The sequence below is a fragment of the Amblyraja radiata genome, chromosome 2, assembly GCF_010909765.2.
Source record: "Amblyraja radiata isolate CabotCenter1 chromosome 2, sAmbRad1.1.pri, whole genome shotgun sequence".
Taxonomy (NCBI): domain Eukaryota; kingdom Metazoa; phylum Chordata; class Chondrichthyes; order Rajiformes; family Rajidae; genus Amblyraja; species Amblyraja radiata.
The window spans coordinates 131,066,622-131,138,710 of NC_045957.1; the positions used below are offsets into that span (position 1 = coordinate 131,066,622).

General features: G+C 43.3%; 1 protein-coding gene across 1 annotated transcript; it reads left to right on the forward strand.

Annotated features, from left to right (window-relative positions):
• The first annotated feature begins 23,946 nt into the window (after positions 1-23,946).
• On the forward strand, positions 23,947-54,865 carry thnsl1 (threonine synthase like 1). The gene is given in 3 exon segments (XM_033015859.1): positions 23,947-24,437; positions 52,465-53,022; positions 53,025-54,865. Coding segments are annotated over 2 exon segments (2,082 nt in total). The 5' UTR covers positions 23,947-24,437; positions 52,465-52,638; the 3' UTR covers positions 54,723-54,865.
• The last annotated feature ends 17,224 nt before the right edge of the window (positions 54,866-72,089 follow it).

Below are 72,089 nucleotides of genomic sequence, written 5' to 3' on the forward strand. Positions count from 1 at the left end.
CTGTAGTTGTGCTCCAGATGAAAGTGGACTCACTTCACAATAAATGTTGAGATGAATTGAGGACATAATGTGGAATGCTCCTTCCCAGGGTGCTCTTAAAGATAATTAATGATAATGTACTGCGTAGTTGGCCATGCTCCTCTGGTACGAGTGCCCAAATCAATACAGGCATCCTGATAAACAAATTATGTTTACATGGGTTTCTATTTAATTTTGTTCTCTTCAAATGGTAGTTTGTAACTGATCTCAGTATAATTAAACTTCTAGAGTGTCTGTCGAAGAAGGGAATATTGTGCAGACTTTTGTAGCTCGGAAGTCCTGCAGTCTTGTCATCTAATTGTGTGAGTTGCTGCAGTTTTGCCATTCTCAGGTGGACCAAGAAGAAGGGTACAAACATAATTTGGGGGTATTTTAACAATGAACAACTAAGTTTATCCTCCTGGGAATTTAGAAGGTCAGGGTACGACTCATTCAGAGTTTTCAAGTTGTTAAGTGCAACCAACGGTGTCTATTTCAATTGGTTGATGAACCAATAATTAGGGCAAAGGTCCAAAAATTTAGCGCCAGGCTTTTCTGGAGTGAATGTGGGACATTCTTTCCATTATTCTGTTTGATTTCCTGAGGCAGTATGACATCTGCTTGTGATATTCTTGTCAAAGTAAAGTCTTAATGATGAAAAGTAGATATGAACTTATTCTAATTTGACACTGCACGAGCAAGAAAGTGATTTAGGATAAATAGCTGTGTTTCTATTTTACGGAATTGTATTTTAAATTGGTAGAAACATTTTCTTGGGCTGCTATACGTCAGCGACATCATAGACAGTGAAATTATTTTTCTCTCATTTTTAGTGAAGTGACAACATTTTTTTATTTTATTTCTTTTACAGCTTTACTAGCAATGGCAAATGCGAGGATGTTGAGTTTTGTCTGATCTGTTTCCTGTTTAGAATGGGATGGCAGGACTGCAAAAATCAGTGCAATTTGCATCGGTGTAAAAAATCTATCCAATGCAATCTTCCAGCAATCCTCAAAATAGACACATAGCTTCTGCCCAAAACAATAGACTTATTCAAATATTTAAATCATGTTATGCGGTCGTGTAGATTATGACTCATTCTTGTACATTATTGCATTGGTTCCTTGTTGTGGAATGATCATGCAGCGTTCTTATAAAAAATATTGTGCTAAGCATGAATATGCTTGGGAAACTAATTCAGAAGTGTTTAACTGTAACTGATAAACATAGTGTTTTGTAAATCCACATATGTGTTGGCATATAATGTGAGAATGTTTCTGGACTGAAAATTAAATTTGCTCATCACACATTCTCAAAGGAGACCATAATAAATGATAGGTGTTTAGGGAGTAATGAAGATCAGAGAAGCCTCATTGTACAAGTCCTCGGATCCCTGATGGTGGCAGTACAAGTAGTTAAGGGATGAAGAAGGCATACAGGATACAGATCTTCTTTAGCCAGGGCATGGAATATAAACGGAGGTAGTTTATGATACTATTTAATTAGTAAGGGTATCAGGGGTTATGGAGTGAAGGTAGGAGGGGAGAATGGGGTTGAGAGGGAAAGATAGATCAGCCTTGATTGATGGCAGAGTAGACCTGATGGGCTGAATGGCCTAATTCTGTTCCTAGAACTTATGAACTTCCCTGAGGGTTGCCACCTTGTCATGGTGGAGATGCTTGTGTGTGCCTAAGATCCTGAGAGCTAAACCAACTTGGGCTATGGTCTTAGTGGGGTCATCCATGTGGGCAGGTTGTGAGGAAGGTTACCGACGAAGGCGGCCCAAGAAGAAAACCTCAATGCTGGAACAGAGGGCGGATGGTGGCTGGCCAGCAGATGCAGCACCACAATGGCTGAGAAATGCAGAAGAAGGCTCCAGCAGCGAGAGACTCTCAAATATTATCAGGCCTGTCCATGCACCAGTCTCTCCATGTTAAAAGCTGTCATGCACAGGTGTCCACCTGAAGGGACTGGCAACTTCAGGTAAAGTCTGTCGCTCAAGGATCGTTGTTTTCAAGTCCCACAAAAAAGAATCCACCAAGAGGACAATCATGCTCAACTTCAAGTGATCACCAATGATGATACAACTATATATAACATTGATTAAGCCACAGCTTGAGTACTGTGCGTAATTGACCTTTTACCAAAAAAAAGGGTGGCATAGTGGCGCAACGGTAGAGTTGCTGCCTTACAGCGTGAGAGACCCGGGTTCGATCCTGGCTATGGGTTCTCTCTGTCCAGAGTTTTTCAGTTATGTGGGGAGACTGGATAGTTTGGTCTCATTTTCTTTGGCAAGGAAGAGCCTGAAAGGGTTATGAGGGGTAGAGATGGGATAGGAATAGGAAACCTCTCCACAGCAGAGGTATCGAAAACTCGAGGTCATGGGAGAGGAGGGGATAAGACGTTTGAGGGAACACGAGGCAAGAATTGATCATATGGTTGGAAACTAGACCACACTGCTTGAGTTGACTATGAAAGCGTGTTTTTTCCCAACATTTAATGTATCCAGCCAAGCACTTCAATCGTCGATACATAGGTGTGTACTATGGTGATAAATGGGATCAATGTAAATAGATACTTGACGGTCAGATACTTGGTAGATTGAAGGACTTGTACTGCTCAGTGACTCTGCCCTTGTGTGAAAATGGTGCGGATCAAAGATTGGGCTAGAATGCTTTGTGTGGTTCCCATTATGCCAGTGTGATTACTGAATTTACCTGTTGATCTATGTGTTCACCGTTATAGTTACTTTTGAATTGATACGATTATATTTATAGTATGTGGTGACAATAGATTGATAACTAAATTCCAGAAATGAGTTCCTGTTTGATTTCTGAAACTATTGCATCAACACGCTTGAACCCTGTTGGGTGTTGTTCGTGGAATCAGAGAGTCAGTCATACAGCACGGAACCAGGCCCTTCTCCCAACTTGTCCATGACAACCAAATGCAGATTATATCACTCATGCGACCAGTTGATTGATGAACAGGTGGGCAGATTGTTTGTGAGGTGATGTGCACCGTCTCTTCTGTAGGGCTTGTGTGTGTGTGCTCCATGCATGCCCTTGAGATTCTCAATACTCTAAATGCTCTTTCTCCACCAATGTTCCCAGGAGCCAGAGGGAATGTTGAAATTCCAGGCACCCATCAATCCCTCTACAAAAAAAGCTGCACATCTCTCCTTTATACTTTTCCTCTCTTACCTTAAAGATATGCCCTCTCGTCTTTGACATTTCCAACCTGGAAAAAGGTTTTGTCTGTCTACCCTATCTGCGACTCTAATAGTTGTATATACTTCAGGTCTCCCATCAACCTCCGATATTCCAGTAAAAACAATCCAAATGTTCCCACCCTTTCCTTGTAGGTAATACCCTTTAGTTCAGACAGAATTGTGGTAACCTTTTCAGTCAGTATCAGTATTCAGTATTTACTTTAATGTCATTTTAACTGAGTACTTACATACACAGATGAAACGAAAAAATTGTTTCTCAATCAGTTCCCATCAGTGCGGTTAATAAAAACAGAATAAATACATATAGTTTTAAAAATTAAAATTACCATATCTAAAATAGGCCTAAAAATTGAAATAAAAACAGACATTCAGACCGAACAGTGGTTTGCTTTGACAGGTGCCTAGCTGTCAAAGTATGGGCGAGGTTAGATATGTGAAAAGAAAGAGATTAGTTAAAACAAATGTAGGTCCCTTGCAGTCAGAAACGGGTGAGTTGATCATGGGGAACAAGGATATGGCGGACCAATTGAATAACTACTTTGGTTCCGTCTTCACTAAGGAAGACATAAATAATCTGCCGGAAATAGCAGGGGACCGCGGGTCAAAGGAGTTGGAGGAATTGAGTGAAATCCAGGTTAGCCGGGAAGTGGTGTTGGGTAAATTGAATGGATTAAAGGCCGATAAATCCCCAGGGCCAGATAGGCTGCATCCCAGAGTACTTAAGGAAGTAGCTCCAGAAATAGTGGATGCATTAGTAATAATCTTTCAAAACTCTTTAGATTCTGGAGTAGTTCCTGAGGATTGGCGGGTAGCAAACGTAACCCCACTTTTTAAGAAGGGAGGGAGAGAGAAAACGGGGAATTACAGACCAGTTAGTCTAACATCGGTAGTGGGGAAACTGCTAGAGTCAGTTATTAAAGATGGGATAGCAGCACATTTGGAAAGTGGTGAAATCATTGGACAAAGTCAGCATGGATTTACAAAAGGTAAATCATGTCTGACGAATCTTATAGAATTTTTCGAGGATGTAACTAGTAGCGTGGATAGGGGAGAACCAGTGGATGTGGTGTATCTGGACTTCCAGAAGGCTTTCGACAAGGTCCCACATAAGAGATTAGTTTACAAACTTAAAGCACACGGCATTGGGGGTTCAGTATTGATGTGGATAGAGAACTGGCTGGCAAACAGGAAGCAAAGAGTAGGAGTAAACGGGTCCTTTTCACAATGGCAGGCAGTGACTAGTGGGGTACTGCAAGGCTCAGTGCTGGGACCCCAGCTATTTACAATATATATTAATGATCTGGATGAGGGAATTGAAGGCAATATCTCCAAGTTTGCGGATGACACTAAGCTGGGGGGCAGTGTTAGCTGTGAGGAGGATGCTAGGAGACTGCAAGGTGACTTGGATAGGCTGGGTGAGTGGGCAAATGTTTGTCAGATGCAGTATAATGTGGATAAATGTGAGGTTATCCATTTTGGTGGCAAAAACAGGAAAGCAGACTATTATCTAAATGGTGGCCGACTAGGAAAAGGGGAGATGCAGCGAGACCTGGGTGTCATGGTACACCAGTCATTGAAAGTGGGCATGCAGGTGCAGCAGGCAGTGAAGAAAGCGAATGGTATGTTAGCTTTCATAGCAAAAGGATTTGAGTATAGGAGCAGGGAGGTTCTACTGCAGTTGTACAGGGTCTTGGTGAGACCACACCTGGAGTATTGCGTACAGTTTTGGTCTCCAAATCTGAGGAAGGACATTATTGCCATAGAGGGAGTGCAGAGAAGGTTCACCAGACTGATTCCTGGGATGTCAGGACTGTCTTATGAAGAAAGACTGGATAGACTTGGTTTATACTCTCTAGAATTTAGGAGATTGAGAGGGGATCTTATAGAAACTTACAAAATTCTTAAGGGGTTGGACAGGCTAGATGCAGGAAGATTGCTCTCGATGTTGGGGAAGTCCAGGACAAGGGGTCACAGCTTAAGGATAAGGGGGAAATCCTTTAAAACCGAGATGAGAAGAACTTTTTCACACAGAGAGTGGTGAATCTCTGGAACTCCCTGCCACAGAGGGTAGTCGAGGCCAGTTCATTGGCTATATTTAAGAGGGAGTTAGATGTGGCCCTTGTGGCTAAGGGGATCAGAGGGTATGGAGAGAAGGCAGGTACGGGATACTGAGTTGGATGATCAGCCATGATCATATTGAATGGCGGTGCAGGCTCGAAGGGCCGAATGGCCTACTCCTGCACCTAATTTCTATGTTTCTATGTTTCTATGTTGGTGTATGATGTATGGGGAGGGGACACAGTCCGTTAACCAGTCTTATTGCCTGTGCTAAGAAGCTGTGTAGCATCCTGCTGGTTTTGCAGCTGATGCTCCTGTACCTCTTCCCAGATGGCAGAATGGAGAAGATGTGGTGTGATGGATGATAGGGGTCCTTAATAATGGAGATGGCTCTGCAGATGCTCCGCTTCTGATAGATCTCCAACAGGAAAGGGAGTGGGGCACCAATGATCCTGCTGGCTGCTTTCATATCCTGTTAAGTTGGTTTGCTCATAAGCCTTGCAGCTCCCAAACCCGGAAATGATGCCGTAGGTCAGTATACTCTCGATGGTGCCCTGTAGAAGGTTCTTAGATGAACAGTAGGAGACCTGCTTTTCTTAGTCTCCGGAGCGGGTGGAGCCGCTGCTGAGCTCTTTTGATGACTGCTGTGGTGTTGGTCGTAGAGGTCAGGTCGTCCGCCAGGTGAAGTCCCAAGAACTTCACACTGCTGAACCCTCTCACAGCAGCACCATCAATATGCAGCGATGTGTGGATGGTGTTTACCAGCCCCTCCTGAAATCGATCACCCATTTCCTTTGTCTTTTCCACATTGAGGGTGAGATGTGAGATCTGCACCACTCTGTAAGCAGCTCCAACCTCCATCTGTACGCTGACTCATTGTGTCACTGATGAGACCCACCACTCTTGTGTCATCAGCGAACTTGTCGATATAATTATTGCTGAGTGGCAGTACAGTCATGAGTAAGCAGAATGAACAGCAGGGGGCTTAGGAACACATCCTTGGGGTGAGCCAGTGCTCACAAGCGATGGCTCTTGATGTCCCGACTGCCCACCCTGACTGTCTGCTGCCGTTGTGTCAAAAAGTTAAGGACCCAGTTGCAAGTGCCAGTGTCCACCTTCAACAGCTTCAGCTTCTCCACCAGCTGCTGTGGGATGATTGTGTTAAAAGCTGAGCTGAAGTCTATGAAGAGGTGTTCTTCTGGTCGAGATGTGATAGTGCGAGGTTCAGTGTTGTAGAGACTGCGACCTCTGCGAACCGGTTGGCTCTGTAAGCGAACTGCAGTGGGTCGTCCCCTTTCTGTACCCTTTCCCAAGACGCCACAATTCTTCAAGGAAGATAAGAATACACCCTTGCAGCTTTATCTTTGTCCACCTCATAATGTTCTCCCATGACAGAATAGAATGTTCAGGAGCAAAAATCAACTGTTGGAGGAACTCAATGGCGGAGGCTGCAGGAGTGTAGACTATTCAGGAATCTGGTGTGTATGGAACAATTACAATTACAATTTAGTTTATTGTCATTTGAACCTCAAGTGAAGTTCAAACAAAATTTGGTTCTGCAGTCATACAACAAAAAGAAACAATTAACAAGACACACAACCAACACAGTTCATACAAACATCCATCAGAAGTGAATATCCTCCTCACTGTGATGGAAGGCAAAGTCTTGTCTCTCCCCTGCTCTCCCATTCTTCTCCCGATGTTAAAGCCCCCGGCGGGCGATTGGTAAGTCCTGCTGCCGTTAAAGGCCGTGATGGGCGATGTAAGGTCCCGCTCCGGGTCTTGATGTTGGAGGCCCCGGCAAGGCCGCGCCGGGCGATGTAAGGCCCCGCCTCCGGGTCGTTGTTCAACCCCGCACTTCGGGCGGGAGAAGTTGCCGTTGCGGGTGCTATGAAAAGCGGTCTCCCACCATGCACCGCGAGCTCCCGATGTTAACCGGCCTCCGGCTGGAGGCTCCGAAGCTCCGGAGTCGGGTCGCAGCCGCGTGCCACCGACAGCTCTCCATGCTCCGAAGCCGGCCAGTCCCACGATGGTAAGTCCGCAGGCTCCGCGACTGGAGCCCCAGGTTTGTTCCGGTTGGAGGCCGCTCCCGGTGCTAGGCCCAACGACAACGGAGGACCCCGACAGAGAAAAGGTCGGGTCCCCCGTTACAGGGAAGAGATTTAAAAGTTTCCCCCACCCCACCCCCGCCCCCCCACATATACACAGTTAAAAACTATATAAACCACTACAACTATACACTCAACGGGACAAAAATAAAAAAAAAGACAGACGGACTGCAGAGGCCGCTGCAACATCTGTCCACGCTGCCTCAGTTACGCTATTATGCTGAGAACTATATTCTTTCTGACTATGCAACCTTTACAAATGTTTATTTTGGGTGGTTTACTGAACTAATTGTGTGGAAATGTGAAGTGTCACAAATGTGTGGGAGTGGTGACATAGTCCAAGTCATCTTATCTGTGTTTCTCAATCAGGTCCAAATAAGAAGTACTGCCAATTCCACTTTATAAATCATGTAATTTCACTTAAACCCCAAGTCCAAGAAAGATACTGGCAGTGGGAGAAGAATCTCCATGAAATGAGGACCCAGAATGGGAACACCACTGTTGGAAACAATGCAAAAAGATGCTGGAGAGATCCACAAGGCACCTCACCGCACAAAGCTGAAATGTTCAGGAACTATGTCTGGCAGCAACAGAGTAATAGGTGGATCTTAAAAGGTTTGTAGATAAATGAAGGAATATTCCAGCATTTTACCCATGTTAGATAGCTGCTGACATGCAGGTAATGCCTCATGAAATTGGTAAGACTCTTTTTATACTGTCAGGTCAAGGACAAGAACTGCTTACCTTTTAAGTGCCTGCCGTTCCCTGCTGCTTTTCACCTCTGCCTTCTCCAACTACCCTCCACCTCCTTGTCACCTCAAACTCGTACATTCTTGGCATCAATTTGGTAATCTTGGGTCTGATCCCTCACAGTCTCAATGTCAGTCTGCAGCATCCCTGGACTATTACAGTGCTCTATCAATAATATGGTTGTAACTTCCAGAGCCTCCTATAATATCTACTTCCACACCTCCAATCCTCACTGGCACCTTTGCCTGCTTATTGTTGATAGCAAAAGCACATCCTGCATCCAGCTATGTTTTGTCATGTATACATTCACACAAACATTCATCAACATGGCATAAATGTTGATGGTAACCACCTCTCTGACCCCTTCTTCCTCCAAATCTATTATTTTCAATCATCTCTCTTTGGTTTGCTTGGGGTTCGACACTTCTTTGCAAAAAGGTTTTTTGCACATTTGAACTCTTTGAATCCTTGCCACAATTGAATCCTTGCCAAAATGTCCAAAATTCCCATATCTAAAACATTCACAGTCATCTTCAGCTTTGGAATACCGTGTCCATGTCCCTTGCTAGAGTCAGTGGATGTCACCTTGTTAACGTGGCTTCCTCCATCCAATCTCATGGTCTGAAACTGAGTTTCCATGACTTCAAATGAAACGGCAATTGTCACCTGCTTCCGCTAATGTTAGCGTGTCCTCTTTCTCCAATAACTTATATCTCAAGCCATTTGAGTTGCAACTTTGTGCAACTCGATCCCTGATTGATTCTCCAACTCAGCTCCCTCAGTTGAAGCCCTCAAACCTGCCGCAATCTTGTGAGAAACTGAGCAATGCTTTCCCCCTTTCTCTGTGTCATCTGGTGAAATACGTGTCGTTGAAATGCAAGTATTTGTCACGTCACCACAATGCTTTCTTAAACAGCCATCGCATAATCCACTTTGCCTCCTGTCTCTGGAAGTGTCTTGAAAGACTCCAAACTGAAGCTCCAGCACTGCACAATAGCAATGCTCTCTGTAGTGTGAGCTGCACTGGTGTTGCCTCGTTGACAAACAGTGCCAGGCTGTCTGCATTGGCATCAAATTCTTCTGACCATGCTTCCCAAGTGTACTCATACACTCACTTCCCCACTCGAATGGATTCAAACCTCTAATCCCAGCTGTTTCAACTCCACTAAACGCCACGTCTGCTTCAAAAGGTGAACTACACAATTCCTAGTTCTTCCTCATCGCCAATGCCAGATCCTTGCCTTGAACCGATCATAATAAATACACATTCAACAACTGAATACAACGTGCTGTTTTCTTCCTCCATCAGTTATTTCCCCACCAACATGTGTCACCTGACCTTTCTGACTTAGTGTAGGGTGTGATACATTTCAATACAACGTCAGTTACCATGACAACTATATCTTGCAATCTGTGGGCATAACTAAGAACTGATGTATTTCATGTCTCGAACATGAAAAAGTGACAGTAGATTTTATTTGTATGTTTTCCCCTTTTAACACCTCGACCTTAGCACCTCTATACTAAGTGCAAACAAGTACTAACAACACTAAACATTGTGCCAATATTTTTTTCAACACAAGTTCAAAGTAAGGGCAAATAACAACAATTTAAGTGCATTTCAATAGGGGGTAATGCTGGTAGAACAAGTAATGGTAAAATAAACCGGCCCATATGATTTGACTTGAGTTAATCAAAATAATCTTATAAAGGTTTAAAAACCATTTTGGAATCCATGGTAAATCTGCATTGTTGCCTGAAATTAGTGTTTCTGCTGACACTTCAATATTTCGTGCTCATTATCCTGTTCACGATATGTGACGTGCGATACCAAGCCGGTAATCGTACTTATAAACCTCTACTGCTTTAAAAATCTTCCCCAATTATTTCACATTCACCAAAATTAGTCAGTTTTGCAGGCTCATAATTTATGTTTGATAGTTTCTTGAGATATACATTTTAGAATTACCTACACATTTAATCTTCTTATCGAGTCCACATCACAAGATTAGAAATTGTTCAGCCAGAGCTGACACACTTCTCGGCTTCTCCATACAATGGCGCCTTGCGCTTCTTGTGCGTGGTGGTGGAAAGATTGGTGGAAACAGGGCCGTGAATTGAACGCTCTTTCCTTGACCCCTACACATTTAATGTTACTTATTGGAAAGAGTTTGGCTTGATTGTATTTACGTGCATCATGATGTGATTTGATTGCAAAGCTTTTCACTGTACTTCGATACACGTGACAATAATAAGCCTAAACCTATTTATGTTTTCTACTTTTGTGCTTCCGTGCTACTCACGTTGGAGCTTGTCCATCATGATATTTTCTTCATATCATTTTAATTTGTTATTGTGATACATCTCTCTGGTTGTGGATTTCTTGCTATAACGTCTGTTGGATAGGATACAATGGGCATGGCAGGAACATACAGAAAGGGCTGCAGAAATGTTAAACACATTTTTCACTTTCATTTGTGGATGTCAAATATTGGACTGCACCTTCAAATATAGGAGATTCTAACTCCTGACCAAATCATATTCATAAGTCTCAGGAGCAGAAGTAAGCTCATCAAGTCTACTACACCATTCAATCATGGCTGATCTATCTTTACCTTTCGACCCCATTCTCCTGCTTTCTCCCCAAAATACTTGACACTTACTAAAAAATAATCTGTCAATCTGTCATAAAACCATCCATTGACGGGCTCCATGGCCATCTGTGACAATGAATTCCACAGATTCAAACACCCTCATCTTTCTAAATGTACGTCCTTTATTCTGAGGCTATGCCCTCTGGTGGAAACATCCTCTCCATGTCACTCTATCCAGGCTTTTTACTATTTGGTAAGTTTCAATGAGTTGCCCCTCATCCCTCTAACCTCCAGCGAGTACAGGCCCAGTGCCATCAAATGCTCATCATATGTTAACCCAATCGTCCCCAGGATCATTCTCATAAACCTTCTTCTTCTTTCGTGTGGCGTGCACAGCCTAAGTTGTTGGACAACTTATTCTATTTGATCTTCCGTTTGTGCGCATCGAGTTGATTGCATTAGTCGAAACAGGGCGGACCACGTCAAGGTTAGATACATAGATACATAGAAAATAGGTGCAGGAGTAGGTCATTCGGCCCTTAGAGCCTGCACCGCCATTCAATATGATCATGGCTGATCATCCAACTCAGTATCCCGTACCTGCCTTCTCTCCATATCCCCTGATCCCTTTTGCCACAAGGGCCACATCTAACTCCCTCTTAAATATAGCCAATGAACTGGCCTCAACTACCTTCTGTGGCAGAGAGTTCCAGAGATTCACCACTCTCTGTGTGAAACATGTTTTTCTCATCTCGGTCTTAAAGGATTTCCCCCTTATCCTTAAGCTGTGACCCCTTGTCCTGGACTTCCCCAACATCTGGAACAATCCTCCTGCATCTAGCCTGTCCAACCCCTTAAGAATTTTGTAAGTTTCTATAAGATCCCCCCTCAATCTCCTAAATTCTAGCGAGTACAAGCCGAGTCTGTCAGTCTTTCTTCATATAAAAGACCTGACATCCCAGGAATCAGTCTGTTTCCAGGTTGCAATCTTCCACCCTCTCATAAACCTCTTCTGCATCCTCTACCCTCTCCAACGTCAGCACATCCCTCCTTGGATGTGGGGTCCAAAACAGCTCCAAATGCAGTCTGACCAAGCGTCAGCATTACATTCCTGTTTTTACATTCTCGTCCTCTCGAAATAAATGCTATCATTGAATTTGTCTTCCTTACTACCGATCAGAGAGCAGTTATGCTTGAAGTGTTCTCCAGGAACAGATTTCCTGTCTTTCCTCTCCATGTTGTTAATTTACATTCCACTGCTTTATTACTAAATTTGCACATTGTCCTACAGGATATTACATTTAAAAGAAAACAGCCTCCAGTAGTCTGTTGCTGTGCATAAGCATTGAAATAAATATTAACAGAAGTGATGCAACATTTTTAATATTTAGCCATAATTTTTGACAAAGCAATTTTGGAAAATGGATTTAAATCACTCCCCTGGTGACACCCACAGCCAGAACATGGCATTACAAGATATAAACCATGTAATAGCAATTTCAAACTATTCCAAGTTTCAGCTTTCCATTGCCGTACTACACACGCAGGGAGGAGTGATCATACGCAGCCGATAGCAAAAACGAATCCTCCAGTCGTTAGTCCTCCAGTTTCATTGAAGTTGTTGTAAATACAAATAAGTGAACATACCAAATCATACCAGATTATCCTTATACAAATCGTAGCTTTCCGTTCTTACTATCTGATCTGATAAAAAATCTGATCTGATAAACTATATTCCTTCTCTCCTACATGCTCCAGTCGATCTGATCACTCCCAGTGGGTTCGCTAGCCTCATCCGATGTATGTCACATCCATCTACGTATCAAAATCCCAACCCCATGCGTACAAAATAATTCTGCAAGAAATATCTAGACAAAATAATAATATATGCTAACAGTAACTAGCCTAAGTACGAATGGCTCCTACACACCGGCCCCTAATTGTTCTACGTAAATAACGAAACAATTACTAATAAACATTAAAAGGAGCTATAAAGCTTCACATATTATTAAAAACAAAACATTTTCTCAGGTACATCAATCATATTCAAGAATAGATAATTTATTTATATATAATAATCTCAACTCGTGTGTTTCCTCGGATTATTCAAGTATTTTAATATCTGATCGTGCACCATTATTTCTAGATATTCAGTTATCCATACATACATCTACTCCCCCCTTTGGAGATTTAACTTATTGTTGGCTGATAAACCATTTTGTGAATTTGTTTCAAACTCACTTGATGAGTTTCTCTTCTTTAACCAAAGTGAACTTCTGCTATTAATAGCCTTGATCAAGAATGTTCATCCGATCCTTCTCCAGAAACTATTTAAGAAGCGTCTTAATCATCAGGCGGAGTTTGATCTTATTTCTGCCAGATGTGCTGAGCGACTGTTGTTACAAACTTGTGGTACTTATTGTGCACATGGTGACAAAGCAAATCGATTACTAGCACACCAATTAAAACGTCAGTTCACCTCACGTCTTGTACCTCAAATTAATAATGTTTCTAACACGACTGTTACGGATCCTGTGGAAATTAATGCCACATTTAAATCGTTTTATTCTTCCCTATACAGATCAGAATTCCTTGCTGATACTACCCAAATGAATCAGTTCCTGGCCAATCTTGAGAATCCTACCATTGATTCTGACCGTGCAAAAGAATTGGATGCTCCACTTTCCCTTGAAGAACTATGTTTTGCAATTACAGCAATGCAATCTAACAAAGCCCCAGGTCCTGATGGATTTCCAATAGAGTTTCTAAAGACATTTATTGATAACTTGGCACCTCTACTTTGTTGATGTTCAATGAATCTTTAGAAAATGGTTTGTTACCTCACACACTGACTCAAGCTTCGATAGTTCTTCTTTTAAAGAAAGATAAAGACCCCACTTCCTGTTGTTCTTATAGACCTCTGTCTTTACTGAATGCTGATGTAAAGGTTTGGGCCAAAATGATTTCTCTCCGTCTAGAGAGGGTTTTGTCTAGTATTATTTCTGAGGAACAGAATGGCTTTATTAAGGGACGCCATTTATTTTTCAACACTCGTACTCTTTTAAATATTATTCATTCAACACATTCTGATAATTTACCTGAGATTGTAATCTCATTAGATGCTGAGAAGGCATTCGATAGGGTTAAGTGGGGGTACCTATTCGAAGGTATTGAAGAAATTTGGTTTAGGAGATAAATTTATCAGTTGGGTAAGATTACTGTATGCATCGCCACAAATGATATTCGTTCTGAATACTTTGCACTAGAATGTGGGACACGTCAGGGCTGTTCTTTATCTCCGTCTCTCTTCGCTTTGGCTATTGAACCACTGGCCATTTCTTTAAGGACCTCGACTTCCTATAAAGGTGTTATTTGTAACAGTGTCGAATATCGTTTATCTCTCAATGCGGATGATTTGTTGCTGTATGTAACTGATCCTGCATCTTGTCTTCCAGGTATTCTATCTATTCTGGATATTTTTCATTCTTTTTCAGGATATAAACTAAATCTTCAAAAGAATGAGTGTTGCCCCATTAACGCAGCGGGCTTGCAACTTCAGGAAGCTGATTTGCCCTTTAAAATCACTCGTTCTGGATTCAAGTACCTTGGCATCAATGTGACGCGTACATTCTCAGGTCTTTTGTCCGCCAACTTTACCCTGCTCTTGACTAAAGTAAAATCTGATTTTCAGAGCTGGAATAATCTGCCTCTCTTTAATTGAGAAGTTTAATGTTGTTAAAATGAATGTTTTGCCAAAAATGTCTTTATTTGTTTCAATCAATTCCCTTATTCTTACCAAAACATTTTTTTGACTCCTTAGACAAAATGATTAGCTCTTTTATTTGGTGTGCGAAGCCCCCGAAGGTCCGTAAATCATTACTGCAACGATGTAAGTTCAGTGGTGGTCTCGCTTTACCCAACTTTCAATTCTACTACTGGGCTACTCACATTCATAAAATACGTTGTTGGGTTGATTTTCCTTATTTAGCTTGGTGCGAACTGGAAGCCCGCTCTTGCCCGCCTTCATCCTCTGTATCTGCTCTTATATATTCCTCTCTTCCAACCAAAATTTCATTGTTTATCAAAAATCCTGTTGTGCTTAATACTTTTAAAGATTTGGTATCAATTCAGGAAATATTTCAAATTTGTAGCTGCATCTCCCTTAGGTTCATTATGTAACAATCACCTGTTTCCTCCCTCACATTTGGATTCCATTTTTTCGGTATGGCATAACAAAGGTATACAATGTTTTCTTGATCTGTTTTCAGATGGTATTTTTAACAGCTTTACCAATTTATCATGATTGTGTGGATTACCAGCAAATTATTTTTTTAGGTACATCCAAGTTAGACACTTTGTTTCTAAATGTTTTTCTAATTTTCCCTCTTCACCTCCACAACATATATGGGATAGTTTGTTTACTTTCAAGACACAACAAAGAGGGATTGTTTCAGAGATGTATAACCGCATTCTTGATCTTTGTGATAAGTCCAACTCTAAAACAAGGGCTGCTTGGGAGGGAGAGCTAGGACTTCAACTTACTGATGAGTGGTGGGATAACGTTGTGGGTGGGCTATGTACTGTCACGTCTTGCGTTCGTCTTGCACTCATTCAGTTTAAGGTTATACATAGGGTCCATTTTTCTAAATCAAGACTGCCTGAGATTTACCCAGATGTGGAGGATAAATGTGATAGATGTTCGGGCCCACACTGTCATCTGAGCCATATGTTTTTTCTTTGTCCACGATTACATAATTTTTGGTCCGGCTACTTTAATATAATGTCTACCGTAACGGGAATACCTCTACAGCCCTGTCCATTGATTGCCATCTTTGGGGCCCCGTATGAGTCAGGCCGATTAAACTCTGCAAAAATAAATTATATAATTTTACATCTTTAATAGCCAGATGTTGCCCACTCCTACAATAGAAATCTCCTAACCCACCCTCTGTGTCACAGTGGCTCAAATATGTAGTTTTTTTTCTTAAACTTGAGAAAATTAAATATACAATGAGGGGATGTACTGATACATTTTTTCACAAATGGCAACTTTTTTTATCATACTTTACAGACTTGCAGGTTCTTCCAGATTAAGGGCTGGTTTGTTAAATTTTGTTATGTGTACGTGCACTGTTCAGTCTTAATTAGCCAGGGTAGGTGGGGTGTGTGACTGATGGCATGGTTGTATTATATATATATATATTTTTAAATTTATTTTAAAATATTTCTTTTATATTTTTGTTTTTTTCTTTGTGCTTCTTATTAACATGTCCCTTTTGTTTTTTTGTGTTGATTTATTTAAAATGTAAAAATAAAATTAAAAAAACAAAACAAAACATGCACTAATTGTTGGCATTCAAACTTCCTTAGTGATTCGTCAATCTTCATCCTTGGCTTCTTGGAGCAGACATATCTTAGTTATCGGTCTTACCAAGATGTTGTTCTTAGCCTGAGGTCGTACTGTACGCACAAAACCTTGTGCATCTGGTATAATCTACAATATTCTGCCTATCAGCCAAGAGCCTCGTGGTGCAATTGAATCAACCACCAAAACGGTCACCTGGAATAAAGCTTCTTCTTACCCTTGCCAACGTTGTCGTTCTTGGATTAGAGGTAAGTATTCCTGTGTCCACCGTCTCCAACAAAGGCCTGCCATATATTGTACCTGTCTCCATCTGCGTCTAACGTACAAATCTTCTTTCACAAAGAGCCCAGGTGGTAGTATTGGCTTGGTCTTCAACAAAAGAAGATGGTTTGGTATAAGTGCTTCCAGGTCCCTTGCATTATCAGAATTCCTGGTAATGGGTCGATCATTTAAAATTGCTTCAACTTCACAAAATAAAGTTTGCAATCCTTCATCGTCCAGAACTTGGTGTTTAAGAACAGAGCGCAGTATATTTCGAACCAAGCGAATCCTCTCCTGGGATAAGTCTGCCATTTTCTGTTCTCCAACTCATCATCGCTGCCGTCTACACACAACACAATCTGTTATGACCTTCCTTGCAGCAGAATTAGCTTTGATAATCCAGTATCTTTACGGAGTCGCGACAGCATATAGTTTCCTCCTCCAACTATTCATGGATATGTCGTAACAGTAGTGTTGATATGTGAAAGTCTTTCGAGAGAATAATAGGATGCTTAATCTCTTCAGGCATCGCCAGTCTATTCAGACGACCACCTACTCTCAGAAGTCCTTCATCCAGTACCGGATCTAGCTTGTACAAATGACTGCTTCTTTTGACACCATGTTTACCAGCTTTTAATGTTGATAGCTACTCTTTGAACCTTTGTCTTTGACAGAAAGAGATAACTGCGTTTTATGCTTTAAGAAGATCTTCAGGACCTAAACTGTCCGCAGAGTGATGCTTTAAAGACTTGCATCTATTCTTCAACCTTTTTTTTTAGTTTACCAGGATCTTTTTCAAAGATACCTAGAGCAATCTTCTTTCTTTTTGAGTCAACAGCAAGAGCATTGTCCTTAATTTAAGAAACCAAGCTCCCACAGTCTTCAGCTTACTCCATGATGAGTAATAGGTAATTAAATACTTTGTGTCCAATGGATCCTTGACAAGGACGTTCACTGTGATGTCTTGCTTGATTTCCGGATCATTAGCAGATATTGCAGATTCCAGGTTAAGCTTTGGCCACTCTCTAAGGTACACAAAAATGCTGGAGAAACTCAGCGGGTGCAGCAGCATTTATGGAACGAAAGAAATAGGCAACCATTCGGGCCAAAACCCTTCTTCAGACTGATGGGGGGGGGGGGGGGGGGGGAGGGGGCGGCGGGGAGAAGAAAGGAAAAAGGAGGAGGAGGAGCCCGAAGGCTGAGGGATGGGAGGAGACAGCCCGAGGGCTGAGGAAGGGGAGGAGACAGCAAGCGCTAACAAATATGGGAGAATTCAATGTTCATGCCCCCAGGATGCAGACTCCCCAAGCGGAATATGAGGTGCTGTTCCTCCAATTTCCGGTGTTGCTCGCTCTGGCCATGGAGGAGACCCAGGACAGAGAGGTCGGATACGGAATGAGAGGGGGAGTTGAAGTGCTGAGCCACCGGGAGGTCAGGTTGGTTATTGTGGACCGAGCAGGAGTGTTCGGCGAAACGATCGCCCAGCCTCCGCTTAGTCTCACTGATGTACTTCAGCTGACATCTAGAGCAGCGGATGCAGTAGATGAGGTTGGAGGAGATGCTGGTGAACCTCTGTCGCACCTGGAACAACTGCTTGGGTCCTTGAATGGAGTCGAGGGGGGAGGTAAAGGGACAAGTTTTGCATCTCTTGCGGTTGCAAGGGAAAGTGCCCGGGGAGGGGTGGTATGGGAGGGAAGGGAAGAATTGGCAAGGGAGTTATGGAGGGAGCAGTCTTTGTGGAAGGCAGACATGGGGGGAGATGGGAAGATGTGGCGAGTGGTGGGGTCACGTTGGAGGTGGCGAAACTGACGGAGGATTACTTGTTGTATGTGACGGCTGGTGTCTGCCTTACAGAGAAACTCTGGTCCCTTGATCCATTTTTAACTGCTTAAGAAGCAGTCTGCAGTTATTCCCCAAGAGACTTCATCTGTAGGATTTTCCTTTGTGCCAACATATCTCCACTGTGATACATCAGTAGCATCCCTTACAAAGGAGATCCTGTTTGCTACAAATGTTTGAGAGTGTTTGTTTTCTTTGTCGATGCCGTTGTCGATCAGTCCAAAAGATAGATTTCTCCAGCTGAAGCTGTAATTCCTTTTGCTGCATTGTGTCCACTCTGACAGCTAAGACTGCAGTTGTAAGCTCCATTCTGGGAATCATCATTTGCTTCTATGGTGCCACTCTGGCTTTTCCTATTATGAATGCAACATGCACTTCTTTGTCATCTTCTTCCAGTCTTAGATGTGAAATAGTACCGTAGCCACTTTCGCTTGCATCTGAAAAGTGGTGCAACTGTGCCAATCTGATTTGACCAAAGTTAACGGACTTCATGCACTGGTCCACTTTAAATTCTGACATCTCGTTGAGATCTGCTAACCATCCTGTCCATCGCTGAGAGAAGGTTTGCGATATGTTCGCATCCCTTCCGAGTTTTTCTCTTGCATAATACAATACAATACAATATTTATTACATGTCATTTGAACCTCAGTGAAGCTCAAACAAAACTCCGTTTCCACAGCCATACAAATAAAGACAATTTCCTACAAGACATACACATAATTCAATTTACAGAAACATCCATCACAGTGAACCTCCTCCTCACTGTGATGGAAGGCAAATTACTTTCTCTCCCCTGCTCTCCATTTTTCTCCCGATGTTGAAGCCCCAGGCAGGCGATGGTAAGTCCCACCGCCATTTTAGGCTGCGCCGGGTGATGTACGGCCCCGCTTCCGGTCTAAAAGTCACAAAATGGGAGCTCCCCATGGGCGCTGGAATGTCCCGCGGCCATTAAAGCCGCACTGGGCGATGTACGGCTCAGCTCCGGGTCGTTCCAACCCCGCGACACGGGCTGGAGAAGTTGCGTTGCGGGAGCTCCGGAAAACGGTCTCCACCCGGACTCGCGAGCTCCCGATATCCCAGTCCACCGGACCTGCGGCTGCAGCTGGAGCTTCCGAGCTCTGGAGGCGGGCATCAGCAGCGAGCCACCACCGCTCCCCACGCTCCGAGGCCGGCCAGCTCCACGATGGTAAGTCCGCAGCTCCGCCGGATCCGTGACTGGAGCCCCCAGGTCGTTCCGGTTGGAGGCCACTCCACAGTGTTAGGCCCCAACGACAACGGAGACCCGACAGGAAAAAGGTCGGGTCTCCCGTGCAGGGAAGAGACTTTTTTTTTTGCTCTGTAGGGAGTTTTTCCCTTACAGAGCTCCTGGCTGGCAGAGTAAATGGTGCAAGAAATCTTAAAGGATCGTAAATAGAGCCAACCACAGACAAGATGCCCCGTCTTGTGTATGGTCGTTCCTGTACCACAATTCTGAACTTGAACACATCTGCTTCTACGCACCAGTGCAATCCCAGTGCTCTTTCCATAGGCAAATTGTCTTTGTCCAAGTCCAACTCCCTGGTCTCCTTGGTTGTGTGTTCTTGTGGAATGGATGCCAATATAGCACGGCTGTTGCTGATCCACTTTGACAGCATGAATCCTCCCTTTTGGCAGAGGGAAGTCAGGTGTGTTGCCATTTGAATTGCTTCCTGTTCCGAAGGCATGGACTTTAAACAATCATCTGCATAGAAGTTGTTCTTCACTGTGTTTGTCACCTCTGCTGGGAAAGAAGCTTCGTTGTCCTCAGCAGTCTTCATTAATGCCAAGTTTGCACAACTTGGTGATGACTCTGCTCCAAAGAGATGTACCTTCATCCGGTATTCAACAAGATCTTGCTGTGCATCACCCTCAGACCACCACAGGAACCGCAAATAGTTAATGTGCTTTTCTGATACCTTGACCTGATGAAACATTGCTTTAATATCAGCCATCAAAGCAACCAGTTCTTGTCTGAATCTCATGAGAACTCCAATGAATGAGTTGGTAAGGTCTGGACAGTTAGGCAGTTGTGATGTTGGCAGTTGTGATGTTCCTTTGAAGACTGCCCCACAGTCAAAGACTACCCTCAAGGTTCCTTTCCTTGAGTGATGTAGGATATACCAGAGCTCTCCATCACTTTGATTCAGCTGGTCCACTGGTACCATTTCAACATAACCATTATCAATGTGAGGAAAGATGTATATTCATCACAAAACTTCTTATTCTTGTCCAACCTGTGTTTCAGGCTCTGGATGTGCTGCACTGCAATGCAACGGTTATATGGCAGACTGGCGCTTTCTTGTTTGAAAGTTAAGTCTGGACAATAGCGACTATCTATCATCTTTATTGAGTGATTCATAAAATCCAAGAACTTTACCTCTTCTCAGGGGACCATTGATGACCCATCCGAGTCGGGCCCTCACAGCAAATGGTCCATCCCCTTGGCTGTTGGCTGGCTCCCAAGGTTCCAATACCTTCGAAACATTTGTTCTGATGAGTAGGTCGATGCCAGATTCTATTTTAGGAATCTTGATACCCTTCAAGTAAGGCCATTGTTTCAGGTCTTTCTGCTTGGGAATGTTTAGATCAGAAGCAGGCATGGTCTTATGTGTGAACACATTGACTTGTTGTATAAAATCGTCTTTGTTCAGACTAGATATTTCCAAACCTGAGATACGAAGACTGAACACATACTTCTCTTCATTTATTGTACGCAAGAGAATCTTAGTCTTTTGTCCTGTAATGTTCAGCCTTCTCATCAAGCTTTCTGTACAAAAGGTTGTAGAACTTCCATGATCCAAAAATGCGTATGTTTGCAACACCGTGTCACCCTTGCGGCTCTTTACCTGTACTGGTAAGATGGAGAAGAGTAGTAATCTGATTCTGCCTCTTTATTAATTTCCAGGTATCACGTTGGTTTCCTTCCTTCCGTACAGGGTGAGCAGTGCTAACAATCCAATCCAATCCAACCTTATTTGTTAAGCACTTTAAAACAACCAATGTTGACCAAAGTGCTGTACAGAAGAATAAACAAGACATCATAAACAGACACCATAACAGAACATAACATAACAGCTCACATAAGGCGCAAAAATTACATATGAAATACAACAATAAATTAAAAGACATAAAACATGAGTAAAAATAATAGCCACGCAATAAAAGCAATCAAAATAAGAAATTAAATCAAGTAAATAAAGTCGACATCTTACTGGGTATCAAAGGCCACGGAGAAGAGATGGGTTTTAAGAAGTGATTTAAAAACAGACAGAGAAGAGGCCTGTTTAATGTGGAGAGGCAGATCGTTCCATAATTTGGGTGCCGACACAGCAAAGGCACGGTCCCCTCTGAGCTTCCGCTTAGTTTTAGGCCCACTCAGGAGCAGCTGATTATCTGACCTGAGAGAGCGGGCGGGTGTATAAGGGTGTAGAAGCTCAGATAGGTAGGGCGGGGCAAGACCATTCAGGGATTTAAAAGCAAATAAAATAATTTTAAAATGGATCCTAAACTGAATAGGCAACCAGTGGAGTGAGGCTAAAATGTGCGAAATGTGCTCATGTTTACGTGTGCCAGTTAAAAGACGTACAGCTGCATTCTGTACCATCTGGAGACGGGCGATGGAGGACCCACTAACCCCCACATACAGTGCATTGCAGTAATCCAGCCGAGTGGTAACAAAGGCTTGGATTACCGTCTCAAAGTGCTGCCTTGACAGAATTGGCTTAATTTTGGCCAGCTGCCTCAAATGGAAAAAGCTTGCTTTAACAACAGCCTTGATCTGACTGTCAAATTTAAGCTCAGGGTCCACTTTAACCCCTAGGTTTGTGATGCTTGGCTTGATATACTGGGCCAGGGAGCCCAGATCTACAGGGGGGGGGGGCCCCAGTGGTGCCACCAAAAACCATCACTTCCGTCTTTTTATCATTAAATTTTAAAAAGTTCAGAGCCATCCAGGCCTTTATGTCATTGAGACACTCAAGTAACAGTCCGACAGTGTTCATCCTTCTTTTTAAGAGGCACATAAATCTGACTGTCGTCTGCATAAAAGTGGAATGAAATTCCGTGCTTCCTAAGTATGGAACCAAGTGGGAGCAAATAGAGAAAAAAGAGGAGAGGGCCAAGAACTGAGCCCTGTGGGACCCCACACGAGAGAGGAGCAGAGGATGTCCCCAAGGCTGACACAGAAAGTTCGATCAGCCAGGTACGACCTGAACCACTCTAGTGCTATGCCCCTGATACCCACCCACTGCTTCAAACGTGAGATCAATATTTCATGACCCACTGTGTCAAAAGCAGCAGTCAAATCTAAAAGCACAAGGGTGTAACAGGCTCATGCACACCCTTACTCCTATGAGTCTGTACATTTGCCCTCTGAAAAGAGTGCTGAGTGAAGGGCCTGTCCCACGAGCATGCGAACTGCATGCGCCAAGCGCGACCAAACCGGAAGCGGGGGCCGAGCGGAGGTCGAGTGATTCCCGAACAGGGCCGGTCCCACCAGCATGCGTCTGCATGCGGCGACGCGACCAAACCGGAAGCGGGGGCCATGTGGAGGTCGAGTGAGTGATGTGAAGTTCGAGCTAAGTCCGCGGGAAGTTCGCGCGTGACGTACGGCGTCTAGACGTGCGTACGGCGTCGAGACGCTGCGCATGCCCGTTGAGGCTGTGCGTACGGCTTCAATGCGGCTGCGGGCCGGCAGGCCGTGGAACTTTTGAACACAGTCAGTTTTTCGGAGCCCCGCGCGATGTCGGGACCAGCTCCGCACAACTCCATATGGCTCCGGCGATTGAAGTGGGACCGGTGCCTCAATCTGATGCTTTTTCTCCATGGCAGCTGCCCGTTCCAAGAGAATAGCCAAATCTATTTCAGCTTCAATACGAGAAGAGATCCTTGAAGTTGGACTGGCTACAGAACCAGATTTATGTCTTGATCTTCGTTTTGAGACATTTGAAATACTATCTTCAGGTCCAATTTCTTCTGTGGCTACAACACTTTGACATATCGCACTTCCAAGTGTAGAGTGCGTAGTTTGTTGTCCAATTTCAGATAACCACCTCTCCATATTTTGTATAACGTAATGACGTATAGTGTTTATGTAATGATGTATAGATGAAATGACGTGCTTACATCGTTAGCTTTGAGATTCACAAGGTCACTCTTTTTGTTTCCATAGTAACAATTGTTCTTCAGTAGCTTATCAGGCTGGAATTCAAAGCATCATGCTAGATTTTGAGATTTTCAAGGTCACTTGTTCATGTCTCCATGGTAACAGTCGTTTTCAATCCAGCATTTGCTGCCTTTCCTTACAGCCTTTTTGGCTGTTCAAATATACAGCCTTCTCCAAGAGAAGCTGTTCCTTTAAGCCTTTCAGCTTTATCAATACAGCATAATGCAGCTTTCCAATAAAACTTAATGCAGTAGCTGTTTGTTTACTCAAGATCTCCTGCGCTGGCTTTCGAAGTTTCCAAACTTCACTCTTCATAGAGCACAGGTTTTGAACCTGTCGAGTTGACGGCGCCAGGCAGATTCTTTATTCCAGTTGGCTCCACTCATAGAGAATAGTTTTTTACTTTAATATAATGGCAATTTCAAACTGTTCCAAGCTTCAGCTTGCCATTGCCGTTTCTACACACATAGGGAGGAGTGATCGTACGCAGCCGATAGCAAAAACAAATCCTCCAGTCGTTATTTCCACTTTCATTGATTGTAATTGAATTTGTTGTAAATACAAAGAAGTGAATATACCAGATCCTCTTTATCCTTATACAAATCGTAGCTTTCTGTTCTTACTATCTGATCTGGTAAAAAACTATATTCCTTCACTCCTGCTCGCTCCAGTCGATCTGACCACTCCCAGTGGTTTCGCTAGCCTCATCCGATGTATGTCACGCCCATCTACGTATCAAAATCCCAACCTCAAGCATACAAAATAATTCTGCAACAAATATCTAGACAAAATAATAATATATGGCAACAGTAACTAGCCGAAGCAAGAATGGCTCCTACAAACCATATGACACAATTACAAATATTATAAATTTTGATTGCATCCTACTAATGTCTCCTGTTTTATTAATAGGTAATCAACATAATTAAATCTCATCATGGCCCTGGCTTTGAAGTAATAATATTGGGTTATTGGACAGGATTGGTATCTCTTTGGCAGCTCAAATTTAATGGAAGGTCACACTTTAAGGTAAGTGGCTATATTTAAAGTAAATATTGTTTTGGCCCTTCTTGTGTTCCAAGTACATATTAAACAGTTGTCAGCCTCTGCCAAGGCTGGGTGAAGGGAGGAAACACTGAGCATGAAGGGAAGGAACTCTAGGCTGCACATAAAGGTCAGTGAGCGAATGATGGAGGAGCTCAGCTGCCGAATCCTGGTTTGATTACTAGCGTGAGTTGAGTTGGGTGTTACAAGAATTTTACTGTGTGACATGTCAGGGTGTTTAAAAAACAACACAACAATGCAACTTTCCTGTGAAGACTTTGCTTAATGGCTTAATGGACCCCTCAATAAATGGCCAATATGATTTTGTGCACTTCGCAAATATCTATATATTTTTTTCACAATAGACTCCCTTTGTCCTTCTTCCATAGTCATCGTCATACAGCACGGACACAGGCCACTCCTTCCATGACAGCCAAGATACCCCATCTAAGCTAGTCCCAATTGCCTGCAGTTGGCCAATATCACTCTAACATTCCTCCCGTGCATGTACCTGTCAAAGTATCTTTTAAATGCACAAACAACCCGTCTCAAATCTCCTCTGGCAACTCGCTCCAAATACCCACCACCCTTTGTGTGAAAAAGTTGCCCCTCGGCTTCCTATTAAATCATTCTCTTTTCACCTTAAACCAATGTCCTCTGGTTCTTGATTTCCCTAGCCTGGGTAAAATACACTGTGCATTCACCCTATCAATTCCCCGCATGATATTATACACCTCTATAAGATCACCCCATAAACCTTTGCACTGTATAGAATAAAGTCCTAGCTTTCCCAACCTCTCCCGGTAGCTCAGGCCCTCAACTGTTTTTGTCTCCTAATCTGAGGAAAGACATTCTTGCCATAGAGGCAGTACAGAGAAGGTTCACCAGACTGTTTCCTGGGATGTCAGGACTTTCATATGAAGAAAGACTGGATAGACTCGGCTTGTGCTCGCTAGAATTTAGAAGATTGAGGGGGGATCTTATAGAAACTTACTAAATTCTTAAGGGGTTGGACAGGCTAGATGCAGGAAGATTGTTCCCGATGTTGGGGAAGTCCAGAACTGGGGGTCACAGTTTAAGGATAAGGGGGAAATCTTTTAGGAACGAGATGAGAAAAAAAAATTCACACAGAGAGTGGTGAATCTCTGGAATTCTCTTCCACAGAAGGTAGTTGAGGCCAGTTCATTGGCTATATTTAAGTTAGATGTGGCCCTTGTGGCTAAAGGTATCAGGGGGTATGGAGAGAAGGCAGGTACAGGATACTGAATTGGATGATCAGCCATGATCATATTGAATGGCGGTGCAGGCTCGAAGGGCCGAATGGCCTACTCCTGCACCTAATTTCTATGTTTCTATGTTTCTATGTTAACTCCTGGCAACATCCTTGTAAATCTTCTCTGCACTCTTTCAAGCGTAATGACATCCTTCCCATAGCAGGGTGACCAAAACTGAATACAATACTCCAAATGTGCCCTTACCAACGTCTTTTACAAACTGTGACAACATCCCAATTTTTTATGCTGAATAGATCATAGAACAATACAGCCATTCAGCCAACAATGTTTGAGCTGAACTATGTCAAGTTAAACTGATCTCATCTGGCTGTACATGATCCATGTCCCTCTATTCCCTCCACTTCTATGTGCCTATGCAAAACCTCTTAAATGCCACTATCGCCATGTTTGTGGAGGCCAAGTCAATGAATAATTTTAAGGTGGAGATCGACAGATTCTTGATTAGTACGGGTGGCAGTGGTTATGGGGCAAAGGCAGGAGAATGGGGTTGAGAGGCAAAGATAGATCAGACATGATTGAATGGTGGAGTAGACTTGATGGGCTGAATGGCCTAATTCTACTCCTTATAATAGATGAACTATCATATCTGCCTCCATCACACCCGTGGCAGTCCCCACCACCCTCTGTGTAAATCTCTGCGCACATCTCCATTAAACTTCCCGCTTACCTTATAGCTATGCCCACTAGTGTTGGACATTTTCATCCTGGCAAAAAAGTTCTGACTCTCTACACTATCTGTGCCTCTCATCTTATATTACTAAAAGTAAGATCTTGACCACTTCCTGTTTTTCTGTTTCATGATTTTTGAAAAAATGCTGCCACTTACAGCTGTGATTTTCGGCCATCTTACTCAGAGTCCCCCTCTGCTGTGCAGGACAAGAGGATATTTCCCATCGATTAAATATAAAAGAGTTATTCATGTTTTAAAAATGTTGACATTCTCTCTGCTGCCCCTGCTGGTGAGATGGGGGGAGGGACTATTACAACCCAGAGGTGTTGTGCCTCACTCAGTCTCTGCAAGAGGGAGGAAGCGAGAGGGTCACGTCTCTCTGAGCTGTGAAGAACACTGAACACATGTCTACTCAACTGGGAGTGCCCTTAATGTGGTTTGAAAATTAAAATGTGGTTGCTTTCAAATGCTGCACTGCAAATGTTTGCTGGTGGTGGTAACTGCTTTGAAATGCTGCACTGCAGATGGTTGTTGGTGGTAGTAACTGCTTTGAAATGCTTCACTGCAGATGGTTGTTGGTGGTGGTAACTGCTTTGAAATGCTGCACTGCAGACGGTTGTTGGTAGTGGTAACTGCTTTGAAATGGTGCACTGCAAATGGTTGTTGGTGATGGTAACTGCTTTGAAATGCTGCACTGCAAATGGTTGTTGGTAGTGGTAACTGCTTTGAAATGGTGCACTGCAAATGGTTGTTGCTGGTGGTAACTGCTTTGAAATGCTGCACTGCAAATGGTTGTTGGTGGTGGTAACTTGACAACTTCCTGTTTGCACTGTATATTGATTTTAAATAAAATGCTACCACTTACGGCTGTGATTTTTGGCCATCTTACTCAGACCCCCTCCGCTCATCAGGTGCAGAGGATTCTTCCCATGAATGAAAAATAAAAGTATTACTAGTGTTTAAAACATTTGTTAATCTCTCTCCTGTCAATCACGCAATGAAGGCCACACCCCTTCCGGTGGGGGAGGGGGATTATAAAACCTGGAAGTGTGGGTGTGGCTCAGTCTCTGCAAGATGTGGGAGGGGGAGGTCACGACTCTGTCTGAGCTGTGAATCAACTGAACACACTGAATGTCTACTGAACTGTGAGTGTGGTTTTTATGTGGTGTTTTGTGTGGATTTATGGTGGTTTTATGGTGGTTTCACCCTGCTTGAAATGGTATAAATGCATTTGAATGTGGTGGCCTTGCACCCTGCATGAAATGGTATGAAACTGCATTTGAATTTGGTGGCCTTGTACCCTGCATGAAATGGTATGAAACTGCACTTGAAACATAGAAACATAGAAATTAGGTGCAGGAGTAGGCCATTCGGCCCTTCGAGCCTGCACCGCCATTCAATATGATCATGGCTGATCATCCAACTCAGTATCCCGTACCGCCTTCTCTCCATACCCTCTGATCCCCTTAGCCACAAGGGCCACATCTAACTCCCTCTTAAATATAGCCAATGAACTGGCCTCGACTACCCTCTGTGGCAGGGAGTTCCAGAGATTCACCACTCTCTGTGTGAAAAAAGTTATTCTCATCTCGGTTTTAATAGATTTCCCCCTTATCCTTAAGCTGTGAAGGAAGTCCTTGAATTTGGTAGCCTTGCACCCTGCTTGAAATGGTATGAAACTGCACTTCAATTTGGTTGTCTTGCATCCTGCTTGAAGTGGTATGAAACAACACTAGCATTTGGTGGCCTTGCACCCTGCTTGAAGTGGCATGAAACTGCACTTGAGTTTGGTGGCCCTGCACCATGCTTGAAGTGATAGCAAACTGCACTTGAGTTTGGTGCCCCTGCACCCTGCTCAAAGTGGTAGGAAACTGCACTTGAATTTGGTGGCCTTGCACCCTGCTTGAAATGGTAGGAAACTGCGTTTGAATTTGGTGGCCTTGCACCCTGCTTGAAATGGAATTTCGAGGAATAGCTGTGAATCAACTGATCGCCCACCAGCCGTGAGTGAGCAGCCAGCACATCAGGCTTGAGTGACTGAGCTGTCACCCCAATAATCCATTTGGCCCACAATGTCCACATTAGCCCTCTGGAAACCAGTCCCTTCAGCCCACAATACCCATACTAGCGCTCCAGAAAGTGCCCCTCCCCCCACTGGCCACCAATATTGGAATTGGTGGAGAGGTGGAATATTGCATTGGGGTATCAGCCCTCCCTTGTGAAAATGGGACCCAACGAGGACCCAACCCTTACCACTTAGTCTAGTAATTTTATATACGTCTATCAAGTCTCCCTCCAACCGCTGACGTTCCAGAGAAAACAATCCAACTCTACACAACCTCTCCCTGTAGCTGAACCGTTCTAATCCAGACAGCATTGTGGTAAACCACCTATGCAACCTCTCCAAAGCTCCACATCTTTGCTGCAATGTGGCGACCAGAACTGCATGCAATGTTCCAAATGTGGCCTAACCAAAGTCCAACTTAGTTGCATCATTACTTTCTGACTCTCATATTCAATGCCCTTAGCAATGAAGGCAAGCATACCATGCGCCTTAACCACCCTATCTACCCGTGCTGCCAACTTCAGTGTGTTGTGAATTAGACTCCAAGACCCCTCCACACATCAATGTCGTTAAGGTTCTTGCCATTAACTATATACTCTCTCCTTACATTCAACCTCCCAAAGTGCATCACCTCATACTTGCTCGGGTTAAACTCTGCTATTTATCTGCCCATTTCTGCAACTGGTCTACATCTCACTGCATCTTCTGCCAGCATTCCTCACTGTCTGCAACTCTTAGAACTTTGGTGTCATCAGCACAATTACTCACTAATGCATCTACATTTATGTCTAGGTCGTTTACATATCATCGTAAACAGCAGAAGTCCCAGCACAGATCCCTGTGGAACTCCACTGCTCACAAACCTCCAGCCAGTATATTTACCTCTTTCTTCTATGAATAAGCCAGTTCTAAATCCACATGACCATGTCATTGTGAATCCCGCACATCTTAATCTTCCGGATCTGCTTCCCTGAGGGACCTTATCAAAAGCCTTACTAAAATGTACGTATACAACATCCACTGTCCTACTTTCATCAATTTCCTTCGTCATTTCCTCATACAAACCATTGTTAGTGTGACACAACTTGCTACGTATATAACCATGCTGGCTATCCCTAATTAGCTCATTCTCTTCCAAATAGGAGCAAATCCTATCTCGAGGAATTCTTTCCAATTGTTCCCTTACCACAGATATGAGGCACAATGGTCTATAACCACATAACCATATAACCATATAACAATTACAGCACGGAAACAGGCCATCTCGGCCCTTCTAGTCCGTGCCGAACACTTATTCTCCCCTAGTCCTATCTACCTGCACTCAGACCATAACCCTCCATTCCTTTCCCGTCCATATACCTATCCAATTTAATTTTAAATGATAAAATCGAACCTGCCTCCACCACTTCCACTGGAAGCTTATTCCACACAGCTACCACTCTCTGAGTAAAGAAAGTTCCCCCTCATTTTACCCCTAAACTTCTGTCCCTTAATTCTCAAGTCATGTCTTGTTTGAATCTTCCCTACTCTCAATGGGAAAAGCTTATCCACGTCAACTCTGTCTATCCCTCTCATCATTTTAAAGACCTCTATCAAGTCCCCCCTTAACCTTCTGCGCTCCAAAGAATAAAGACCTAACTTGTTCAACCTTTCTCTGTAACTTAGTTGCTGAAACCCAGGCAACATTCTAGTAAATCTCCTCTGTACTCTCTCTATTTTGTTGACATCCTTCCTATAATTAGGCAACCAAAATTGTACACCATACTCCAAAATTGGCCTCACCAATGCCTTGTACAATTTTAACATTACATCCCAACTTCTATACTCAATGCTCTGATTTATAAAGGCCAGTACACCAAAAGCTTTCTTTACCACCCTATCTACATGTGATTCCACCTTCAGGGAACTGTGCACAGTTATTCCTAGATCCTTCTGTTCAACTGCATTCCTCAACTCACTACCATTTACCATTTACGTCCTATTTTGATTTGTCCAGCCAAGATGTAGCACCTCACACTTATCAGCGTTAAACTCCATCTGCCATCTTTCAGCCCACTCTTCCAAATGGCCTAAATCACTCTGTAGACTTTGGAAATCCTCTTCATTATCCACAACACCCCCTATCTTGGTATCATCTGCATACTTACTAATCCAATTTACCAAACCTTCATCCAGATCATTGATGTACATGACAAACAACAAAGGACCCAACACAGATCCCTGAGGCACCCCACTAGTCACCTGCCTCCAACCCGACAAACAGCCATCCACCATTATAACCATATAACCATATAACAATTACAGCACGGAAACAGGCCATCTCGGCCCTACAAGTCCGCGCCGAACAATTTTTTTTTCCCTTAGTCCCACCTGCCTGCACTCATACCATAACCCTCCATTCCCTTCTCATCCATATGCCTATCCAATTTATTCTTAAATGATACCAACGAACCTGCCGCCACCACTTCCACTGGAAGCTCATTCCACACCGCTACCACTCTCTGAGTAAAGAAGTTCCCCCTCATGTTACCCCTAAACTTCTGTCCCTTAATTCTGAAGTCATGTCCTCTGGTTTGAATCTTCCCTATTCTCAAAGGGAAAAGCTTGATCACATCAACTCTGTCCATTACCCTCTGGCGTCTCCCATTCAGCCACTGTTGAATCCATCTTGCTACTCCTGCACTTATACCCAACAGTTGAACCTTCTTAACCAACCTTCCATGAGGAACCTTGTCAAAGGCCTTACTAAAGTCCATATAGACAACATCCACTGCTTTACCCTCGTCAAAGAAGATTAGTCAAACATGACCTTCCAGGCACAAATCCATGTTGACTGTTCCTAATCAGACCGTGTTTATCCAGATGCTTATATATATTATCTCTAAGTATCTTTTCCATTAATTTGCCCACCACTGAAGTCAAACTAACAGGTCTATAATTGCTAGGTTTACTCTTAGAACCCTTTTTAAACAATGGAACAACATGCGCAGTACGCCAATCCTCCGGCACTATTCCCGTTTCTAATTACAATTGAATGACTATAGTTCCCTGTATTCTCTCTACTTCCTATCTTAAACAAAGGAACAATATTGGCTACTCTCCCGTCCACTGGAATCTCAGCTGCGGCTAAAGAAGAAACAAATATCCAAGTCAAGGCTCCCACTATCTCCTCTCTTGCCTACCTCAATAACCTGGGACAGTTCCCATCATGTGGTAAATCTGAGAAACTTCCACAGTTCCAGATGAAAGTATGTGGAGTTTTTTCATAAAATTCCACACGATAGGTTTAACTGGAAAGTTAGATCACAAGGAAACCAAGATGAGCTAGCCAACTGAATTCAAAATTGGTTTTGAGGAAGGAATCAAAGGATAGTTGTGGAAGGCTGTTGAAGTGGAGTGCCACGGGGATCGATGCTGGGTCCACTGTAATATTGGAGGGCGAGGAAGGATATAGCAGGATCTACATGAGTTGGGAATGAGGGCTAAGGAATTGCAAATAGCAACTTTCAAAAGACATGGACAGATATAATAGATAGGAAGGGCCAAATGCAGGCAAATAGGACAAGCCCAGAATACCAACTTGTCGGCATGGATAGGTTCAGCTAAAGTATATATTTTTGCGTGCTCTATCACTTTATGAGTCAAGTGCAATATTTAAGAAGCCACAGAGCTTTTTACATCATAATGTAATTCTTGTTTGTATATTCCAATCTGAATTACCAGAAATCTAAGATAAACAAATGCATTAAAATGAAATTGTATTCATCTCTGCTCTGATTTGGTCAATGCAATAATTGATGAGAAAAAATTGAATACCCAAGCATGTACAAATATTGTAGTATTAAACTACCACAAGAGGGCACTGCTGCATGGTAACTTCAACCAGATATCAAGAATAGTGTCATACAGCACGGAAACAGGCCCTTCAGTCCAACTCATCCATACCAACCAAGATGTCCCATCTACTGTTGTCCCAATTGCCTGTGTTTGGCCTATATTTGTCTAAACCTTTATTATCCATGTACTTTTCCAAATTTATTTTAAATGTCATTATAGTACCTGTCACAATGCCTCCTTTGGACTCATAGAAACATAGAAAATAGGTGCAGGAGGAGGCCATTCGGCCCTTCGAGCCAGCTCCGCCATTCATTGTGATCATGGCTGATCGTCCCCTATCAATAACCCATGCCTGCCTTCTCCCCATATCCCTTGACTCCACTAGCCCCTAGAGCTCGGTCTAACTCTCTCTTCAATCCATCCAGTGACTTGGCCTCCACTGCCCTCTGTGGAAGGGAATTCCACAAATTCACAACTTTCTGGGTGAAAACGTTTTTTCTCACCTCAGTCTTAAATGACCTCCCCTTTATTCTAAGACTGTGGCCCCTGGTTCTGGGCTCGCCCAACATTGGGAACATTTTTCCTGCATCTAGCTTGTCCAGTCCTTTTATAATTTTATATGTTTCTATAAGATAACCCGTCATCCTTCTAAACTCCAGTGAATACAAGCCTAGTCTTTTCAATCTTTCCTCATATGACAGTCCCGCCATCCCAGGGATCAATCTCGTGAACCTACGCTGCACTGCCTCAATCACAAGGATGTCCTTCCTCAAATTAGGAGACCAAAACTGTACACAATACTCAAGATATGGTCTCACCAGAGCCCTATACAACTGCAGAAGAACCTCTTTACTCCTATACTGAAATCCTCCTGTTATGAAGGCCAACATTCCATTAGCTTTCTTCACTGCCTGCTGTACCTGTAAGCCAACTTTCAGTGACCGGTGTACAAGGACGCCCAGGTCTCGCTGCACCTCCCCCTTACCTAACCTAACCCCATTGAGATAATAATCTGCCCCCTTGTTTTTGCCACCAAAGTGGATAACCTCACATTTATCTATATACAGCATCTGCCACGCATCTGCCCACTCACTCAACCTGTCCAGGTCACCCTGCAACCTCCTAACATCCTCTTCACAGTTCACACTGCCAACCAGCTTTGTGTCATCCGCAAACTTGCTAATGATATAACCATATAACCATATAACAATTACAGTACGGAAACAGGCCATCTCGGCCCTTCATGTCCGTGCCGAACACTTATTTTACCCTAGTCCCACTCTACCTGCACTCAGACCATAACCCTCCATTATTTTCCCATAATGTTTCTCCCAATTCCCTCTTCCAAATCATTAATATATATGGTAAACAGTTGCGGCCCCAACACCGAGCCTTGCGGCACTCCACTCGCCACTGCCTGCCATTCTGAGAAGGACCCGTTCACTCTTACTCTCTGCCAACCAATTTTCTATCCAATTGTTACATGCCAGTTTTAACTCGTGCTGCAACATACACCCTCCATCTGGGCTACTATTTGGGGGTCTGTAGATTAGTGTCTTCTTGCCTTTACAATTAGAAACATAGAAACATAGAAAATAGGACCCTGGGATGCAGGCCATCAGGCCCAGGGGATTTATCATCCTTCAGTCCCATTAGCCTACCCAATGCTATTTCTCGCCTAATGAAAATTTATTTCAGTTCCTCTACCCCTTTAGATCCTGTGTCCTCCAGTACATCTGGGAGATTGTTTGTGTTTTCCTTAGTGAAGACAGATCCGAAGTACCTCTTCTGCCATTTCCTTGTTGCCCATAATAATTTCACCCGCCTTCAAGGGAACCACATTTGACTTTGCTACTCTTTTTCCCTTAACATATCTAAAGAAGCTTTTACTGTCCTTCTTTATATTCCTGGCCAGCTTCTCTTCATACTTCATCTTTTCAGCCCGCATTGCCCGTTTTGTTTCCTTCTGTTGTCCTGTGAAAGTTTCCCAATCCTCTGGCTTCCGGCTACTCTTTGCTGTGTTATACATTTTCCTTTTGGTTTTATTCTATCCCTAACTTTTCTTGTCAATCCACTCAATCAACAACTCAATCCACAGTGACTCTACCTCGTCAGTCCCTATGTCTTCCCTCGCAAGGGACTGAATTCCATCCTTCACCAGCAGAGCTACCCCCCCTCCTCTGCCCACCTGCCTGTCCTTTCTATAGGATGTATAACCCTGAATATTAAGTTCCCAGGCCCGTTCCTCCTGCAGCCATGTCTCAGTAATCCCCACAATGTCATATCTTCCACCTCTAACTGAGCCTCAAGCTCATCTACTTTACTGTTTATACTTCGCGCATTCATGTACAATACTTTTAATTCCTTACGCATCTTACCTTTCACATTGATCCCTATATCACTTGGCCACACTCTCCTATTCTTTTGTGAGCTTTCTTCCCCGTTAATTCTGAAGTCATTAACTATCTCTTTACTCCCTTTCCCTTTAACTCCGTCATCGACTATCCCATTTGATCCCCCTCCCCCTTATTTAGTTTAAAACCACCTGAGTCGCAGGGGCAAATCTGCCTGCCAGAATGCCGGTCCCCCACCTGTTAAGATGCAATCCGTCCCTATTGTACAGTTTCCCCTTACTCCAAAACAGATCCCAGTGATCTAAGAATCTAAATTCCTGCCCCCTGCACCAGTTCCTCAGCCACACATTCAGGTCCCGTATCTCCCTGTTCCTGCTCTCGCCAGCACGAGGAACTGGAAGCAAACCGGAGATAACAACCCTGGAGATCCTGCTTTTCAGTATTTTTCCGAGCTCTCTAAAGTCAAACTGCAGAATATTCATCCCCTTCTTTCTGACATTGTTTGTGCCGACATGCACTACCACTTCCGGCTTTTCACCTTCGCCCTTGAGGATTTTCTGCACTCTGTCCGTGACATCCTGGATCCTGGCACCAGGAAGGCAGCACACCTTCCTCGAATCCTCCAGCCCCCAGTGTGTGAAAGAATTGCTCCTCAGGTCCCTATTAAATCTTTCCCCTCTCATCTTAAACTTATGTCCTTTGGTTCTTGATTCCTCTACTCAGGGTACAGGACTTTGTGCATTCATCCTATCTACTCCCCTCATGATATTATACTCCTTTATAAGATCAACCTTCTAAGAAATAAAGTATTATTAGACTAAGTGGGACCCGTTCCTCAACGCAATATTCCACCACTCACATATAGCCCCCCAACTGCGCAGGCGTGGCTAACCGGCTCCCGTTGTGACGCCCCTGATCCCCCCTCCTCCCCTCGCCCACCTTCACCCATTGTCCTCACCCCCCCCACACACTCACTCATTCCATCCCCCCTCAACCCCCCCCACCATCCATTCTTAATGGCTCTCTGGCAACGCAGCCATTCCAGCCCATTGGGTTCCCATTGTGACGTAGAACACGCAGGTATTACTGCGCAGGCGCAGCTGACGGGCACGGCAAGTGGAAAAGGGACTTATTAAAGCTTAAAATGTGAATAACTCTTAAAATATAACAACAATTTGAACGTTAAAGATGAGATTTATTCAGTCCATTCTTTCTTGTTGCGTCTCTTGTTGCATTCTGCAGCCGGGGGAGGGGGATGACTTCAGGCGGGAGCTGTCGGGGGCTGGTGGGGGGAGGGGGGACGGGGACGGCTTCAGGCAGGGGCTGGTGGGGTGGAACGTCCTGCAGCGGGGGACAGAGACGGCTTCAGGAGAGGGCTGTCGGGTGCTGGTGGGGAGGGAGTGTCCTGCAGCCGGGGGAGGGGGGTGGCTTCAGGCAAGCGGCATATCGCTGTTGTGGCCTAATGGGTCTGTGACCTGTCGCTACTGTGGCCTACCGCTACCGCTTCAGACGGGGACTGGTAGGGAGCATCCTGCAGCTGGGGACGGGGAGGCCTTCAGGCGGGGGCCCGTGGTGGTGGAGAGGGTCCTGCAGCTGGGGACGGCTTCAAGCGGGGGCCGGCGGGAGCGTTCTGTAGCCGGGGGACGGGGACAGTTTAAGGCGGGGCCTGGCGTGGGCCAGAGGGGGAACTGCTGCCGTGGCCTACCACTGCCATGGCCTGTTCCTACCCTGCCCCCCCCCCCCCCCCCCCCTGGCTACCAATATTGGAATTGGTGGAGAGGTGAAATATTGCGTTGGGGGACCAACCCTCCCGTGTGAACATGGGAACCAATGGGTCCCACTTAGTCTAGTTGTCTATATAGTTTTCAGCAAGGCATTGTATAAGGTTCTGCATGGTAAGCTGCTCTGGAAGGTTAGATCGCATGGGATCCAGGGAGGAGCTAGCCAATTGGATAGAGAATTGACTTCATAGAAGGAAGCAGAGGGTGATGGAGGAAGGTTGGTTTTAGGACTGGGGTCTGTGACAAATTATAGATAGCCAAGATGATTATCAAAAATTGATGTAGGATCTTGATCGGTTGGGCAGATGGGGTGAGGAATTGTTAATGTAGTTTATTACAGAGAAGAGCAATGTGTTGCATTTTGGGAAGACATATGTCCATCCCTCTCTATTTTCCCAGCAATAAACGATTGTTTGGGAAAGGTATATAGGCAATGGCATCAATTTCTACCGGTGAATTTGGGAGCTTGATTATAATATAATCCAGGTAAGACCGAAAGGGCAAAGTGAAAAAAGGTGATAAAATGTTTAATTTCAGTGACAGGATCACAGGAGGGAGAGGATAAAGACAGAGTTTGGATCGGGCATATGTTGAAGACCAGTGGTTCACAGGTTTTGCTTTGACACAAATATTGCAGATGGGGAGGCCAGTCCCATTGCCCGCATTTCTGATGAAAATGAATTAAAAGCAAGAAAGCCAGCGGCCAATTATAGAATGGATGGAATAGCATCACCACTCCAGATTGGAGGATCAGCACCTCATATTTTGCTTGGGTAGCTTACACCCCAGCAGTATGAATGTTGAATTATTTTAGTTTAGGTTACTTATACAAACACTCCCCTCTCTCCTCTACCATACACCCATTAAAAGTCCATTAACCAGTTCCATAGTTTGCAATGATGTTTCACTCTTGGGATCACACCATCCCTGTCCAACAATTGGTCTATTGATTTTGATTTGATTTGATTCAATTTATTGTCATTGCACTTTTCAGTGCAACGAAATGGTTTAGCCTGCAGTCATAACATAGAATAAATAACAAACACTCAACACAGTTTAAAGTCCCAAAGTCATTGTCTCTTCCCTCCTTGCTCTCCCTCTGCGCTGAGGCAATCCAAGCCTCCGATGTTGTGACCCCGCCGGGTGATGGTGTGCGAGTCCCGCGGCTGAATCCGTGCTCCGCAAACGGGCCGGTTCAAACTCCGCGGCCCGGGGCGGTCGAAGCTGCCGAAGCTGCCGTCCTCCAGTCCAGCGGACGCACCTGTTGTGGCGGGAGCTCCGGAAAAACAGGTCACCACCTGTGACCTGTGAGCTCCCGATGATGTCGTCCACTGGTCCGCGGCTGAGGCTCCAAAGTCGGGTCGGAAGTTGGGTCGCACCGCAACCACAGCCCCGAAGTCGGCCAGCCTCGTTGGTAAATCCTGGCTCTGACTCCGCAGCCTCGAGGTCGGTCGCAGTTGGAGGCCGCCAGCTCCGCGATAGGCCTCAGCGCAGACGGACACGGAGACGGGGGATACGGCAGGAAAGGTCGCATCCCCCCTGAAGGAAGAGTCAAAAAACATGTTACACCCACCCCCCCACACATAGACAACTAAATAAACTGTAAAAACGGGACAAGAGAAAACAAAAAACAGAAAAGACAAACGGACTGCAGGCGAGCCGCAGCTGAACCTCCCTGCCTGAAGTCGTCTGTTTCCAGCCATGAATTGTCCTGGTCTTGTTTTGCTTACAGTTCCTTCCCCCTACAATCAGTCTGAATAAGTGTCCAGACCTGAATGTCACCTATACATTTGCTCACGAGACACTGCCTCGCCCGCTGAGTTACTCCAGCATTTTGCAAAACCAACATCTGCAGTATACTTTTATTATATTAAGTCTCACAGTTGGTGGTCTCAATTTTCCCTGGGAGTACAGGAGCAAGTTAAAAAGGCAGGCCTCGCATGTTGGCTAATAGGCCGATAAAATGAAGGTAAACCTATGTGAAGTAACCATAGTGAGAGCAGCCATAGTGGGAATAGATGGAGTACAGTTCTGAACGCCCCCATTATAAGAAAGATATGGAAGCTTTGGAGAGGTTGTTGAGGAGTTTTACCAGAATGCTGCCTGGATTTGAAGGTTTCAACTACACTGCAACCTGTACTAGATATACTTGCATTGTTTTCTCTGCAACCTCCTCTGAGGTGGAGGGGAGACTTGATAGAAGTTACTCTGTCAGATACTGCACATGATTCATATTGCATTTACTTGTAAGTCAGGAGCATAATGTCTTGTGTTAAAAGTATAAGTTGCATTATATCGTTCAACTTACAACCATATCTGGTTAATAAATACAATTTCCTATTTTATATCAAATGTTTAATCATCCAATTGAACAAAATGATCAATATTTAGCTTCCTCTTTGCTAACCAAACTTGTGTTTTATTACTGTTACAGTGGTGATCTATCACCTCACTATTATTATTAGTATAACTATCTTGCCGCAGAGAAGAGGCACAAGCAATGTTTTTCATGCAGCCACTGGCAAACATGCAAGATGGATTGTTCTGGGAAAAATGTATGATCATATTTGAAAAAGTTTGGATGGAGCGTATAATTAACTTCATCCAACTCTTCAACTTTTCTATGCTTTTATTTGGAATTGAAAACATGTCAGTATTTTGATGTACAATTCTCTGGAGCTGTATGTGTTTCTCTGTTTGTAGCAATATGTCATATACACATCCTGTTATCTAGACAGAACAGCAACCTCTCTCAACTCTGTAGCAGTTCAAGAATGGTTATTTTTGGTTTCTCTTCCACTGTAATGATGTTTATTGTGCCTGTGGATACGTTTCATTACCTTATTATTTATAAGGCAGACGTTCTGCTAATTAATCAAATCAGGAATAGAATATTCAAATTTGGGAATTACATAAAAGTTTGGGATATTAATTGGGATCAATTTATTAATCATAGGGTCATTAATAGTTTATTCTTTCAGAGCTTTACATTTTGAAATCATTTTTAATTGACAGATTTGATTTGTCCTAGCTTGGAACAAATGGGATGCAGGGGTTTGCATCCTTTGTTCACCATCTCTTCCTTGCTCTGCCGGTCCATATGCTGGAGGCTATTAGTTATTTTCAGTGTTCTTACCAATTTTCCTTGTAGCTTGCTGTGAGAAAGATAGTGCTTCCAAAGTTCACAACATCTAAAAACACCTCAGAACCAATGAAGTTATTTTGTAGGTTTAATTATGGAAATTATTAAATTATTTCTGCATGGCAGTAGGATGAGTGAACAGATAACCTGCAGACATAAGGAACTGCTGATGTTAGAATCTTGAACAAGCCAGAATTGAAGGACGTTATTTTAGGAAGGAGGTGAGGAGAAATCTCTTTAATCTAGTGAATCTGTGGAATTCTTTGCCACAGAAGGCTGTGGAGGCCAAGTCAGTGGATATTTTTAAGGCAGAGAAAGATAGATTCTTGATTAGTACAGGTGTCAGAGGTTATGGGGAGAAGGCAGGAGAATGGGGTTAGGAGGGAGAGAGAGATCAGCCATGATTGAATGGCGGAGTAGACTTGATGGGCCAAATGGCTTAATTCTACGACTATTCCGTATGACCTTATGACAATGTGCCAGAGTAATTCAACTGGTAGGGCAGTATCTATGGAGGGAATGGATAGGTGATCTACCCCCATCAGTCTGAAGAAGGGTTTCGGCCGGAAACTTTGCCTATTTCCTTCGCTCCATAGATGCTGCTGCACCCGCTGAGTTTCTCCAGCTTTTTTGTGTACCTACTGGATTAACTAATTGGATCAGGTGACATCCCTGAAGCACGTTCTGGGTCGGGACTACTTTCCGGGGGTTGGGGGGTTTGGTGGGGGGGGGGGGGGGTTTGGTGGGGGGGGATTGGTGGGGGGGGGGTGATTTGGGAGGATGGGGGAGAAGAGAGGCAGGTCAAAGCGTGGCAGGTAGGTGGACACAGGTCATGTTGGGGGGGGGTGGGTTGTTGATAGGCATATGGTCAGAACAAAGGCCAGAGATAAGAGCAGAAGGTGTGAGACAGAACGATATAACAGTTACAAATTGTGAAACCAGAAGACTTTGTGTCCTCTCATGTAAACCGGCATCTGCAGTTCCTACTAACTACTGCCCATGATTGTGTTGGCTTATTATTTTCACGAGTCTGTGCTATCCAGACAACTCATACCATATATTAAGGTAGTGCAAAAGAGAAAATAAGAGTATAGAATATGGCGTTACAGCTACTAAGTTCAGGTAAAACATATATAAGGCCACAACAAAGTTGATTGGAAGATTAGTAATATACCCTTCACATATAAGAGGTTCGTTCCAGAGTCATAACACCGGGGATTGTTCTTGAATCTGATGATATGTGCTTTCAAGCTTATTTATTTTCTGCCCAATGGGAGAAGGGAGGGGAGAGAGTGTCCGGGGTTTGAGTCGTCTTTGAATCCATTGGCTGCTTTCCTAAGGCAGCATGAAGTGTGGATGCAATCGATGGTCTGGGCTGCGTTCTTGAGGGGTTTTGCAATTTCTTGTTGTCTTGATCACCACAGTTGCCATACCAAACTGCTGCATCCCAATAGGATGCTCTCTATGATCCATCTGCAGAAATTGATAAGATTGGAAACGTTCCAAATTTCCTTAGCCTTCTGTGAAACAAGGCATTGGTGTGTTTTCTTGGCTGTGGTGTCAATGTGCAGGACCAGGTCAAATTGTGGGGGATGTTTAATTATCTGGCTGTTGTTAATTATCTACTCAATTATCACAATGCACTGCTATGCATGTAAGTAATTAACTATTGCCAGCACATTAACCTCTCATTAATTGATACTGCCAACTGCCCTGTAATTATTAGCCACTTCTCAGTAGTTGATAAATACCTGGTAAATACATGCAGCACAACAGTTAGAATCGATAAATCAATAATTGTGCTAATCGTTCAGAAATCATAGTCATACAGCACAGAAACAGACCTTTAGATCAACTCATCCATCCTGACTAAGATCCATTTCCATTTTCCTGTGTTTCATGCATATCCCTCTATAACCATTATGTCCAAGTGTCTTTTAAATGCTGTTATTGTACCTGCCTCAACTCCTTTGGCAGCTCGTTTCATCATCTTCTGTGTGAAAAGGTTACCCCTCAGGTTCCTATTAAATCTTTCTCCTTTCTCCTTAAACCTCTGCCTTCGTGTTCTTTTTTGGATTGGATTCAATTTATTGTCATTATCTCATAAGAGACAACAAAATGGATTTTCCTTACAGTCAAATAACATAAAAATAAATAATAAATAAAACATTTTTTTTTTTAAAGCACAAAGACAGAAGTCCACGACACAACATAACCCCACAGTGGCACCAAAGTTGAGGAAGGTACCATAGCCCAGTCAGCCTCCCCGCCGATCTTCCCAGATGTTCACCCATGGTCGGGGCCTCCCGAGCACCCGCAGTCGCCGCCACAGGTGGCCCGATGCTCAGGCCCTCACGCCGGGATGATGGAACACCGTTCTTGATTCCCTTACCTTGGGAAAATGACTTTGTGCATACACTCTATCTCTTCTGTTCAGGATTTTAAAAGCTCTATAAGATCACCTTTTAATGGACCTACATTATGTTGGGGTTTTCAGAAAATGTCCCACGATTATGAGATGCCCCTGCACTGCAGTGTCTGAGCAAGATTACACAAAGCTTCTCAGTTATTCCTCAATCATTTTTTTTTTTGATAGTGATCTCTCCATTTATCTTTTTCTTAATTCTGTGGCAAACCCAAGCCACAACTTTATAAACGAGTTTTAAGAAGTAATTATTAATTCTGATTTTAAACTGAAACATCAGTGTGATGTATAAAATAATTCAATCTGGTAATGACTGTATGTCAGCATTTTATATAAAAGGTTTATCTTTCAAAAACACGGAACAAACTGAAGTTAGAGATGAAAAAATAATTGTGAACCACTTAAGGGAGTGCAAGGTATTCAAAATAATCTAATGCAACGACAGTTAAATGGACTATAAAATGAATCCATTCATTTAATTCCAAAGCAGTTAAAAAATATTTTTGAGCCTGAGGATCAGGTCATGTGGAGATTTTCATAAGTGATTGCCGGACAGTATTATCCAGGATGTGAAGTTTGAGCAGTTTGTCACTGAAATCGAAGATTTGCTGCCTCAAAATCATTCCTGTATTTATTAATGTAATGGAGTTGAAGGATGCAGTCAATTTTCATATCTCAGTTTTTAGGTCAACAGTAGATTGAGGTTTAAATTTAGATTTATTATTGTCAAGTGAGAAGCTTTGTTTTGCATGCCTTCCAATCAAATCAGATAATACTACACATAAATATTATCCAGTCCAACTCCCTTACGACAGGTAGGTCGAGCAAAGGGTAAGAAAGGGCAGAGTGCAGAAAATAGTTCTCAGCATTGTAGCACATGTCTATTGTAGCACGAAGATAGCCACAAAAAGCTGGAGTATCTCAGGCAGCATCTCTGGAGAGAAGGAATGGGTGACGTTTCAGGTCATGACCCTTCTTCAGTTACTCCGTTTCAGTCTAGCTTTTTGTGTCTATCTTCGGTTCAAACCAGCATCTGCAGTTCCTTCCTACACATTTTGTCTATTGTAGTACATCAGTTCCAGAAACAAAGTCCAATGTCTGCATTGGGGTCGAAGTAACAGATGGTGTTGGAACCTTAATTGCTATAAATTTGCATAAGGCAAATTTGTAATCTTGCTCTTCCTGAAATATGAACCATGAATAGTTGTTGAGTCTAAAGGTATTATTTTTTTCATGATGCCATGTTGTATCTATAATCCTTTATTGTTTTTTAATGCTTCATTGAAGTGACAATGAAACATGAAATCTACAGCATTGACTAGTTTAGCACACTGTAGCAAGAATGCTAGCTGTATATGATGAGGGAAAAGAATGGCCTCGTAATTTTATAGCGCATTTTCATTTTCCTCAGAATTCCCAAGATGCTTTAAATGGATTTAAGTGCTTTTAAGTATGATTTCCTCAGTAGCTTATCTCCATAACAACCATGACCGCAACCCATCAGAGATATTCCCCTTACCCACTCTCTCTGCAACTTAATATTACCTTTCAGGGGAATCAATTAATTGTAATGCATGGAAGCACAACTATACAAACCAATGGACATCCTTCTGCATTACGATAGACATTGGGTATGGACCAAGTGCTGGGCATCTCATTACTCAGCACTCGATTCATAGCCCTCAATGACGAAAGGGCCTGTCCCATTTGGCAATTTTTTTCGGCGACTGCCGGTGTCATTGACTGCCGTATCAGGGTCGCCAAATGATTTTAAACATTTCAAAATCCAGCGGCGACAAAAAAATGTTGAGATACTTGAGGAAACACCGCGCGTCAATACCCGCGTCACGCCGCAACTTCTTCGGTGACCTGATACGTCAGTCAATGATGCCGACAGTCACCGAAAAAATCGCCAAGTGGGACGGCCCTTAAGTGATTCAATTGTTCATCTGGACACTTCTTACATGGGCCGTTGGTGGGCCGGGGAGCCGTTGGTGTGAGGAGGCGTTGCCTGGAGCTGTAAGTATAAAAACAGCGCGGGGCTTGCGTTTACAGAGGCCCGGGGAGCCGTTGGTGAGAGGAGGAGTTGCCTGGAGCTGTAAGTATAAAAACAGCGCGGGGCTTGCGTTTACAGAGGCCCGGGGAGCCGTTGGTGAGAGGAGGAGTTGCCTGGAGCTGTAAGTATAAAAACAGCGCGGGGCTTGCGTTTACAGAGGCCCGGGGAGCCGTTGGTGTGAGGAGGCGTTGCCTGGAGCTGTAAGTATAAAAACAGCGCGGGGCTTGCGTTTACAGAGGCCCGGGGAGCCGTTGGTGAGAGGAGGAGTTGCCTGGAGCTGTAAGTATAAAAACAGCGCGGGGCTTGCGTTTACAGAGGCCCGGGGAGCCGTTGGTGAGAGGAGGAGTTGCCTGGAGCTGTGAGTTACCCAAATCTGTAACGTTCCATCTCACTTCCAGAGAAGGATTCTGGTGGAAGCCTCTGATTGGTGGAAGAGGACCAGCGGAAGCAGCTGATTGGCTTGTATTGTATTTGTATTGTAATTGTAAGGCTTTATTGTATTTGGACAAGGGGGAGAATGAGGGCCAGGGCAGTTTACTGTTCTGGATGTCAGATGTGGGAGGTCATGGAGTCTGAGTGCTCTCCAGACGTCCACATCTACGCCAGGTGCGTCGAGATGGGGCTCCTAAGGGACCGCGTTAGGAACCTGGAGCAGCAACTCGATGACCTCTGTCTGCTCAGGGAGAGCGAGGAGGTCATAGAAAGGAGTTACAGGGAGGTGGTCACTCCAAGACCACGGGAGACAGAAAACTGGGTCACAGTTAGGAAGGGCAATGGGCAGAGGCAGGGACTGGTGAGTACCCCGGTGGCTGTACACCTTGAAAATAAGTACTCATGCTTGAGTAAGGGTGGGGGAGACAGCCTACCTGGGGGCAGCAACAGTGGCCGGGCCTCTGGCACAAAGACCGGTCCGGTTGCTCAGAAGGGTAAGGAAAAGAAGAGGAGGGCAATTGTAATAGGGGACTCTATAGTCAAGGGGTCGGATAGGCGATTCTGTGGACGCAGACAGGAGTCCCGGATGGTAGTTTGCCTCCCTGGTGCCAGGGTCAGGGATGTGTCTGAACGTGTCCAAGAAATCCTGAAATGGGAGGGAGAGGAGCCTGAGGTTGTGGTGCATATAGGTACCAACGACATAAGTAAAAAAAGAGAAGAGGTCCTGAAAGAAGAATTTAGGGAGTTAGGTAGAGAGTTAAGGAGAAGGACTGGAAAGGTAACAATCTCAGGATTACTGCCTGTGCCACGCGACAGTGAGAGTAGGAATGGAGCGAGGTGGAGGATAAATGCGTGGATGAGAGACTGGTGCAGTGGGTATGGATTCAAGTTTCTGGATCATTGGGACCTCTTTTGGGGAAGGTGCGACCTGTACAGAAAGGACGGGTTGCACTTGAACTCAAGGGGGACCAATATCCTGGCGGGGAGATTTGCAAAGGCTACTGGGGAGACTTTAAACTAGTATGGTTGGGGGGAGGGACTCAAATTGGGAAAGCTAGCAGTCAGTGTGGGAAGCAGTGGGCAGAGAATGGTAGCACTCTGACCCAAAATGTTGGGGAGAGAGAAAAAAAAGAAAATAATCAGAGAATAAGAGAGGGTGGGTTTCTTAAATGTGTATATTTTAATGCTAGGAGCATTGTAAGAAAAGTGGATGAACTTAGAGCCTGGATTGACACCTGGAAGTATGATGTTGTGGCGATCAGTGAAACATGGTTGCAGGAGGGCTGTGATTGGAAACTAAATATTCTAGGATTTCATTGCTTCAGGTGTGATAGAATTGGAGGGGCAAGAGGTGGAGGTGTTGCATTGCTTATCAGGGAAGATATTACAGCAGTGCTTTGGCAGGATAGATTAGAGGGCTCGTCTAGGGAGGCTATTTAGGTGGAACTGAGAAATGGGAAAGGGGTAGCAACACTTATAGGGGTGTATTATAGACCGCCAAATGGGGAGCGGGAATTGGAAGAGCAAATATGTAAGGAGATTGCAGATATTAGTAGTAAGCACAAGGTAGTGATTGTGGGAGATTTCAATTTTCCACACATAGACTGGGAAACACATTCTGTAAATGGGCTGGATGGGTTGGAGTTTGTAAAATGTGTGCAGGATAGTTTTTTGCAACAATACATAGAAGTACCTACTAGAGAAGGGGCGGTACTGGACCTCCTGTTAGGAAATGAGGGGTCAGGTGGCAGAGGTATGTGTTGGGGAACAGTTCGGGTCCAGTGATCACAATACCATTAGTTTCAATATAATTATGGAGAGGGACAAAACTGGACCTAGGGTTGAGATTTTTGATTGGAGAAAGGCTAACTTTGAGGAGATGCGAAAGGATTTAAAAGAGTAAATTGGGACAGTTTGTTTTATGGGAAAGATGTGGAAGAGAAATGGAGTACATTTAAAGGTGAAATTTTAAGAGTACAGAATCTTTATGTCCCTGTTCGGTTGAAAGGAAATCGTAAAAATTGTAAAGAGCCATGGTTTTCAAGGGAAATTGGACACTTGGTTCGGAAAAAGAGGGAGATCTACAATAGTTATAGGCAGCATGGAGTAAATGAGGTGCTTGAGGAGTATAAAGAATGTAAAAAGAATCTTAAGAAAGAAATTAGAAAAGCTAAAAGAAGATATGAGGTTGCTTTGGCAAGTAAGGTAAAAGTAAATCCGAAGGGTTTCTACCGCTATATTAATAGCAAAAGGATAACGAGGGATAAAATTGGTCCATTAGAGAGTCAGAGTGGCCAACTATCTGCAGAGCCAAAAGAGATGGGGGAGATATTGAACAGTTTATTTTCTTCGGTATTCACCAAGGAGAAGGATATTGAATTATGTGAGGTAAGGGAAACAAGTAAAGTAGCTATGGAAACTATGAGGATCAAAGAAGAGGAAGTACTGACACTTTTGAGAAATATAAAAGTGGATAAGTCTCCAGGTCCGGACAGGATATTCCCTAGGACATTGAGGGAAGTTAGTGTAGAAATAGCAGGGGCTATGGCAGAAATATTTCAATTGTCATTAGAAACGGGAATAGTGCCGGAGGATTGGCGTACTGCGCATGTTGTTCCATTGTTTAAAAAGGGGTCTAAGAGTAAACCTAGCAATTATAGACCTGTTAGTTTGACGTCAGTGGTGGGCAAATTAATGGAAAGAATACTTAGAGATAATATATATAAGCATCTGGATAAACAGGGTCTGATTAGGAACAGTCAACATGGATTTGTGCCTGGAAGGTCATGTTTAACTAATCTTCTTGAATTTTTTGAAGATGTTACTCGGGAAATTGATGAGGGTAAAGCAGTGGATGTTGTGTATATGGACTTCAGTAAGGCCTTTGACAAGGTTCCTCATGGAAGGTTGGTTAAGAAGGTTCAATGGTTGGGTATTAATGGTGGAGTAGCAAGATGGATTCAACAGTGGCTGAATGGGAGATGCCAGAGAGTAATGGTGGATGGTTGTTTGTCAGGTTGGAGGCCAGTGACGAGTGGGGTGCCACAGGGATCTGTGTTGGGTCCACTGTTGTTTGTCATGTACATCAATGATCTGGACGATGGTGTGGTAAATTGGATTAGTAAGTATGCAGATGATACTAAGATAGGTGGGGTTGCGGGTAATGAAGTAGAGTTTCAAAGTCTACAGAGAGATTTATGCCAGTTGGAAGAGTGGGCTGAAAGATGGCAGATGGAGTTTAATGCTGATAAGTGTGAGGTGCTACATCTTGGCAGGACAAATCAAAATAGGACGTACATGGTAAATGGTAGGGAATTGAAGAATGTAGGTGAACAGAGGGATCTGGGAATAACTGTGCACAGTTCCCTGAAAGTGGAATCTCATGTAGATAGGGTGGTAAAGAAAGCTTTTGGTGTGCTGGCCTTTATAAATCAGAGCATTGAGTATAGAAGTTGGGATGTAATGTTAAAATTGTACAAGGCATTGGTGAGGCCAATTCTGGAGTATGGTGTACAATTTTGGTCGCCTAATTATAGGAAGGATGTCAACAAAATAGAGAGAGTACAGAGGAGATTTACTAGAATGTTGCCTGGGTTTCAGCAACTAAGTTACAGAGAAAGGTTGAACAAGTTAGGGCTTTATTCTTTGGAGCGCAGAAGGTTAAGGGGGGACTTGATAGAGGTTTTTAAAATGATGAGAGGTATAGACAGAGTTGACGTGGAAAAGCTTTTCCCACTGAGAGTAGGGAAGATTCAAACAAGGGGACATGACTTGAGAATTAAGGGACTGAAGTTTAGGGGTAACATGAGGGGGAACTTCTTTACTCAGAGAGTGGTAGCTGTGTGGAATGAGCTTCCAGTGAAGGTGGTGGAGGCAGGTTCGTTTTTATCATTTAAAAATAAATTGGATAGTTATATGGATGGGAAAGGAATGGAGGGTTATGGTCTGAGCGCAGGTATATGGGACTAGGGGAGATTATGTGTTCGGCACGGACTAGAAGGGTCGAGATGGCCTGTTTCCGTGCTGTAATTGTTATATGGTTATTATATGGTTATGATGTGAGTGATCCAGCTTCACTGACTCTCTTAAAGAGTGAATTTAAGGCACTTACCATTCAGGCTCTGGATGAAGAAGATCACCTTCATATCCCTTCTGAATTTCTATCCCCTTACCCTAAATCGTTATACTCTTGTTTTACTACCTCTGATATGGAGAAATGTTTCTTGCAGTCAACCCAATCTATAATCCTCATGATTTTACATACTTCAATTATGTCCCCTCTTAACTTCCTTTGTTCCCAGGAGAAAAGATCTATCTTCTCCAGTCTCTTCTTACAACTAAACCAGTGCCGGATTTACGTATAAGCTAAACAAGCTATAGCTTAGGGCCCCCACTTTCTAGGGGGCCCACCGAAAAAATTGAAAAAAATGGGGTGTACATTTCCAAAATATAAGATAAAAAAGAACTAAAATCAGGGCCGGATTTACCTATAAGCTAGACAAGCTTAAGCACAACCACGGCCAGCATATCATCGGCCGCCCTGCGCATGCGCACTGCAACGGCAACTGGTCGGCGCTGGGCACTTTCTCCCTCGCTTTGAATTATGGGAGATTTGGCCGGCATGGCTGTCCAGTCGCTGGGGGCCTCACAAGTGGAACAGCTTAGGGCCTCTCTTCATCTAAATCCGGCACTGAACTAAACTGTTCCATCTCAGGCAACCTCCTCTGCATTTTCTTTGGTCCTGTCTCTTGGTGACCAGAACTTCATGCAGTACTTCAGTAAGGTTTGATAAAGTTGGAGTGTAATCTCCCGATTTATCTATTCAGTGCCTCAATTAATATAATGATGGCCAGTATACTGAATGCTCTCCTAACTATGTTATCTACCTCTGCTGCCAACTTCAAAGATCTATGGATTTAAGGTGCAAGGTATCTCCGTTCCTCAGTTTCTTTATTCACATATATTACAAGCAAAAAGATTTAATTTAATATGTTAACTTTATTTCTATTTCCACAGGTGCTGCGTAATATGCTGTGTGTTTGTAGTGTATGTGCACCACCATCTTTGTAAAAATGTTGCCCATCAGGATGCTTTTATATCTTTTATCTCTCATCTTTCCCTTTAGTTTTAGCCTCCCCTACCCTGGGGGAAAATGTGGCTGTTTATCTTGTATGTGCCCCTCATTATTTTATCAACCTCTATAAGATCACCCCTCAGCCTCCTCCATCCTAGGATAAAAAAAAGTCTAGCCCATTCACCCTCTCCTTATAACTCAGACCCCCACAGACCCAATAATATACTTATAAATCATTTTTGCTCCCGTTTCAATTAAATGACACTCCTTCCAATAACAGTGTGACCAGAATTCTCACAGTTCTTCAAATATGCCTTAACAGCATAATCACATTCCAATTCTTGTACTCAGTACCTGACCAATGAAGGTAAATGTGACAAATGCCTTATTCACATGTTTCATCTTTCATGGAACAATGTACTTTCCCCCTGAGGTCTCTCTCTTCTACAACCCTTCCCAGGGCCGTATCATTTATTGTGTATGTTTTGCCCTGGTTTGTCTTACCAAAATACAACAGCATGTCCTTGCGCTTCTATTAAACTCCATCTGACATTCATCGGCCCTTTGCCTCAATTGATCCAGATATCATAAAGTGATACAGCGTGGAAATAGGCCCTTTGGCCCAACTTGCCCACACCGGCCAGCATGTCCCAGCTACACTAATCCCACTTGCCTGGATTTGGTCCATATCCCTCTGTCCATAAACCTGTCCTATCCATGTACCCGTTGAACTGTTTCTTAAACATTGGGATAGACCCTGCCTCAACTAACTCCTCTGGCAGCTTGTTCAATACACCCACCATCCTTTGTGTGAAAAAGTCACCCTTCAGGTTCCTATTAAATCTTTTCCCCTTCACTTGGAACCTATGTCCTCTGGTCCTTGATTCCCCTACTCTGGGCAAGAGACTCTGTGCATCGACCTGATCTATTCCTCTCATGATTTTATACATATCGATAAGATCTCAGTGTAAACTAGATTCTGTACTGTCCACTACACCATCACATTTAGTGCCATGTGCAGACGTACTAACTGCAATCTACAGTCTCTGTAGCCGAATTACAAAGGATAGCAGACAAATAATTTGTTTTCAAGTGAGCTTGTTGAGAGGTGAATGGGAAGTACCATAGAACATATATTTCTGTTCATGTAGGAGTGCTGAAAGGCTCATGTGTAACAATTCATCCAAAAGTTGTGATCTCAATACTGCACTGAGGGTCAGCCTGTATTGTTCAACTCAAAACCTTGGAGTAGGTTGTATTTGATGGATGACTGAACCATGTCTGACACAACATATGAACCTTGAAATGAATCCAACTGCTCTAATCCCCTGTGGAAAAAACATGTACCATTTTATAATTATAAAGATGTATTACAGAGGGACCGACCTCACCTCGATGTTGGCCAATTTGTTAAGGAAATGTATGTTTGGCGGCTGGTGCAAAATACATGCTCCTTCAGCCACTCGTCGCCTCCTGCACTCCCACTCCTGTGCAGTCAGTTCAGACAGATGTGCAAACATTGAGCATAATTGGCACCCGATGCTCTCAATATTCTCAAACTCTCCCGCCGTAGTCATATGATTGTGTAAAGATCATTTTACAGATTTATAAATTGTGTTATTGACGGTAATGCAAAGGATTTTTAACATTGATACCTCACTGCAGATTCCTACATTTTTTTCATGTTGTAATTGCTTTTTCTCACATGGTTAGTTAAAAATGTGGCTGAATATGCTCTTTATTTGCAGGATTCACAGTACACTTTTTTGATTTCCATGCTTTATCAGTTTAGTCCCACCGCCACGGGTACTGTGTTGTCCCGTGCTACCTGCTTCATGGTCGGATAGTTGGCAACTAAACTGTCTCCCCCACCTGGTTTGCCAGGTGAGGAGGGGGCTGTGGACCCCCAGCAGGACCAAAAACAAGACCTGCCAAAGGGCGGATGAGCTCCTCGTGAGCCAACGGCCATCCACACTTCAGTAGAAGTTGCGATCACTGTCATACATAGCATTGTAAGGCACCGTGCCCGTTGATATTTTCAACAATGATGATGATGATGATGATTATGTTTCCAGTAGTTAGCTTTAGATAGCATATACTTCCAAAAAAAGTAGTTATTGTATTGTGGATAAAGTACTGCATAGACAACATTGGTCATGACTTTGTTGATATATGGGTAGTTTAGAACAGTACTGCCAGCATTTATTTAATTAAAAAAATGGAGTCATAGATATTTTCATATGTATAGTCAAAATGCCCTTAATCCTATGGACAACATTGGAAGTCAAGTGGCAGAGCTCTCTCTTTCTGAGGTTACTGAGTTTTACATTGGGAAGTGACTTTTAGGTCCTGTGTTAATTTAGATTGATACAAGAACATCTATCCCATGTGTTGTGGGGAAAAAGGAAAACATTAAAATAACTCCCTTTTCCAAAGCATTGCATTATACTTGTTTAAACCAGCATCTGCAGTTCTTTCCTACTTGTTTGCAGGTACTTCCAGCTGATTATATAATTTTAATTGTTTTAATGCTTTTTTAATGTTTCACCTTATTTACTCACTTGTAATAGAATTTTTTTTGGGACCAGAAATGTTTAATTCTTTTCAGACAGCAGAGCTGTGGTGGGCCTTTGCAAATTATCAAAGCTGCAAGGGGGGTTTCAGGGAAGCTTGAATTAAAAGAAAATATACGATTGTAAAAATCTGAGGTTGTCTTGTTTAAAAAACAAAAAACAAAATAGTAAATGATATAATGAATGTTACATTTTGGTAGAAATTAATATATGTTCTTAATTATTTTATTTGCCTTTGAAGGAAATTAATGATGGTTAATTTCCATTAATGATATTATTCCATTTGTAATTTCTGCCTTTTCTTCTAGGTTCTGATATATGCCCTTGTTTGAAGGATGGTCACGATGTCCCGACTGATTTCTGCAGGTGCACGTTTACTGAAGCACAGACTTTTTCACTCGAATGTGTGTGGTCAGTCTTTAATTTCAGTTAACTGAAATTGTGTTTTATGTTTAAGGACATACCCATTTCCTAAACGTCCCATGTCAATGCTGCCCACAGTTTGTTCACTGCTGGATGAGAAGAATATCGTTCTTGTGGGGGCTCCTCGCGCAGGGATGACAACGGTAGGGATCTTTCTTGGTCAGATGACTGGCCTACCAGTGATAGATATTGATGATCTACTCAAAAGAACCTGGCACATGAGCGTGACTCAGAAGCTGCAGCAGATTGGTGATGAATTATTCTTACAAGAAGAAGGTGAAATTCCTCAGAGATTTTCAACAACGAGAAGCATTATTGCTCTTACTGGGTCTAATCCACTGCATCCCCAGAGTATGTACCACATGAAAAAGAATGGGGTCGTTGTTTATCTCGATGTGCCTCTTGAAGAATTACTTGAAAGGCTTGAAGGTATGAAGGTAGACCACACATTGTTGGGCTAAGGCCTGGTGTTCCAATACAAGAAATTCTTCAGAGCAGACAACAATTTTACCATAAATGGTATGATATACGGGTTCTATGTCAGTACGGTGACAAAGTTCTTGATGGTTTGAAGAGGCATCAAGGCTCTGAGATATTTATTTCCACAAGAAGTGTAGCTAAAAAACCTGTATTAATGAAAGATCCCAACTCCTTCTCCGATGTCATTATTGAAGGCCTGGCTTTTGATGGTGATCTCTACGTCCCTGCAGACAACTTTCCTGCAATGGTTGCTGGGGAGTGGCAAAGGCTGGTTGAAGCACCTTATACTGAACGGGCCCAGGTCATTTTGGAAAAGTGTGTGCACCCCATTGATGTGCCAGCTATGAACCTGCGAGAGATGGTGATGAGAGCATATGGACAGAACTTTGCATGCAGCAACATAGCACCAATCAGACATTTGTCTGGCAATCAGTATATTTTTGAATTATTCCATGGGCCCACAGCATCCGTCAAAGATTTTGCTTTGCAGATGTTTCCATAACTATTTGCATATTGCATGTCTAGAACTTGCAATTACCTAATTCTAATGGCTACGTCTGGGGATACAGGGTGTGCTGTTCTGGATGGTATTGGCTGCCTCAGTGATAATGACAAACAAAGAATCTCAGTTCTCACATTTTTTCCCAAAGATGGAATTAGTCAGATTCAGAAGGCACAGATGATTAGTTACAAAGATGAAAATGTGAAGACTGTAGGTGACAAGTCTAACTTTGATTTCTGTCAGTCAACCATAAAGCAAATATTCACAAATCCCAATTACATTGGCTTCCTGACAGTTGAATATGGGTCAGCTCTAAGCACTGCAAACTCAATAAACTGGGCTTGTCTGCTGCCACAGGTAATTTATCATGCCTCTGCCCATCTCGATCTTATCAAGCAAGGCGTAATTGCTTTTGGAGATCCAGTTGATGTTTGCATTCCCACAGGACATTTTGGCAACATAATGGCAGCGGTATATGCAAAATGCATGGGGATTCCAATTTGAAAATTCATATGCGCTTCAAATCAAAATAATGCCCTGACTGATTTCATAAGAACAGGCAAATATGATTTGAGGCATAGAACTGCAACAGCTTCCATGTCTCCTGGATTAGATATTCTCAGGTCCTCCAACGTCGAGAGATATTTACACCTTGTTGCACGTGGTGAAGGGCAGCTGGTGAGGGAGCTGATTTCCCAGTTGGATGAGAGCAACCACTTTCAGGTGCCAAATATTTTGCTGAAGAGAATTCAACTTAGCTTTCTGGCAGATTGGTGTTTGGAGGAGGAGTGCTTAGCTGCAATCTATTCTGTGCATAAGTCCACAGGATACGTTCTGGACCCGCACACAGCCGTGGCAAAAGTTGTAGCAGATCGTCAGCAAGACCGGAGCTGTCCAATTATTATTGCAGCAACAGCTCATCCTTGCAAGTTCACAGCTGATGTGTTACAGGCTTTGAGGTTTAAGGAAATCAGTCAGCATCCAGCTGATCAGCTCCAGATGTTAAGTTCCCTAAACTCCCTGCCTTCTGTTCACAAAGCCGTGATGGAGAGAATTGGCAAGATTCACATCCAAAAAAAAGAAGTCTGTCCAGAAGAGCCAAGTATAATTATGGATACTATTGAAAATTTTATTCAGCAGCAAGTTATGAAAATTAATTAGATAATATGGTCCCTGATTTTCATTATGACACAAATTTCAAGAATAATTAGTATGTTTTCTGCTTGTATGGTAACATACTGCTTGTATATTTTCTGCTAGATTTGGAAGCAATGCATGCCCCACCATGGGATTACTAAAGAGCCTGGTCCACCAGCATGCGATTGCATGCGTCTAGCGCGACCAAACGTGGTGGCTTGAGGCGTACGGCCTCGTGGGGCCGGTCCCAATTCCAACCGCAGAGGCGTATGGAGTTGTGCGGGGCTGGTCCCGACATCATACTCACCAATCAGCTGAGCAGGAGGTGGGCCGACTGAATTTGAACGTCGAAAGGCGTCGGGCGGTGACGTGATCACGCAACGGCACGTCGGGCGGTGATGTCATCGCGCAACGCCACACGCTAGGCGTACGCCGTCAAGACGCTGCATACGGTGTCAAGACGCTGCGTACAAAGTCGAGACGCTGCGTACGCCCGTCGAGACGTTGCGTACGGCCTCAATGCGGCTGCGGGCCGACAGGCAGTTGTCGCGCGGGATTTTCGGACAGTGCAAGATATTTGGAGCCCCGGCCGATGTTGGGACCAGCCCCGCACAACTCCATACGCCTCCGCCGATCGAAGTGGGACCGGCCCCGCGAGGCCATACGCCTCAAGCGACCACGTTTGGTCGCGCTAGCGCATGCTATCGCATGCTTGTGGGTCAGGCCCTTTAGGCCTTGAGCACAAACAAGTTGAATCTTGTTCGCTTATTAAATTGTTGTGATGTTTCAGCCTCTGTCATCTACTATATAAACTTATCTTTGCCATTCACAGATTATATAGGGAAAGTATTTCATCAACAAAGGAAACAGCATTGTATCTGGTCTGGGAAACAAAGCAGAGAAATTGGAGGGTATCATAGGAGATCACCTACCTAACATTGACCACAACATGATCCAAGACTAGAATTGAAGTATTGAAGGTAAAATAATCAACGGTGGAAGAGCTAATTTTTTAATAAATATTTAAGAATGGATCAAGCTCAGATAGATTGTAGAGTAAAGTTCTATTGAAGCAATGAAGATACTCTTGGAAGAGACTATTCATAGAAACATAGAAAATAGGTGCAAGAGTAGGCCATTCAGCCCTTTGAGCCAGCACCATCATTCAATATGATCATGGCTGATCATCCAGAATCAGTACCCCGTTCCTGCTTTCTCCCCGCATCCCTTGACCCATTAGCCCCAAGAGCTATACCCTACTCTCTTTTGAATACATCTACTGAATTGGCCTCCACTGCCTTCTGTGGGAGAGAATTCCACAGACTCACAACTCTCTGGGTGAAAACGTTTTTCCTCATTTCAGTCCTAAATGGCCTACCCTTTATTCTGTGGCCCCTGGTTCTGGACTCCCCAAACATCGGGAACATTTTTCCTGCATCAAGCCTGTCCAAACCCTTAATAATGTTATATGTTTCTATAAGATACCCTCTCATCCTTCTAAATTTGAGTAAATATAAGCCCAGTCGATTAATTCTTTCATCATATGTCAGTTGCGACATCCCGGGAATTAACCTGGTGAACCTACGCAGCGCTCCCTCAATAGCAAGAATGTCCTTCCTCAAACTAGGAGACCAAAATTACACACAATACTCCAGGTGCAGTCTCAGTAGGACCTTGTACAACTGCAGTAGGACCTCCTTGCTCCAATACTCAAATCCTCTCGCTGTGAAGGCCAACATGCCATTTGCTTTCTTCACTGCCTGCTGTATCTGCGTGCTTACTTTCAGTGACTGATGTACAAGGACACCCAGGTCTCGTTGCATTCAGGTAGTTACTAGCCATATTCACATGAAGAATAAGGATAGAACATCCAATGCTAATGCACCTGAAATACAAGGAAATAAAAATCTTAAATTTAGCAGGAAACGTAATGTTTAACAGATGAATGGAAGGTGTTGCATTTTCCCAATTGCTAACTGGGACAGGACATGCATAGTAAATGGTAGTGCCCAGGGAAGTGTTGCAAAACAGCGAGATCCATGGGTGCAGGTACATACTTCAAAGAAAGTGATGACACAAGGTGATGAAGAAACTGTTTGGTACACTTGTCCTTATAAGTCAGGATATTGACTTGTGAGTTGGGAGTTCCTGTTACAGCTGTACAATACATTGGTAAGGCCACATTGGAATATTATATACAATTCTGGTCATCCTGGTACTTAAACGATGTAATTAAACTAGAAAGGGTATCAAAAAAATGTACAGAGATGTTAGCAGGACTGGAGAGTGGCTGGGTTGGCTCGTACTTTTTACCCTGGGACCAAGAAAGCTGACCTTAGAGGTTTATAAAATGATGAGGGTCATAGATAAGGTGAATAACCTCGGTCGTTTCCCAAGGCAGTTAGTCCAGAACTAGAGGACATGGGCTTAAGAGGAGAGGATAAAAAAGGACTTGAGTGGCTAATCTTTCATACAGTATGGTGCTTATATAGCTCAAGCTTCTAGAGAAAGAGGTGGATGCAATTATTACATAGTGACCCGGATAGGAAAGGTTTGGAGGGATATGGATCAAGCCCATGCAAGTGGGACTGGCATGGTTTGGCAACTTATCAGAATGGATAAGTGAGATTGAAGGGGCTGTTTCCATACTGTATAGTTCTATGACCTATGACATGATAAATATCATGTTGCCATTGAGGAAAATGGTGGGAATTGGAAAAGAGATCTGATATGTTAATGCGGGCGATGAAAAAGTATTAACACCAACTTAAAATCCAAAATATTTCATAAATAAAGTGTAAATGAACAGCAATGGAATACCTGTGGTCACATCTTTCTGAAGGCAGCTGCAAAATATTAATTTAATACTTGTCACAGAAACTATCACAAAAGTATTAATTGAGTCCAGGTGGTTGAGACTTGCTTAGTTTCTTCCAGTAGTTTGTATTTTGCTACTAATTGAGTCATTTGCATTTAGTAGCAACTTAATTTTGTGATGGTTATATTAAAATAATCGGGGGATGTTTTCAATGGAGATAGGAGACAAATTAAATAGATGAATATCATCCAGTATAAAATAAAAAATATTAACTGAGTTGCTGATAACTTCTGGAAGTCTATATTTATATCAACTTTTTCTTATCCAAATTTTTAACCTTATCCTATTTTCTCTTTCACCTCATCAAAAAATCCACTCAACCTGAACCTTTAACAAATTCATTTTATTTTCCTTGATTAATTTCCCACCAGTTGCTTCCCAGTTTCTCACACTTTTTCTCCATTCTTGAGTAATGGTACAATACAAGACCACAAGAATACAAGAACACCACTGGTTCTTTGACACTACTTCTGTATCCAATGAGGAATGAAAGGTTGCAAACAATTCCTCTACTATTTTCAGCACTGACATTTTCAGCAACTCAGTTAATATTTTTTATTTTATACTGGATGATATTCATCTATTTAATTTGGGCAGCTTACACCCGAGCTGTTTGCATATTGACTTCAGTAACTTCAAGTTACCCTTGCTTTCCCTCGCTCTCCATCCCTTCCCAGTTCTCTGACCAGTCTGACTGTCCCCCTGATTACCTTTTCTTTGTTTGCTTTGTTGTCACCTGGCTAACAATGGTCAATTTTACATTATTCCTAAACTTCATCTCTTTTAATCTCTTATACTTCCTTACCTCTGTAACTCTCTCTCTCCACTGAGCATCAGTCTGAAGAAAGGTCTCGGCCCGAAAAGTTGCTCATTCATTCTATCCAGAGATGCTGCCTCTCCCGCTGAGTTACTCCAGCATCTGCAGTTCCGTCCTACACAGTCTAATATAAGAGTTGCTGTTGTCTACTGTGGGTGTAACCGAGATGAGTTCAAGGCCAGGTATATGGAATGTGCTGTGGACCTGTTGTGATTGTAAGCAAACTGCAGTGGATCAAGGCTGGCTGAGAGGCTGACGTTAATGCACACCATCAGCTGTCTCTCGAAGCACCTCATGATTGTGGAAGTCAGAGCCATTGGATGCTAGTTATAAACACCGGCATGATAATGATCTTTTTTGTTCTCCACAAAGATATAATGGATGCCAAGAGACAATATCGGGACAAACTTGAGTCCCAGTATAATCACTCGGACACATGCAGAAGGTGGGAAGGCCTGAATATGATAACGCTCCAAAGCAAGGTCAGGCAACATCACTGGTGATAGTGCGAACCTACCTGATGAACTGAATGCTTTCTATGCTCACTTTGTTAAAATTGAGCATGTAGTAAAAGTAATGCTGTGGTTGTTATGGGAGATTTCAACATGCAGGTAGACTGGGAAAATCAGGTTGGTACTGGACCCCAAGAAAGGGACTTTGTAGAGTGCCTTTGTGATGGATTATTTGAACAGCTTGTATTGGAGCCTACCAGGGAGAAGGCAATTCTGGATTTAGTGTTATGTAATGAACCTGATTTGATAAAGGGCCTCGAGGTTAATGAGCCATTAGGAGGCAGTGACCATACCATGGTCAGGTTTAATCTACAATTGGAGAGGGAGAAGGGTAGATCGGAGGTGTCAGTGTTGCAGTTGAATAAAGGGGACTATGGGGCCATGAGGGAGGAGCTGGCCAAAGTTGACTGGAGAGATACACTAGCAGGGATGACAGTGGAACAAAAATGGCAGGTGTTTCTAGGAATAATACAGAAGGTGCAAGATTAGTTCATTCCTAGGAGGAAGAAAGATTCCAAGGGGAGAAAGGGACGACCATGGCTGACAAGGGACGTCAGGGACAGTATAAAATTTAAAGCGAAGAAGTACAACGTAGCAAAGATGAGAGGGAAGCAAGAGGATTGGGTAAAGTTTAAAGAACAACAGAAGATAACCAAAAAGACAATATGGGGAGAAAAGATGAGGTACGAAGGTAAGCTAGCCAAGAATATAAAGCAGGATAGTAAAAGCTTCTTTAGGTATGTGAAGAGGAAAAAATTAGTTAAGACCAAAGTTGGACCCTTGAAGACTGAAAAAGGTGAATTTATTATGGGGAACAAGGAAATGGCAGATGAGTTGGACAGGTACTTTGGATCAGTCTTCACAAAGGAGGACACAAACAATCTTCCTGATATAGTAGTGGCCAGAGGATCTGGGGTGACGGAGGAACTGAAGGAAATCCACATTAGGCAGGAAATGGTGTTGGATAGACTGATGAGACTGAAGGCTGATGGGACTGAAGGTAACTAATGTTATCCCACTTTTTAAGAAAGGCAGGAGGGTTGAAAACAGGGAATTCTAGACCAGTTAGCCTGACATCGGTGGTGGGAAGATGCTGGAGTCAATTATAAAAGATGAGATAGCTGCATATTTGGATAGCAGTAACAGGATCGGTCTGAGTCAGCATGGATTTACGATGGCAAAATCATGCTTGACTAATCTTCTGGAATTTTTTAAAGATGTAACTAGGAAAATGGACAAAGGAGAGACAGTGGATGTAGTGTACCTGGACTTTCAGAAAGCATTTGATAAGGTCCCACATAGGAGATTAGTGGGCAAAATTAGGGCACATGGTATTGGGGGTAGAGAAGTGGTTGACAGACAGGAAACAAAGAGTAGGGATTAACGGTTCCCTTTCAGAATGACAGGCAGTGACTGGTGGGGTACCGCAAGGCTTGGTGCTGGGACCGCAGCTATTTACAATATACATCAATGATTTGGATGAAGGGATTCAAAGTAACATTAGCAAATTTGCAGATGACACAAAGCTGGGTGGCAGTGTGAACTGTGAGGAGGATGCTATGAGAATGCAGGGTGACTTGGACAGGTTGGAGGAGTGGGCAGATGCATGGCAGACGAAGGGAGAACCTGTGGATGTGTTATATCTGGACTTTCAGAAGGCTTTCGACAAAGCCCCACATAAGAGATTAATATACAAACTTAAAGCACATGGTATTGGGGGGTTCAGTATTGATGTGGATAGAGAACTGGCTGGCAGACAGGAAGCAAAGAGTAAGTGTAAACGGGTCCTTTTCAGAATGGCAGGCAGTGACTAGTGGGGTACCGCAAGGCTCAGTGCTGGGACCCCAGCTATTTACAATATATATTAATGATTTGGACGATGAAATTGAATGCAACGTCTCCAAGTTTGCGAATGACACGAAGCTGGGGGCAGTGTTAGCTGTGAGGAGGATGCTAGGAGGCTGCAAGGTGACTTGGATAGGGTGGGTGAGTGGACAAATGCATGGCAGATGCAGTATAATGTAGATAAATGTGAGGTTATCCACTTTGGTGGAAAAAACAGGAAAGTAGACTATTGTCTGAATGGTGGCCGATTGGGAAAAGGGGAGATGCAACGAGACCTGGGTGTCATGGTACACCAGTCATTGTAAGTAGGCATGCAGGTGCAGCAGGCAGTGAAGAAAGCGAATGGTATGTCTGCATTCATAGCAAAATGATTTGAGTATAGGAGCAGGGAGGTTCTACTGCAGTTGTACTGGGTCTTGGTGAGACCACACCTGGAGTATTGCGTACAGTTTTGGTCTCCTAATCTGAGGAAGGACATTCTTGCCATAGAGGGAGTACAGAGAAGGTTCACCAGACTGATTCCTGGGATGTCAGGACTTTCATATGAAGAAAGACTGGATAGACTCGGCTTGTACACGCTAGAATTTAGAAGATTGAGGGGGGATCTTATAGAAACTTACAAAATTCTTAAGGGGTTGGGCAGGCTAGATGCAGGAAGATTGTTCCCGATGTTGGGGAAGTCCAGAACAAGGGGTCACAGTTTAAGGATAAAGGGGAAATCTTTTAGGACTGAGATGAGAAAAACATTTTTCACACAGAGAGTGGTGAATCTCTGGAATTCTCTGCCACAGAAGGTAGTTGAGGCCAGTTCATTGGCTATGTTTAAGAGGGAGTTAGATGTGGCCCTTGTGGCTAAAGGTATCAGGGGGTATGGAGAGAAAGCAGGTACAGGATACTGAGTTGGATGATCAGCCATGATCATATTGAATGGCGGTGCAGGCTCAAAGGGCCGAATGGCCTACTCCTGCACCTATTTTTTATTTTTCTATGTTTCATTTGCAAAAGTTATTGTTTTGCTGCCATAAACAAAACCGCTGGAGAACTGGAACTGGGACAGCAGCTGATTTACAACATGCTTAAGCTAACAAAGTTTTTAGTCTGAGAAAGGGTCTCCACCTGAAACAGTGCCAATCAATATTCTCCAGAGATGCTGCCTGGCCTGCTGAGTTACTCCAGTACTTTGTGTCATTTGTGTATTAACCAGCAACTGCATTTCTTTTTTTCTAAAGTTTTAGCCTCCACATGAGGGTAGAGGATTATATTACCAATTAGCTCTTTTATATTCACACCTAATACTGGCTCAACTAAAACTGGATTCTCATTAAGAGAGTAATTTGGTGATTTTGTTTTTAATAATATTTCTACTCTCACTGATGAGTTGTGTGTTTGGCGAATCAATTTTAGATTACACTTGTGAGTGGCATTAATTGCCTACTAAATACTGGATCTTTAAATAATCAGATTGAAATATCTCAAAGGATTTCACCAACATTTGATAATTCATAATATGGTGGTTGTCAGCAGAAATGGAATAGTTATACACTACAGCAATCTTAATGCCATCCTGATGTTTTAGACGATTTTGTGTGTTAGATGTCTTTCAAGTGGTGGTGTAAAAGACCTTTGAAACCTTTGAGATTTGCTTCTTACAGTGTAAACTGTAATTAGCACCACTCTTCTAAAAATTACAAAGGATTTCTGAAACAGAACTTCTTATTAGAAGAAATTACTTCCTCCTTCAAAATATGTTCCTTACTAAATATGTAGTTGCGAATGAAATCAATGATTTTGTAGTTACCACAACTTGAAATACTGCAAGGGACTATATTGTTGATGTCAAGATAATCCGTTGTCTGTGGAAGGAAATTGACTTGAATTCCGGGCATGTGGGGATGGATAAATATTCAAAGCAGACAGAGCATATTAGAAATTTGGAGACAATTCAGCCTTCTGCATCAATATGTCTGAGAACAATCCAAAGCTTTCTCTCTCATAACTTGTTTAATGGCAAAGGAAATCCGCTATACAAGAAAAAGAAATAACAAAAATCTGAAGAAGGGTCTCGACCCAAAACGTCACCCATTCCTTCTCTCCAGAGATGCTGCCCATTCCGCTGAGTTACTGCAGCATTTTGTGTCTACCTTTGATTTAATCCACCATCTGCAATTCATTCCTGCAACAAAAATATGAAAATGAGTATATCATACAGTATAATTTCTCTACCATTCCATCCACTTGTGTCGCCACTTCCAGGGAGTTATGGACTTGGACCCCAGGATCAATGCTGTTAAGGGTCATGCCATTAACTGTATATTTTCATCTTGCATTCAAGTGTTGCTCAGATTAAACTCCAACTGACATTTCTTTGCCTATTTCTGTAGCTGCTCTATATTCCGCTGTATACCTTCCCTAACCAGAAGCCGTGGATGAGCAGGGAGGTCAGACTCCTACTGAAGGCTCGTGATGCCGCTTTCAGATCTGGTGATGCTGAGGGATACAGCTCATCCAGGGCCAATCTGAAAATGGGAATTAGGAATGCCAAACTCAATCACAAACGGCGGATTGAGGAGCACTTCCAAAACAACTCTGACCCCAGGCGCATGTGGCAAGGAATCAAATCCCTTGCCGATTACCAGAAAGTTAACACCCCTCCCCCAGACAACGCCACCCTTCCTGACGAGCTAAACCATTTCTATGCTCGCTTTGACCGGGATAACAAAACCCCAGCCATCAAAGTTGCTCCATCCCCAAATGAACAACCCCTCAGTCTCTCCACCTCTGCTGTACAAGATGCACTGAGCAAGGTGAATGAGCGCAAAGCTGCCGGCCCCGATGGCATCCCTGGCCGGGTGCTTAGGGCATGTGCTGGACAACTATCCCCAGTCTTCACCGACATTTTCAATCTCTCACTGGCCCAGGGTGTTGTCCCCACTTGCCTCAAGACATCAACCATCGTGCCAGTGCCCAAACAGTCAGCCACAGGGAGCCTCAACGATTTCCGCCCAGTGGCACTCACCCCTGTCATTGCTAAGTGCTTTGAGCGGCTGATCTTGGCTCACCTCAAAGCCAGCCTCCCCCCCACACTGGACCCCCATCAGTTTGCCTACCGGGCCAACAGGTCTACAGAGGACGCCATATCGGCGGCCCTACACTCTGCCCTGACCCACCTGGACAACAACAACTCCTACATCAGGTTGCTGTTCATTGATTTCAGCTCCGCTTTTAACACTGTCATCCCCGCCAGCTTGATCACCAAACTCAGCGGGCTTGGCATCTCCACCTCCCTCTGCAACTGGACACTGGATTTCCTCACCAACAGACCACAGTCTGTTAGGATCAACAACCTCACCTCCTCCACTATAACACTGAACACCAGCGTGCCACAGGGCTGTGTGCTCAGCCCTCTCCTCTACTCCCTCTTCACCCACGACTGCATCCCTAAGTACGGATCCAACGCCATCATTAAGTTTGCAGACGACACCACGGTGGTAGGACTGATCAGTGACAACGATGAGTCAGCCTACAGAGAGGAGGTCCAGCACCTGACAACCTGGTGTGCCAACAATAACCTCGTCCTCAACTCCAAGAAGACGAAGGAAATTATTGTCGACTTCAGGAAGGTCAGAGGGGGCAGACATACCCCCATCCATATAAACGGGACTGAGGTGGAGCGCGTCTCCAGCTACAAATTCCTCGGGGTACACATCTCGGAGGATTTGTCCTGGTCCCTCAACACCTCCAAGCTGATCAAAAAGGCACAGCAGCGCCTTTACTTCCTGAGGAGGCTCAAGAAAGTCCACCTGTCCCCCCAGATCCTGACCAACTTCTACCGCTGTACCATCGAGAGCATCCTGACCACCTGCTTCACGGTATGGTACAGCAGCTGCACTGTTGCGGACAGGAAGGCACTACAACGGGTGGTGAAAACCGCGCAGCATATCATCGGTGCCCCGCTCCCTGCCATGGATGCCCTCCACCGAAAACGGTGTCTGAGACGGGCTGGGAAGATCATTAAAGACCCCTCCCACCCCAACCATGGACTGTTTGCCCTCCTCCCATCAGGGAGGCGGTACAGGAGCCTCAGGTCTCGTACCAGTAGGATGAGGAACAGCTTCTACAATTATACCGTTGCATTGCTGAACTCGGAGTCCCGCCGATAGATTCCTCCGGTCCCTCCGTCCCCATTGTTTAATTATTCTGGATTTTTGGTTATTCTGTATCCTCTATTTTTTTTAAATTTCTATATTGCACTACTACTACGGACTGACGCAAAACTGCATTTCGTTGTACCCATACTCAGTATTTGTGCAATGACATTAAAGTTGAATTGAATTGAATTGAATTGAATTGAATACCTTGACAGCCTCCGTCACAGTCTGCGACCCAGCAATCTTGGTGTCATCTGCAAACTTACTAATCAACCCATCTACGTTTACATCCAAGTCGTTAATATAAATCCCAACCAGCAGAGGACCCACGTATACCCCTGTGGATCTCCACTGCTCATAGACTTCCAACCTGAATATTGTCTTTCACCACAATCCTCTGTTTTCTATCAGTAATTGTTCAATTGTTGCGTTGCAAGATGACAATAAAGGTTGATTGATTGTAAGCCAGGTCTGAACCCATATGACTAAATCACGGCTAATCTCATGCATTTTAATCTTCAGGCATAGAAATTGGGATAGTCATACAGTGTGGAAATAGGCCCTTCAGCCAACTTGCCGAAACTGACCAACATGTTCATCTATGCTAGTCCCACCTGCCTCCGTTTGCCCTATCAAAGTCAAGTTTATTCGTCACATACACATATAAGATGTGCAGCGAAATGAAAAGTGGCAATGCTCGCGGACCTTGTGCAAAAAGACAAACAAACAAACAACCAAACAAACTACAAACAGAATGGAACAGAATCACATATTCTTTTACATATTGAATATTGTGGGCGGAAGGAAAAAGTGAAAAAAACAGCAATTTAAAAAAAAACAAAACAGTAGTGGTACAGTAAAGTTATGTACCTGTTTAAATATTTCTTAAACGTTAAGATAGTATCTTTAGACGTTGCGATAGTACCTATGTTATAGTTGTTATGTTAAAGTTGTACAAGACATTGGTGAGGCCGCATTTGGAGTATTGTGCTTAGTTTTGGTGACCCTACTTTAGGAAGGACGCCATTAAACTGGAAAAAACCCAGAGAGGATTTACGATGATTTTGGCAGGACTTTAGGGCCTGAGCTAAAAGGAGAGATTGGGCAAGTTTGAACTTTATTCCTTGGAGCACAATAGGCTAAGGAATGATCTAATAGAGGTCTATAAAATCATGAGGGGAATTGATGGGGTGAATTTTTTTTCCCCTCCAGGTAAGGGAATCAAGTTCTATAACAGAATTACAGTTGTTGTGAAATCCGTGTTTTGTTTACAAGCATGCTCCAGTTATCTATTTCAACTTGAAGTCACTATTACATTGTCATTAATAGATCACAGAATTGAGAAACTGCTAAGCTGTTTGTTTTTAATAAACAGCCCACTTAAGTAACACAAAAATAATTGAATTTATGGAGCAATAATGGGTAATAACGGATCATGCCCTTTAAATGAGTGCTCGAAGAATTAAATAGATTACCAGTAATATTAAGATAAACCTATGGGTCTCGTAATTGTAATATTAGAGTGAGAATAAGGCATTATTTTTCACTATAATAAAAACAATGCACAATGGGCGGTCACGGAGGCGCATCGGTAGAGTTGCTGCCTTACAGCGAATGCAGCGCCGGAGTCCCGGGTTCGATCCCAACCACAGGTGCTGTCTGTACGGAGTTTATACGTTCTCCCCGTGACGTGCGTGGGTTTTCTCACAGATCTTGGGTTTCCTCCCACAATCCAAAGACGTACAGGTTTGTAGGTTAATTTCCTTGGTAAATGTAAAAATTGTCCCTGGTGGGTGTAGGATAGTGTTAGAAACATAGAAAATAGGTGCAGGAGTAGGCCATTTGGCCCTTCGAGCCGGCACCGCCATTCGATATGATCATGGCTGATCATCCAACACAGTATCCCATCCCTGCCTTCTCTCCATACCCCCTGATCCCTTTAGCCACAAGGGCCACATCTAACTCCCTCTTAAATATAGCCAATGAACTGGCCTCAACTACCTTCTGTGGCAGAGAATTCCACAGATTCACCACTCTCTGTGTAAAAAACGATTTTCTCATCTCGGTCCTAAAAGACTTCCCTCTTATCCTTAAACTGTGACCCCTAGTTCTGGACTTCCCCAACATCGGGAACAATCTTCCTACATCGAGCCTGTCCAACCCCTTAAGAATTTTGTAAGTTTCTATAAGATCCCCCCTCAATCTTCTAAATTCCAGCGTGTACAAGCCGATCCAGTGTTAGTGTGCAGGGATTGCTGGTCGGCGGGGACCTGGTGGGCCGTAGGGCCTGTTTCCTCGCTGTAAACTAAATTAAACAAGCTTAATCTCCATATACAAAATGTGATCTTTGGAAATTTAATCTTAATTTTTGCTCAATGTTAAATGAAATTTGTTTACTTATTCCTCTGTCTTCATTCTAAGTATTATCATTGAATTAGTGCTATTTATTTCATTATTGCGCCCCTTCTACAGTTTCCATGCTGCCTTATGCCCCTGTCCCACTTAGGAAACCTGAACGGAGACCTCTGGAGACTTTGCGCCCCACCCAAGGTTTCCGTGCGGTTCCCAGAGGCCAGTTCAAATATGGCCACTTTCCATCTACTTTTTTAGACTAGTTGCTAGACTTCAGAAACCCCATCAAAGCCGTCAACCACCTTCAACTAGTATCGCAACCGGCTTCGACTAAAAAATTACCGATTTTTAAAATGGCAACCTATTTTTAGTCGCGGCCGGTTTTGAATTTTTTGAAATAATTGCCGGAACATAGAAGAATCGGAAACCACTTTCGACCATTAGGGAGACTGACAAAAACCTCCGGGAACCGCACGGAAACCTTGGATGGGGCGCAAAGTCTCCAGAGGTTTCCGTTCTGGTTTCCTAAGTGGGACAGGGGCATAAGCCCTCACGACTCATTTGAAGACACAGCTATGTTTTAGAATGGCTGAAGAATTATTGGGACTTACCATAGGATGCCACTATCAAAACTTTGGAGCCCATTGTCCTGAGTGCTAACCTTCCAATTGAAGAGTGATTATAAAATTTTTAATATTATCCAGTTGAGGCAACGGTACCAAGAAGGAACTTAACAAAGGAGACACAAGAGATCACGCAAAGTGCTGGTGTAAATCAATGAGTCCAGCAGCATCTCTGGGGAACATGAATAAGTGACGTTTCGGGTGGGGACCCATCTTCACAAGAGAATGCAGATGCTGAAATTGGAGGCATTGAGCGGATCAAGGCATTTGTGGAAGGGAAGGAACTGTCAAGGACCTGGAACATTGACAATTTTTTCCCAACCACACATGCTGGTTGACCTGTCCAGTTCTTCCAGCAGACGGTATCTTTTAAACAGAAAAGGTTTCCTATAAGGGGTTGAAGAAAAGGGGTTGTTTTGTGGCATGAAAATAATACACCCTCCAATGTCAAAAGGATTAAAATCATAAAAAAGGAATTGTGTCAGGAGGTGATACACGCTTCGGCATTTTGCTTCAGTGATTAGTTTAGAGACACTGCATGGAAACGGGCTCTTTGGCCCACTGAAACCATGCCCACCATCACTCACTCATACAGACTATCAGTCCCACACATCAGGGACAATTTACAGAAGCCAATTAACCTACAAACACGCACGTCTTTGGAGTGTGGGAGGAAACCAGAGCACCTGGAAAAAATCCACGTGGTCACAGGGAGAACATGCAAACTCCGTACAGGCAGCACCCATAGTTAGGATCGAATCCAGGTCTGGTGCAGTGAGGCAATAGCTCTACCGCTGTGCCACTGCCGCTGAACAGTTAAGATGATAGCTTCTGCTCAGTACCACCACATCTTAAATCTCCCAGGGCTGTTTTATATGTACATCGGTTTGTAGTACCTGTCACTAGTTCCTTCCCAGCTGTTGTCAGGCAACTGAACCATCCCTATCACCAACTAGGGAGCGGTCCCGAGCTACCATCTACCTCATTGGAGACCCGCGGACTATCTTTAATTGGACTTTATCCTGCACTAAATGTTATTCTCTTCATCCTGTATCTTTATGATGAAATACTATGAATCAGTATGTGTTAGGTTTGAATCTTGCATTGTGTTGTGCAGAATCCTCAAGGATTTGAAAGTACTTTGGACAATCTGTTACCTGGAGTACTCACAGCAACGCAAGCAGCAATTAGGGATTGATGCCACTCAGTAATATCCAGTAATGGCAGTAAAGTTCTTGCAGCAGTGAGGGAGGAGAAAGGGTTTTGGATGCAGCAATGTTTCTGCCGCAATGGAGATACATGGATGGACTGGATTTGGGCGCCGGGGTGGTGGTGAGAAAGCGGCTATGAAGCAGACGATATCTGGAACTGCTGTATTTAGGGAGATGTCAATTAGAAAGTGAGATGCTAGAGGTTTGTGGTGTTTGTTAGGGTTTGATAGGGTTTCTGAAGTCTAGCAACTAGTCTAAAAAAGTAGATGGAAAGTGGCCATATTTTTCATGAAGCTCTTTTTAAAACAGTTAAAGCAGCTTTCTATGATTGCTTGTCCTTATCATCTATTGATTCCAGCACTGAGAAATATTATTTTAAGCACTGAAAGTCACCTGCCAAAATTTGCTATTTCAAAGGAGCTCATATCTACTGATTTTTATTTGATCCAATGCTACTAGGCTACTGTGAGAACTAGACAAAACATGGCTCACCTTTGACTAGTCTGACCCTACTCTACAACCTGGTTCTCCATTTATGAACCGTACTGAATCCTCAGGCAAGGGGAAAGGCAGCACTGTCTACATATTGGTCAATGCTTCGTGGTGCCAGTCTTGGCTCAATTCTGATCTCCTGACCTGGATTACTTGATCATAAAATACCATCCCTTTTATCTACCATGGGATTTTATCCCATGGGATTTCACCTCTATCATCTTGTTGGAAGTTTACATACCATCCCAAGCTAATGCCAAGAAGGAACTGGATGATTTATACTCAATTGACAACTCTCTTGAGATGGTGACTTCTGATGGCCTGTTCATCATCACCAGTGACTTCAATCAAGCTAAATAGAGGATCATTTCCCCCAAGTACCATCAGCATGTTTCCTGCCCCATATAGGGTAGTGACACTCTTGACCACTGATACCCACCAACAAGTAGGCCTGTCGATCCATTCCTTTCCCTTGTATCAGCCAGTCTGATCATCTGCCGGTGCTACTCTTGCTCGCTTACAGAGACTGAACTGCGAGGCACAAAAGATAGAGTAATACAGCAATTCTCTGTGGAGGTTGAGGGTCTACCTGAGGACTGCCTTGAGTCGGTGGACTGGAATATGTTCAAGACCACTTCAACCAGTTTGAGTGAATATACTTCAGTAATCACCGGTTTCATCAAGGAATGTGTCGACTTCTGCTTCCTGACAAAGACAATCGGGGTCTATCCCAACCAGAAACCATGGATGAATGCGGAGATTCACTCTCTGCTGAAGTCTGGATCCAAAGCTATCAATTAAGTTGACCCCGCACTGTACAAAGTTAAGTATAATCTCCGCAAGTCTATAAGGGATGCAAAGAGCCCCATACAAAATAAGCTGGAGGCTTAGTTAATCAAGATGACTGGCATCTGTGGCAGGTCCTGAATAAGCCAAAGTCAGGGGCGAACTTCCTAGATGGGACTAATGTTTTTTATGCCAGTTTTGAACATGCAAACAAAGCTCCACCTCGATACGTCACCACCAAACGGATTGCCTGGATAGAATTCCTGGACCTGTTCTGAAATCTTGGTTGCCTGAACTTGCAGAAAGTGGTGAATACTGCCCTATCTATCATGTGTTGTTACAGGAAAGATTGGATATATTGTTAAGAATGGCCATTCCATTTTATCTCTTGCTTTCTGGGAAAAGATACAGGAGCTCGAAAACTCAGGCATCCAGACTTAAGAACAGCTTCCCCTCTGCTATGAAACTCCTGAACTAATTATCTATTTCATTCCCAATTCCTAGATTGGATGTGAAATAGTGGTGCCACATGAACTTACTCTTCACTTTGCCTCATTAGTTTATTTTGTGATTGTACTTTAATATTCTTTTGCACCACTTGGATTTTGCATTACAAACTTGCATCATTCTGTCGTTTTGCGTAGTCTTTGTGTTTATCATTGTTGTATGTTTATAGTTCTCTCTGTGAGCCTCATGTGAACAAGAAATTTCATTGCCCCCTTGTCGAAATAATAATAAACTAATCTAACCACCTAAGTGGACATCAGTGAGAAGCGAAGTAATTAACTCTTTAACAAAGCATATTTACATGTTTTTCATTGTTTAAATTTACATTTCAAATTTCACCCTCCCCTGGCTTTGAATGAACAAGACTACTTGCTTATAGGTTGGAAATTCAGATGAGGCCACTCCTTAGGAGTTCACCTCATCTAAAAGGTAACAAATGTAACAACAGTGGCTAAATTATATCAGATGGGCACAATGTTATCCTTGATGTTAAAGACATATTTTGAAAACTCTATTTGATGCCCTTCTCGGAGCAGAGGGAGAACAAGGAGGGAAGAGACAAGGACTTTAAGATTTTTGCCTTCCATCACAGTGAGGAGGTGCCTGGTGAACTCACTGTGGTGGATGTTCAATTTGTGTTTATTGTGTGTTTTTGTCATTTTTATTACATGTATGACTGCAAGGCAATGAAATTTTGTTCAGACCGAAAGGTCTGAATGACAATAAGGGCTACTTTGACTTTGACTTTGACTTTCTGGTAATAATCCAGAAGAAACTCAGACTAAAATTGATCTTTTGGATCTATCTAATAATCTAAGAAAATAAATTGAGCCCGACTCCAAAATAAAATCTTGAAAATTGAGAGAAGAAATGTGAATGCACTTACAGGAAAAAACATTTGTCTAAATCACTGGAGAATCAACAGGAACCTTCCCCATTGGAATTTGGTAAAACAACAAATGAACTCAATAGTGAACAGAATTGTGATCAAACTGCATGTTCTCTTGGTCAAGAGGTTAGGCGCTATCTGTACAACAACTGAGATCATACTTTTCATCTTCATTTTAATTTCATTTAATTAATGTGTACACCAAAGCCACAAAAGTGTTGCCCATCCTTGACTTGTGAAGCCGATAGTGAGAAGTAGGTGATTTATTAGGCCTTTCAGAGAGCATTGAAATGTACATCATAAGTTGGTCAGATTGGGTAGGGTCAACAGA